Source organism: Carassius auratus, unplaced genomic scaffold, assembly GCF_003368295.1.
Source record: "Carassius auratus strain Wakin unplaced genomic scaffold, ASM336829v1 scaf_tig00017776, whole genome shotgun sequence".
NCBI lineage: Eukaryota > Metazoa > Chordata > Actinopteri > Cypriniformes > Cyprinidae > Carassius > Carassius auratus.
In genome coordinates, this window is record NW_020524816.1 from 50999 (window position 1) to 123087 (window position 72089).

At 35.7% G+C, this 72089-nt stretch overlaps 3 protein-coding genes and 1 pseudogene across 3 annotated transcripts; 3 read left to right on the plus strand and 1 right to left on the minus strand.

Moving 5' to 3' along the window:
- Positions 1 to 1433: 1433 nt before the first annotated feature.
- LOC113075854 (acetylcholine receptor subunit gamma-like) lies at positions 1434 to 6972 on the plus strand. The gene is made up of 12 exons (XM_026248515.1): positions 1434 to 1547; positions 2533 to 2669; positions 2757 to 2801; positions 2879 to 3000; positions 3224 to 3379; positions 3466 to 3563; positions 4192 to 4392; positions 4701 to 4815; positions 4917 to 5031; positions 5145 to 5391; positions 6158 to 6291; positions 6448 to 6972. Exons 1-12 carry the CDS (start codon positions 1484 to 1486, stop codon positions 6637 to 6639), a joined length of 1626 nt encoding a protein of 541 aa, XP_026104300.1. The 5' UTR covers positions 1434 to 1483; the 3' UTR covers positions 6640 to 6972.
- An 8546-nt stretch (positions 6973 to 15518) lies between these two features.
- Positions 15519 to 16923, minus strand: LOC113075856 (monocyte chemotactic protein 1B-like). The gene is made up of 4 exons (XM_026248517.1): positions 16591 to 16923; positions 16026 to 16134; positions 15866 to 15943; positions 15519 to 15609 (listed from the first exon to the last, which is right to left on the minus strand). Exons 1-4 carry the CDS (start codon positions 16664 to 16666, stop codon positions 15567 to 15569), a joined length of 306 nt encoding a protein of 101 aa, XP_026104302.1. The 5' UTR covers positions 16667 to 16923; the 3' UTR covers positions 15519 to 15566.
- A 3743-nt stretch (positions 16924 to 20666) lies between these two features.
- Positions 20667 to 21709, plus strand: LOC113075855 (C-C motif chemokine 20-like). The gene is made up of 4 exons (XM_026248516.1): positions 20667 to 20799; positions 20995 to 21094; positions 21205 to 21282; positions 21395 to 21709. Exons 1-4 carry the CDS (start codon positions 20721 to 20723, stop codon positions 21435 to 21437), a joined length of 300 nt encoding a protein of 99 aa, XP_026104301.1. The 5' UTR covers positions 20667 to 20720; the 3' UTR covers positions 21438 to 21709.
- Positions 21710 to 63704: 41995 nt separating this feature from the next.
- LOC113075852 (calmodulin-regulated spectrin-associated protein 2-like) overlaps positions 63705 to 72089 on the plus strand; it is a 41574-nt pseudogene continuing 33189 nt past the window's right edge.

Here is a 72089-nt window from a genome sequence, read left to right on the forward strand (position 1 = left end):
ATATGTTCTTGTGTAATGATTGACAGGATTGGATGATCTAGCTACTCTTGCACTCTAGTTTAGAATTTCACTTTAATCTCTTGCAAATTTTGAATCTCTGCCAGATACTGCAAGGATTCCATTATATTCTATTCGGATGGAATTATATGGAAATAGTTTGTATCAATAAGCCCTGCATCTCTGATCCTCAAACAAACAGCCAGTCTAGAATCCATCATTCCAAAATTCCAAAGTGTTAAAAATAAACCCCAGCACTTAATGGTGAAGGATTGTAATGGTACAGGGTGGCAACACATGATATTTCTGAACTCTCTGTCTATGATCAAATATTATGAACCCTTGTTACCTGTAAAAATTACAGCTTTACTCATTAAAAACATAGTTTAATCACAGGATGTCGAATAAAGCATCCATCCATCAATCAATCCCCATCCTTTGTTCATTGCTTAGTCTGTCTGACCATCTGTTTTTATATTTATTAATTTGTTTGTTTGAACTGTTCATTTACACTGGACACCCAGTGAACCAGCTTATGAGGCAATAATAACCTATATAATAATATTCAGATTTTCAGCTCATATACTTGAAATTGCTGTTTAACTGGAACTCTTTTGTTCCACTACCTGAAATAGTATATTTTTTAATAAATCTGTGTTTTTAACGAATCAGCTGAGCGAATGATAAAATGACTCGAAACCTCAGTTTTGAAATGTCAGACTTTTTGGGAAAAAATTGACACGTATTCAAGTTTCTTATCTGATGTATCTCCAAGACATCGTAAAAAATAGCTGACTAAGTGCAGCTGTTATGAATGTATGCTTCAGAGATGCCATTAGGTTTATAATAATACACTAGACTAGAAGATGTGATCCCCATTAGCACCCGCTGACCCACAGTACAGCTCACAGATCGGCTCGCACTCTCAAACATTCCACAAAACTGTCTATTCATGCAAAAAAACATGCATGAAATCTTTACTAAACACATCCAAATTTAAGCAAAGCCAATTTCCCAATTTGTAAATGAAGGAATTTATGATGTTATGACCCTCTTTGTCTCCCCAGACGACAATTGTTAGATAGATATGAACATATGACAGCTGATGACACACGTCTTTCCGCAAACCATGCCTGGGACACCATCTGTGCACTGACTTACTGTAACTATATCTTTCTGCTTTACATAAGAGAGAAACAGATAGAGCGAATACAACTAGTTCCTGTGACCCTGTTTTGAGGTCTTTGATATGTGTGTGTGCGCATGTGTGTATGGTGACAGCTGACACACAGTATGGGTACAGACTGTGTGGGCATTCTGAAAATAACAATGAGAATTCTAGTTTGGAACCACACCTATTTTTCCTGTAACCCTTCCCATTCCTAAACAACTGTGTTTTCCTCACACACACACACACACACACACACACACACTGAGCAGGTGCTGGAGAGCCCTTCTTCACTAATGCTGCTCTGAGGATAAAGACATGGATCCGACCACTTCCACAAAAACCGTCTGGTTATGGATGCTTCTATCATTCTTATTCTCTGGTAATACAATCTGTTTTTTTCCCAGCTATTTTGTGGACTAATCCAGTTCAACACATGCAGACTGTCATAAACAATATGTTGTAGAAAAACAATTGAAAAGAAATTCTGGCAGACAAATCCTTTATGGCACCACTGGACTTTACATGTTCACACTTCGTCTTTTTGAAGTGTTAAAGTTAGAGAATGTAGTGGCAGCATGCTAAACTGTCAAACAGGGTGTTAAATAGGGTGTTAAATCCTTGTTGATTTGCACGAGTATAACGTACAGTAAAAGCTTGCCTAATATATAAACATATATCTGCTTTTGTAATAAGGATATTTATTTTAACTGTAAAGATCTAATGTGTGTGTACTCAGACCAACCAAGACAAAGGACAGCAAGGAGACTGAGAAGACACTGGAAAATCCACAAACTGCACTTTTACCAGAACGAACTTCAGTTTTATGAAAATAAATAAATTGCAATGCTTTTAAACTAATCTAAGAACATCCAGAGCATTTATGACATCAGTTTTGGGTTTTCATATTTTTATTTTGTGCAAAATACATCTTTTGTTTTGTAATTTACCCTTGCAATCTTAATATGAAATATTATGAAATATGAAATGTTTAGCTGGAAATGGTTTCATTATCTTCTTTGAATCCCACATGATTTGATATTTTAAACTAACTTAAATAAAAAAAAACAAGCACGGACAATTTATAACTTATAACAACAAATTATTACTTATGTTAAAGTTGTGATAACTAATTACAGTAATATTTTTTTTACAGTTGTGCATAGTACAATAAAACATTTCCAAATGTATTTATTTATTTATTTTTCAACTTATCTTATCTAAAAGGATTTCCTTATTTAAAATAAATTAAGTGAACAATTTGTTTTTTTATTATTTATACAAAATATATGTACAAAAACTTTTTGTGATGAATAATTAAATAAAGAATTGAATTGACATTCATTGACATTGACATTGTGTTTCAGATGTGGCCTGTAATCTAGAAGGATCTCTGCACAGAGATCTAATGGTGGGATACAACAAGAACATACGGCCTATGGAGAACCATGGTGACATCATCGATGTGAAGATCAAGATGACCCTCACAAACCTCATTTCTCTGGTAAAGCTCTGCATGTGTGTGTATACACACTGTAAATATGTGTGTAATATGTGACTCTATTGTTTATCATCCTTTCTCCATGTTCAGAATGAGAAGGAAGAGACCCTCACCACATGCGTTTGGATTGAAATGGTAGGAATAATCACATCTGTGTATATGCAAACAGCGATTTCAGAGAAAAATACCTTTCTTTCTCTCTCTCTTTGCAGAAATGGCATGATTATCGACTCCGCTGGGCTAACAGGACAGGGTTTGAGGTCTATGAGAACATCACACGTATGCGTCTTCCCTCTAAAGCTATCTGGCTGCCGGACATCGGCCTGGAGAACAAGTGAGAGACTAAATTATTGATCGATTTGATTATGCAGATCATCCAAAAGACAGAAACTAAATCCTAAAAAAAAAGTTGCAGTAAAAATCATCATCTCACTGTATCTTCAACTTCGTTGTAGTTTATAGTTATGAAAATAACTAGTCTGAAATGTGCAAATCTGAGTATTTTAGTCCATCAAATGTGACCTGTTAAACAGGCCTACCTTTTTGTGTTTGTGTAGTGTGGATGGACGTTTTGAGGTGGCGCTCTACACTAACGCTCTGATAGATCCTGATGGTAGTGTGGTCTGGTTGCCTCCGGCCATCTACCAAAGCTCATGTGCCATCAAAGTCAACTACTTCCCTTTTGACTGGCAGAACTGCAGCATGGTGTTCAGGTACGGCTGATCCATCTGTCTTGAGTGGTGGAAATACATGGAAATAAGATGCTTTATTCTGGCTTACACTCTTTTTGCTTTTGCAGGTCTCAGACGTACAATGCCAATGAAATTAAACTGATGCTGTCAGACGAAGACAACATCACCATGGAGTGGATAGAGATTGATCCAGAAGCTTTTACTGGTACTAAACCTCCAGTAGCACATTATTATTATGATTTATTTTTTTTACCATAAAGACAAAGAAAGTAAAATATGCTTGTTGGGTGCTATTTGAATTGTAAAACCGTGACTGCTGTAAATTAAAGTCCTGCAAATCTTAGTAAACATACAGTCAACTTGCTAAACAGATATTATTATCATGTAAAGTAGTATATACGTGTGAATGGAGATATATACAATATAGCATATCTCAACAGTTTGATTACTTGAATCATCACAAAAACTATATAATGGCCCAGCTCTATGCTAAGTGACCAAAAGGCAAGATATTGAGATGTTATAAATATTAACATCACAATCTTCTGTAAAGCTGCTTTGAAACAATATGTTTTGTGATACAAACAAATACAATTAACCTCCTAAAAAAAAAAAAAAAAAAGTAATATCACATTTTTACTTCCCCATAAAAATGTATTAATGTCTGAATTCTAGACATTCTTTCTTCTCACTACCAGTTTACCAAGGTTTAATGTGGTAAGATCCCTAACCCCGAGGATGAGTATAGTAGGCTAATGCTTCTCTCAGCAAACAGCACTAATAATCATAATTGTGCATAAACATGCATTTTATTCTGTGCACTGATTGGTCAGAGAATGGAGAATGGGCTATTAAGCACCGCCCTGCTAAGAAGCTAGTTAACAAGCGATACAGCCCAGATGAGTTGGAGTACCAGGAGATCATCTTCTTCCTCATCATCCAGAGGAAACCACTGTTCTACATCATCAATATCATCGTGCCCTGTGTCCTCTTCTCATCCCTTGGGTTGCTCGTCTACTTCCTGCCGGCCAAAGGTCAGGCTCAATAGCAAATGCTAAAAAATTCTGATGTGGCTGAATTCCAATAGACTTGCTATTTCAGCAAGTTCTTACAAATGTACAGTGATTTTTTTTGTGTGGCTATTGATGTCACCCAGAGCCATTGACCAGTAGGGGCAATAGGAAAAACTTATATCATATAACTATATCATAATGAAGTGAATTAGTAACCTTTGCAGTAAAACAATCACTTTAACCTAAACTGTCATTTAGTTATGAAATCAATCATTTCTAATCAGTATGTTTGTGATTAGTATGTTGAACTAATTGTTTGTTTATAATAGCTGGAGGACAGAAATGTACTATGACTATTGCGATCCTGCTCGGTCAGACTGTCTTCCTGTTCCTTATTGCCAAGAAAGTGCCAGAAACTTCCCAAGCTGTTCCTCTCATCGGAAAGTGAGTCTGTGCTTTTATTCACTCATTACATATTTTCATCAGTTTCTGATATACTTGTATTCAATGTGTGCAACATAAGAAAAATAGTGTTCTTTTGGCAGGTATCTGATGTTTGTGATGTCGGTGACCACAATAACTGTGATGAACTGTGTGGTGGTGTTGAATGTTTCTTTGCGAACTCCAAACACACATCCTATGAGCAACACCATCAGGAAGGTAAAACAGAATTATCTAACTATTTTTTACTTAATTCTTGTTGTCCTATCCAAAATTACTTAATGAAAAAGTTCTTATATAATAGCTTTTCCCTCCATTTTGGTGCAACTCAGGTCTTGTTGAACATCCTTCCTCGTCTGCTGAGGATGACGATGCAGCGCTGGAAACCTGAGCAGGAGGAAGGGGATTTTAAAATGTTTGCCCTGGGCAACGGCACTCCTCTTCGCCGCAGGAGACGAAGCTCTTTGGGATTAATAGCAAAAGCTGATGAATACATGTTCAGAACAGCACGCTCAGAGCTGATGTTCAGTCGACTGAAGGAAAGAAAAGGGCTGCTGAAGAACACTTTAGAGAAAATACGTGAGTTAAACTAGATTTCAAAAGTTTGGGGTTGGTTCATTTTTGGAAAGAAATTAATACTTTTGTTCAGAAAGAATGCATTAAAATTATTAAAAGTAAGAGAAAATACATTTATAAGGTTGGAAAATAGTTTAAAACAATTTTTTTTAAATAAATGCCCTTTTGCATTCTAAAATGTATATCACAGTTTCCACAAATATATTAAGGATCACAAAAAAAGTAATCGCTACTGAAAATTCAGATTTGCCATGACATATATATCTTAAAATATATTTTAATTGTGTATATATCTTAAATTGTAAAAATATTTCAACATATTAATGTTTTTTACTATATATTTCTTATTTTTGATGCAAAATAAAAATACTTATTACAAAAATAAAATAAAAATGTATAATAATTTTTTATAATTAATTAAAATATTAGAATAAAAATTTACTTCATGCGTTTATTTTTTGATATCCTGTTTTATGTGAAAATATAGCATGTCAATTCACAATGATTTTTTTTGTGACAATTTTTGACAAAAATTTACTTTGACTTTTATATGCCATGTCTTTATTTTATATCCTTTACATAATTCTACATTTTAAATAAACCATAAATTAAATATTTTAATATAGATTTTCAAATACTAGTTCATATATATATAATATAGAAAAAGTTTATTATTAATTAAAATGTTTAACATTAAATCCAACTAAATAAAATTTTTAATAAGGTGGTTTTCTGTCCTTAAATTTGCTCTTTTGTGGTGTGACCTCAGAAAATGGTTTGGGAGGGAACACAGCACAGGATCTGGAATCCAGTTTGGCTTCAGCTTCACCAGAAGTGCAGCAGTGTGTGTCGTCCTGTAAACACATCGTGGAAAGTGCCAAGCACCAAAATGACTTTCAAAGTGTGAGTGACTGTTCCAGAATTCTCCAAACATGAGGCTGAATGTGTCTCTCGTTTACACAGGAACATTAGATGTTTATGTCAGGGTTTAACCTTCCAATCCCAGAAAAACTGGTGCTGAAGTCTGAATTCCAGTCATCCTTTCTTCTCACTCTGCAGGAAAATGAAGAATGGTTTCTGGTTGCCAGGGTGATTGACAGGATGTGCTTCATCGTCATGGCGCTGCTGTTTATACTGGGCACCATCGCAATCTTCCTGATGGGACATTTTAACCAGGCACCATCTCAGCCTTTCCCCGGAGACCCCAAAAAATACCTGCCTGAAATCTCACCTGGAGACATCACAGGCTGAACGCAAGTGTAAACCAAATGATAGACTCAGAGAAACCCCAGCAGAAGTCTCGAGGACTTTGTTGAAGATGCTCTGGAGACAAAAATCCATCAGATTGTCCATACTATGGCAAAAGTAGTAGTGCTACTGGCCAACAAATGTGATCGAAGGTCTCCAGAGAAGAGAGTTGGTTGGATCTGAAGCCATTTGAGACTGGCTTCATTGAGCTTTGATGAGACGCTGATGGTTACGAAGGTCATGCTATTTGCTTGTCAATATCTTTATCACAGTATCACTTTAATTTTGTGTGGTGATTTAACAGTTGATGCTTTCCTGAAAATAAAGAGAACTTTAACTTTCTCTCACACGTAAATTATGATCTTCTGCATGAAATCATGTGAATTGTTTCAGGTTAGGTAATTTCACTCCTCTACCTCCACCTCAACTTGAGGAGGATCTACTAGGCTAGATCCGGGAAATAGAGAGCAGGTCAGGGGGAGGGGGTGTTCAGTGTAGGAGTAGCATTACAACTAATAACACACTATCTGGAGCTTGTTTGGGAGCTGTTTCTCAGTAAAGAAAACCCTTATCCCATCACTATTGCACCTGCCCAGCATCTCCAAAAACCGCAGGACCTCAAATGGTAGGATATTCTCTTACACTGTTGTTGTTATTTAGCAGATGAATTGGTATTGGTTAAAGCGTTAACGGGATAGTTTGCCCAAAAATTCTGTTATCGTGTACTCACCCTCAAGTTGTTCCAAACTCTTCTGTTGATCATGAAAAATATATATTTTGAATGTTGGTAAACAAAAAGTTGCTAGACGCCATTTACTTAAATTGTAGTTTTTTTGTATTATGCATTTGGTAAAATGTCTTTCATGATCAACATGTTTTTATGTTGATCATGAAATGAAATGTTGATCATGTGTTTTTTTCAAGATTCAGGTTTGGAACAACATGAGAGTGAGTAAATGAAGGAATTTTTATTTTATGTTAAATTATGCCTTTATGTTTTAGTATAGTTATACAACAAATTATGGCTTGATCACAAACCTTTTGATTAAATAAATAAAAAATCCAGAGTGGCATGAAAAAAAGTAATTAGTCAATTATTATTATTTACCCCTTTTATCTGAAAATTGTTGCTATTTTTTCATGGCTTCTAAAAAAAACGTATATATAAATAAATATATAAATAAATAATTAAAATATTAGAATAAAAAATTACTAAATGCATTTATTTTTTGATATCCTGTTTTATGTGAAAACACATAAATTATATAAACACATATTATATTATATTATATTATATTATATTATATTATATTATATTATATTATATTATATTATATTATATTATATTATATTATAGCACATGTCAGTTCACACTAATTTTTTGTGACATTTGATAAAAATGTACCATGTTTTATCTCCTGTGTTTTCTCTCTCCAAATTAGGCCTCCCCATCTGTGACCACTCAGCCTCTTCCCTTCGGTCTGGAAAGGGAGAAACATATTGACATGCTCTTTAGAGCTTTCCACGGGCAGATTAGACCTACTACAGACAAGCAGGACCTCACTCCTGTGCTCCAGGATCCAGGCAGGACAAGACCTGGATGGAAAGAGACAGACAACGAAAGACTGGGAAAACTGTCTGTTCTGAGAACAGTCACAATACTTCATATGACTGCCAGGCCAGAACTGCAAGTTGACTAAAACATCAATGAAATAAATGTAGATAAGACTATTTTTTATGAGAAACATTTTTAATTTTTCATTTTAATGGTGGCTTAACAAAAATCATCACTCTCTTAATTTAGATAATTTAGAAGTTTCATCTGGTCTTGTTGAGATATATAGTTGAGTATCATAAGCATAACAATGGAAACTAATCCCATATTTTCTAATAATATTACCAAGTTGCAACATGTAAATTTAAAATAGCAGAGGACTTAGGACAGATCCTTGTGGCACTCCATAATTTACTGGTGTTAACTGAGATGACTCCCTTATTTAAAAAAACAAAGTTGTAGCGAACATACAGGTAAGATCTAAACCATCTTAAAGGTTGCCCTTGAATACCTTTATAGTTTTGTAATCGATTTATGAATGTATCATGATCTACAGTAGTGTCAAACAAAGCACTAAGATCAAGTAAAACTAACAATGAAATGTATCCTTGGTCTGAGGCAAGAAGCAAATCATTTGTAATTTTAACAAGTGCAGTTTCTGTGCTATGGTGGGGCCTGAAACTTGACTGAAATACTTCATAGAGATCATTGATCTCTATAATAATAATAAAGATAATTATTATTATAATAGTCACACTACTCACACACTAATAGTTATTATAATAATTAAAATAATGAAAATTCTGTTTAAAAGTTTGCGTTCAGGAATTTATTAACTTTTATTTAAAATAAATTTTTATTTTTATTTAACAAGGATGTCACATGTCAAAAGTGACAGTGAAGACATTTATATATATTGTTTTAGATAAATCAATTCTGTTCTTTCCTGTCCTTCAGAGAATAATAATAGAAAAATATTTCCACAAAAGCATTAAGCAGCACAATCAGTTTACTATTGATAATAAGAAATGTTTCTTAAGCACCTAATCAGCATATTAAAATGACATATATATATATATATATATATATATATATATATATATATATATATATATAAATATAAATAACAATGAGTTGTTCATAGAGAAAAAAGTTTAATATACATCTCAATTATATGAATGTAAAATAATTCTACATGTTTTAAGAATGTTTTGCAAAGTATTCAAACAAAGTAGGATTCAGATATTTAAATTCTAAATCATTGAATGAATACTATCACATATATAACATACACACACATGGGGAGGAAAGGGTCACCGCAGCATATTTGCTTCACATAATGAGTCTTTGTGTGGCGGTGCAGGCACTGGATCAGGGTGGGCAGTGACGCTACAAGTTCGTCACTAGTGCGGCACTAACAGGCCTGCGGACCCTCACACACAGGCTATTAGTGCTCTCAGAGGGGCCGACATGCAGCGACTGTGTGAGGTACTCCAACTCTGTGGCACACTTCAGAGAGAGCCAGAGCTTCAGTAGAGCCACCGAGCCTCCCACTAATTCAATATAACCAATAATCAATAATATTTCACATACTTATCTCTCTCTCTCTCTCAATATTTTCTAACAATTTTGTATTATTATTTGCTGTTCTCTCTTTCTGGTCAGTCTTTCACTGTAAAGTTAAATATCATGATCAACAAAATCTAATTGTTTATCCTGAATAAGCACATGCTTGTTTTTGATATTCTAATAAATGAAACACATCAAAATGAAAGGTGCTTCTTAGCTGATTGTTTTCACCTTTTTTTGCAATTTGGACAAATACCGGAAGATCATCATAAATATGTGAACATTCATAATAAATAAGGTAATTCAAAATAAATACTGTTAAGTCTGAAATCAGTACACATTTATAGTACATTATGGAACACTTGTAATAAAAACAAAATATATTATAACTAATATTATAAAAGGTATAGTTCCAACTCAACATTCTGATTAATTAGCCACATCTGAAGCCAATGTAAAATCATGCTTCTGTAATGATATGAAATGTTTCTTAGGGAATGCTTGTTTTCAACCATTGTAACAAATACCTAAACAGCATATACCATGATTAATCCACTGCTGATGGGATTGGTAGCTGTTTGTGGTGAGTGTTTTTCACCGATAGCTCCCATTAGGGTGGATGAGGCTCTACAGGGCTACACCATCAGAATTCTGTCCTGAGGATTGAGGGGAAGACCTTCATGTCGACATGGGTATGTGATCCTCTTCCCTAGACTATTGTCTCATCACAGAGACACAGTAGACCTGTGAGAGGAAAGCAAAAGAGATAAGATCATCTTACAAAACCAAGGCAAATAAGCAATAAGTATTTAGAAGCCTAAGAAAATAATATGATTCTTATTTAAAGGTGCAGTGTGTAAATTTTAAATTACAACCAACGGAATTGCAACGAGCGATGCTACGATGCTACAGTGGCCAACACAGGTAAAGATGTCGTCAGTAAAGACAGCAAACACCTCTTTACAGAGGTAAATTAAGGAATTGTATTTACTTAGTTATTCAATAAATCGATGTAATTGAGAATGTTAATGTACTTGTTTATCATTGTGTCAGTGCTTCATTCGCAAGAACAACAAAGTGTCTAAACGCACTCTGTAGAACAATTTGTCTGTTAGGGCTACTGTAGAAACATGATGCCGACTTCCATGTAAGGACACCCGCGGTGTATGTAGATAATAAATTGCTTAATCTAAGGTAATAAAAACATAACAGTCCATTAAGAAAGGTCTTTATACACCTCTGAAAACATAGTTCTGCATATTATATTTTAAATAGATTGTTGCAAATATTACACCTTGCACCTTTAATAATATATTAAAAATAGACAAAGTTTGATATATATTTTACATTTCAACCCAAGTGAAGTTTATTTGATTCAAACTGGCGAACTCTAAATGTTTAATGAATAACAGTAAAAACCTATTTTAAAATAATATTTATTTTATTTTAAAGTAAGTGTTATTTATGATTATTTTATATGTTTGACAAAATCATTGGTAATACCTCATTTTTTATCAATATATTGCTCATGGCTTGACTGAAAAAGGGAAAGCAAAGTGACATACACCCATACTCAGAATTCGTGCTCTGCATTTAACCCATCAGAGTGCACACACACACAGAGCAGTGAACACACACACACACACACACACACACACACACACTGTGAACACACACCCGGAGCAGTGGGCAGCCATTTATGCTGCAGCACCCGGGGAGCAGTTGGGGGTTTGATGCCTTGCTCAAGGGCACCTAAGTCGTGGTATTGGTATAATCCTCCTAACTTAGGAGTCAAACTCTCTAACCACTAGGCCATGACTTCCCCATTGTCATCTGAAAATTTATGTTAAATGGATAGACACTGCATTGCTTTCCTGAGGAAGTTGACAACATTAGAACTAGAGCGAAAGATTTCAGTCTTTTATATTACAGATAAATGCTGATCTTTTGAGCTTTCTGTTCATCAGAGAACCCTACAAATGTATCAGTTTCCACAAAAATATTAAGAAGCATAACAGTTTCTTCATTCATAATAATACAATTATTTTAAGTAGCAAATAAACATATTATGATTTCTGAAGGATCATGTGACACTAAAGACTGGAGTTAGATGCTGCAAATTTAGCTTTACACCACAAGGATAAGTTATATTTTAAACATATAACAATAGAAAACAGTTATTTTTAAAGTGTAATAATATTTTAGAATGTTGCTGTTTTTTACTGTATCTTTTGGCAAAATAAATGTAGTCTTGGTAAGCATTCTTTTAAAAACATAAAAATTAAATAATAATTGCACTGTCCATGGAGCGGACCTGACTCACATTTCACTGCTGGTTCTATACAGTATGCTCTATATAATTGTGTATGTGACGAATAAAAATATTCAATCTCGAATCTTGCCAGGGTCACTGAAGTCACTCTAAATCTCAGTGCCCTCCACGTACGTCTATGTCTGTTTATCTCCTGTTATTGTCACTATTTGTCTGAGCCTCATCACAAGCATTTTAATGTCCAGTTTTCCCCTGTGCTAACTATGCAAATGATAAATAAATGCATCTTGACCAGACTTGATATACTTTTAATGAAGGCATTAACCTTTGTCCTAAATGAAGTGCTGCTGTTCAGTATACATTTTTAGCTGCACATAAGTTGCGACTGTCAATTTGGTGATTTCGGCTCTTCACAATTTACATGTTCATAACTTGTTTTTATACAGTCTATAGTTCAGATACAAACATCAACATCAGTATTATTATAGTAAGTTACAGTCAGCTCAGCTGGGTTGCTAACATACAGCCGGCGGATTTGAATGACATGGCCAGATCGAGGAGAAGAAAAAGGATCAGAGTAAACTAAGTAAAACCTATCATGCAATGGCAAGCCACGACTCTTTGGTTGCTGAAACGCAATCAGTGTTTTCAAAGAAATAAAAACACTGCACCAAGGCAGTTCATCCCACAACCGGAGAAGCTGCAGCAGGTGCGCCCCCCTGCGGAGCTCCGCAGAACTCCCAGTATTACAGAAAAAAAAATCGTACATGACTCTTAATTTTAATAAAGAATATCTATTTGAATTTGAGACTTTAGTACTTGCAACTTTTAAGTTCTTCTTTACGCACCAAGAGCTTGTTACACTCCAAAGAGAAAGGAAAAATGTAAACTGCGTCACATGACCCCTGTGAGCAGAGATGTATAGTAACGAAGTAGAACTACTTCACTACTGTACTTAAGTACTAAAAGGCGGTATCTGTACTTTACTAGAGTATTATTTTTTTCTCCTACTTCCACTTTTACTTCGGTACATATTTTCGCTGAGTTTAATACTTTTACTCCGATATTTTTTTTATGTGCTGCATCGTTACTCGTTACAATTATAATAATGTTACGAATCATTCCATTACAAACCACTGCCAAAACTGTAGATGGCAGGTTTGATGAAGCTGGCACATCATTGAGCGAATCAAGCGAGACTGCGCGTGCTGACTGAACTGCTGTGAAGAGAGAGATGAACACCGAGCCGAGCCAGATAATGACTCGTTCACGAGTCAAGAACAGGTTGCATCGGTTCTCGGATGACCAGTAACGTTAGTTCTTTCTGACAGTTCGATTCAATAAACCAGTTGAAGAAAACAGTTCACCGATTCTTTTGCGCTCGATGCAATGGCGTCATTGGCGTTGACTGCACATGGGCTCATAACATTAACACAGAATCAGTTCAGAATCAATCACCAAAAGAATCAGTTCGGTTCCAGACGCTCTGCGTGTCGGTTTGCTTCACGCTAAATCACACATGCGCAGTATCATCAGCTCATCAGTTCACGAATCAGACGCGTCTGACAGAAACGGTTCTTGACTCGTGAACGAGTCATTATCTGGCTCGGCTCGGTGTTCATCTTCAGTTCTCTCTTCACATCAGTTCAGTCAGTGTACTGTTTGAGTCAATGAATTACTCCGGGATATTGGTTTGTTTTAACTCAGAGGGAGTGTCAGACACATTAAACAAGTTAACAGCTTAATTCATCTGTGGATTAATGCGTATTAGAGACGCGAACTGTTTAAAACGATTCAGTTCGATTTGGTGGACTGTTTAAAAAAGATCCGGTTACATCGAATGATTCGTTCGCGAACCAGATATCACAAACTGCTTTGTTTTTAACTGTCTTACAACAGACACAGAAGAGAAGACAATGATGAATAAAGTCGTAGTTTTTATTTTTTTTTGGACCAAAATGTATTTTCGATGCTTCAAAAAATTCTAAATGACCCTCTGATGTCTTACGGGTTTGAAACGACATGAGGGTAAGTTATTAATGACATCATTTTGCAAATTGGGCTAACTAACCCTAGTAACCATTTTTTGTTTACAAGAAGTTACAGTCAAAGGAATTGTGATTGTCCTTTAGGTTAATCATTTGAAATAGTAAAAACAATATGTTCAAACTTTTGACTACTTTCTTTAATACACAATACTTCTACTTTTACTTTCAGTACTTGAGTAGTAAATTTTAAAATAGACTACTTGCAATACTTAAGTACAAAAAATGTTGAATACTTTAGCACTTCTACTTAAGTGTGGTGCTTAAAGAGCACTTCTACTTCTACTCAAGTCACTTTTTTGATAGAGCACTTGTACTTTTACTCAAGTATGGTTCTCTAGTACTTTATACATCTCTGCCTGTGAGGGATATAAGGAGCTGATGACAGGACAAATGACTTTCAAATTATTCAAACAAGTGTATTTTCACACGCTCATTGTTTTTATGAAAGAGTAACACAAGTTGCTCTTTCATAAAAGCAAAGATGTTGGATAGCCTTTATATATATATATACATACATACATACATACATACATATATATATATATATATATATATATATATATATATATATATATATATATACATTTTTTTTTTTTTTTTTTGAAACTGCTGACAACAGATCAACAATCTGTACCTGTCATCCTGCAGGTTGTTTCACCCATGACAGCTGTTTAACATCTGGGGGAAGGAAAAAGCTAAAGACCTATATTCCGTTTTAACTTTAAGCTGATGTCCCATGTGCCCTTTTTGACATTAAAAACAATAACCACTGTTACAGAACCTTTGCTAGACTCACTGTTTCACAATCCACAATGAACAATCAGTAATGCAATAAAACAAAGGAAATGACATTAAAGATTATGGCTGTTTGCAAACATGATGACTTTAGCAATTCTCCTGAATCACGAATGCCCCAAAAGTTCATCATCAATCCTCATGATCAATCCCAAATTCTGTCATAGCCTATCCAGTTTCAGGGTTTTTTATGTCTTTAGCTCTGAATGTAGTAAAGCTTGTGATCACCTTGTTGACTGGTTGATGGCACATGCTAAAGTTCATTAGATATAAAAGCTTAGATCATGACAACACACTGATGCTTTTGCAAGCACCAAATAAATAGTCAATCATAAAAATAAAACATTTAAAGTTATGTGTATTTTGGGGGTGTTGTTTAGTCTACTGGCAAGTGGGCACATACTGACACCTACTGCCTACTGTGTCCTCAAAAACTTGAGCTATATAGCGCCAACTAAAGGAATTGTTGTCAATGCTGCAAAAAGAGTTAAAATATTTCTGTCTTGCCCAAATTTACTGCTGAAAATTAGTTTTAAACAGTTGCAGAGCAGCCTATTGCAAGTATCAGGAAAATACTAAGTAAATCTTATAAGAAATACAAAACTTATTAAAACAATAGCAGACAAATAAAAATGACACATTGTTGCTATCAAAACCATTTATTAATTTATGTTTTAATATTAATGTTGATTTAGGTAGTTTTAGCACGATTTGATGATCTTCCTTTTTTTTCCCTGTAAGATAGAACATAGAACTGTTAGGAGAGGCTTCTCAAGTTTTACCTTCAGAACATCCATATTTACCCGTACATTCATTATAAGGAGACAAAAATATCAACAACAAAAAAATTAATGTTTGCACATAGCAAAACCTTAAACTGGTCAGCGCTACTGTACATTTGCAATTACATCAGTAATATTCATTTCGCAGGTTACGTTTAGCTACACTGTTTTAACACAGAAATGTAAGTGCGTGTAATGCTGAACTCACTGGATATGCAACATGGCGTTCTGAACCCATAGATCATCAGGGTTGGCACAGACCTGTCTGTTCTTCACCGTAGTAAAACTACAGGAGAGAGAATGTTCTAGATTAAATACTGCAGATATTACTAATTCTAATCTAAGACAAAACCAGTGTTGTTCCTCACATGACAGCCTCTAAATTGCAGGTCATGGTGGCGTCCTGCAGGGTGAAGTCTTTCAGTCGGAGGACAGGAAAAGGCTGTGATGAATACTTGGTACAGCACCTCACCGGACCTTAACACATGACAAATCCTCAGGTCATATACTTCAATGACACTTACATTATTAACTATCCGCATTTGTTTAATTTTATTTATAAATCATATTTAAAAAATGTATTAACTGAAATAGTTTAGAATCAGTATGAGTCTGTTCATTGTGAAAGCAATTAAATGTATTCAATTAAGTATGAACATGATTAAACTATAGATGTTAAATTAGTTCAAATGTTTTAATCAGTAATATTCAATTTGCCACTGAATTAAGACATAAACCCATCATATCACTCTGCAAAATGTCTGATTATTAAGCATGGCAGCATCTCAGCTATATGACGAATGTGATCGTCCCAATTTTAAATGTATTAAAATGCACGTGGTCACATGTCAAGAGCAGCCTTGAGAATCCAAAGCACTGAGAATTACTTGAAACCAAAGACACTGTCTGAAAAAAAAAATCAGTTTTACTTACTGCTTTGACTCAAGCTGACCCAGACACACAGCAACAGAAGCAGCACAGATGACGTCAGGACGAGTCTGCTCATCATGGGAGGGACACAAGACACTTACAGGCGATGAAAGAAAAATGAAATTGATCAAAAGTATTCAACAAGTTGAGGATAGTTGTGCGGACAGCAGCAGAAGTGTTGAGGATGGTGATGATGAAGATGAAGTAGAGCTCTCTTGGTCCACATTATCTGCCATCCCCAAAAGCTACATATATAGCTGTTCATGAGGGGAATTTGTGGACCACGCAGCAGCGTCACTGAGTGGTGGAAGACTGGGGGAAAATCAAGGTGTCTCGAGTTAAATATTAGTAGGTCAGCTAAATCTGTCACACTTTTTGATACTATCACAAGTTTGTAACCACTGAAATTACTGGTTTAGACACAAAACATCATTAGTGCTGGTAAATATCATTCAAAAAATGTAAGGGATGCAAAACAAACTGCAGATGCAAAAAGAAATAGTGAAAATGGAGATACTATTTTAAGAATAGATTATATCTTAAAAATAATAATAAAAAAGTAAGATAAAGTTAAAAAGTGTACCTATAGGTAAACATGTACAGTAGATGGATGCTTTTCCTCAACATGAAGACTTTACATTAAAATGTACAGTATGTATACTGTATGAGTTGTATATTTTAGGTGTCATTTAAATAAATAAAAAAATTTAAACTGAGAAGATCCTAAAACAAATTCTGATTTAATTATTATACAAGAATGCTAAAAATGTACCCAAATAATATATAAATGTTTATGTAGTGAAAAAGAAAAAGTGTAAAAATTAATATATTTATATATATACTGTATAAACACATACAGGTATTGAAAACATGTTCTTCTATTTTAAGTCACATTGGACAAAAGCACTTTCTAAATGCATACATGTTAATAAAAAAATGTCTTTGAATCTCCTTGGTAATTTATATGTTTAATGTAACCAATGTCATCTAGAAGTCATAAAAAATCATTAAAATTATAATTTTGACTTATTAAAAAAATTATATATATATTTAATGGAAATTAGGTAGAACACTGTAGAAAAAAAAATAGTATTATTTTATTGAATTCTAAATATTTAAATTATTAGCATTTATATTTGGTATTAGGCCAAAATGCAACACTTTAAAATACAAACAAATAAAAGTGATGTCTATAAAAAGTGCAGATCTTTGCATATGACTTCATCACATCTGCAGTGTCTGAACTCCTTTTCCATTTTATTCTAGACAAAGTAATGCAAATGTTCATTAAACATTAAACACTGAGCACAGCTAAGACAGTTTTTCAACGACTATTTTCCATTTGAAGTGAGCTCTTTTGCATTTTTTCCAAAATATGGAATCTGTGAATAATAGTAATGCCTGTGATAGAGGATGAGTTACTTGAGTTAAATATAATTTCTATGCATACATTTTCACGACAAAATAATTGTAATAATAGCATCAAGTCAAACATTTCGACTAACATCCAACAGTCAAAGGCATCCACCTTTCCTGGAAATCAGACCAGATCACAGCCTTTGATGGGAAAATAAATATTATATTTGGCCTGATATGACTTAAATCGTACTCTAATTCTAGTCCAGACACTTCCCCCATTTTAAAAGATCATAAGTGTATTTCATAGAAATTAAACTCGAAATGTCACAACACCTCTCTATACCTGGAGGTGTAAATGAAAGAATGTGAAAATGTTTCAGTAAAACCAACACAGAGAGCTCTGCTTTTAAGAAACATTAAAACAGATGTCTAAAGTCCCGCAGAAAGACTAAAGCAAAGGCTGTGGGTTTGAAGGGAAGTGATTCATTGCTAGATGAGCCACTGTAAGGCTCTGTTCTCACTCTTATGACCTATTTCACCCTTTGATTTTAGGACTTGAGTTACATAAACATTATGACCTAAAAAAATACATAATTCTACACCCCCACAAGAAACCACATGTTAGCGTGTGGAAATGAGGACGCTGCGGAGCATGTGAGTATAGTTCAGAATTATCCATTCGTGTGCAGTTTTTTCTATCAAAGATGTTATATAATCATAAAAAAACAAAACAAACAATTGCATTCATTAACTTCATAATAATGCATTCATTCTATTATCAAAAGGTTAAGGTTTGTGGACATTCCCACTTCCTGGTTTCAAAAGTTCCATGTCAAATGCACTGTGTCGCTCTTTATCAATCATTATCTGAACTGGTCATTCCAAGTGGTTTTAGAGTATGTAAAATATTCCATGTGTGGCAGTGACTTTGAGAACAAATTTAAATATTGGTCAATGACACTTTAAATAGTGAAGGTTTTTATTCAACAGTAATTTTAAAGGAATAGATCACCCAAAAATGAAAAAAAAAAAAGAAATGCTGAAAATTTTATTTTCAGGCCATCCATGATTAAAATGGGTTTATTTCTGTATAAGAACAGTTTTGGGGTAATCTACCATTACATCATTTGCTTATCAATGGATCCTAAAGTAGTCCAGTCCATTAATGTCTTGTGAAGTAAAGAAAAAAAAAAACTATGTTTTTGTAATAAACTAATCCATCATTCAGACATTATAACTTTAAACTGTTGCTTCTGGCCAAAATGCAAATTCATAACCCATAATAATGCTTTCTCCAATGAAAAAGTCCATCACCTGATCCATTGGTGACCAACTAAAGTAATGCAAAATTTCTCCAAATCTGCTCTGATAAAGAAACAAACTCATCAACATCTTCAGCAAATAGTTTGGGTGAAATACTAATTTAACAATATCTACAATTAGTTTATAATAATTATTTAAAAAGTTGCTAAAAATGAGACATTATGTATTTCATTTTAATTATTAAATTTTTCATGAATTATTTCCAAGATATGGAATCTGTAGATAAAAGTACTGTATGTAATAGCCGATAATTACTTGAATAAAAAATAAAAAATAAAATATAAAATATAAAATATAAAATATAAAATATAAAATATAAAATAAAATCTAGTCAAACACTTAGACTAACATTTAGCAGTCAACACCATCTGCCCTTCCTGGAAATTAAACACTCATCAGATTAAAATTTTTTGGTGAATTATTCATTTTGAAACCTCTCATATATATATATATTCACCAGAAGATCCTAATAAAAAAGTTCACCACATTTTATTTCAGCATAGTTGTAAATTTTTGTGTGGGTTGAAAATATTTTAAAAGTGAATCAGCAAATAACATAATATAACATAAATTATTCCTAATGTGATAGTCACAGTACACTGCATGGGTGCAGTAAGCTTACTTGTAAAGAATAAAATCTGAATGTGTTTGTATCCATACTGAGCATGGAGATAATTGTTAGTTTATTTGAACACTTGTCTTTTCATAATTTTTTTTAAAAAACATTAAAAAAAAACCCTGGCTATGAGTTCTATACTAGACTAACTGAGACTTGTCATGGCACTTGTATACTGTTGTTGTTCTCTTGTTGATCTGACTGCTTCTATTGTTCTCATTTGTAAAAATGATCAACTGCTAAATGATTAAATGTAAATGAAAGATTAATATAATATAATATAATATAATATAATATAATATAATATAGACAAAAGTAATGACAGCAGAGTCATAGTATCAGATGTAGTAAACTGTCACACACCCTTTGGCATTTTCAGTGATGTAATTTTATATTGCATAATATAAAGCTATGTTACAACATACTTTCAGTCCTGGATTTTTTTTTCCGTTGTTGTTTTTTTTTGTTCTAGTGGCCTTCAAGTTGTCCTCCTGGAGTTTCCTACATTGTTTCTATCAATTGCCAGTAGGAAACATGTCAGATATGTTGTTGGTTCACTCTCTCTTTCAGGGAAGTAAACATTAAAAGTCTGTGTTCTGTGCTTTCCCTGTGGTTGATTTTTCCTTTGTGTTCTTCCTTGTTGCACCTGTTTGATAGACAGGCCAGATAAGATCTCATTGTGGCTCATTTTTTTGGACACATGTACTTCTGTATACGTATGTGTGGAAAATCCTGTATCTGTATGTCCAACCCTTTAAATAGAGATACAGTGTCTCAAACTGGCACATTTCTCGTCTGACTTGCTCTGAGACGCTCACACACACCGACAGAGACAATGACTCGCATTTCAGCTACAGTGATCGTGCTGCTGGTTGCAGCTCTCAGCGTACTCTGTGCAGATGCTTCTGCTTTGTGTAAGTACATTTCTTTAATTGTTTCTAGAACTGGAGCTATTTGCACTGTCGCAGATTAATTTTTAAGTTTTACAACTTCACTGGGAAAACGGTTTTGTTTCTTAGTTTTTAAAATCTGAGGTTCGTGATGTGAAGATAGTTTTGTAATGATTAAATGATGTTACAAAATCTAAACTATTATTGTTGTGTTTACAGCATGTTGTAGGAAGTATACGAAAGGAAAGATACCAATGGCAATTATTAAAGGATTTTCCATTCAGACCATGATGAGAAACTGCCACATTGATGCTGTCATGTAAGTATAAGATGCTTTCTACATAAGGTGCTTTTTGTATTGACTGACTATATGCATAAAAACTGATTCCTAGAGAAAACCCTAACCAAAAGATGCTGTTTACCTCACAGATTACACACAAAAGGAGGCAGGAACATTTGCACAGACCCCTCCAAACGCTGGGTGATGGACATTATCCAAAAGCTGAGGTAAGCTTGTAGATGTGTGATTCTTGTAAATAAATAAAACAAATGAACATTAACAAACACAGTACTGAAATTAAAGCTAATGATTTCTGTTTTTCTGATTTCTCTTTTTTAGGGAGAGAGTGCAAGTCATCAGCAGAAAACATTCAAAAGACTAACTTTACAACTTCTGTGGTTAAACAGATGTTACTACAAGAAAAATTCTTTATGGAGGAGGATATATTTCTTTTTGAAATTTACATATTTACTCTGCATATTTTTATATGCGTGTCATTTTAAACTGTGTTGCTATTCAATTAAACTGCATTCAAATGAATTTTCTATGTAAAGAGAAAACCTGCCTTTTGCATTTAATTGATGTTCTTATACCTCAATGAAACTGTACAAAATAATAATAATATTAATAAATATATCTTTACATTCTCTATATGAATGATTGTCAGAGTCTTTGTACTACTATTTATTGTTTTAAATATGCAAATGACACAACTATTCTTGACTATCAACATTCCATAACATATTTTAGCACATGGAATGATGAAAATTTTTTGACATCTTAACATTTCAAAGACTAAAGAACTGGTTTTAAGGTCCTCCAAAACACAGATCCATCCCAGTACTGACATTAACGGGGAGATGGTTGAAAGAGTGGAGTATTTTATACACCTTGGCATCACATTGGATGATCATCTCAGTTTTAATCAGCATATCTTAGGTATCTATAAAGGCTGTCAACAGAGACTTACAGTTTTCCGTAAAATTAGCAGCTGTCTGTTCAGCCTCGTCTTCTTCTTCTTTTTTTATTATTTAGCCCGTTCTTGTGTGGTGCCATTTGTTTTTTTTTTTTGGTGTGTGTTTTTTTCATATACTTACAGCTGTTAACAAGAACAAACTTTTAAGATACCTAATTTGGCAAGGACAATTATTGGTATTCCTACTCCAAAGTAATCGGAGTGTGTTACTTCAACTATTTGGAAAGTACATATAATCCTAAATAACCCAGATCACCTTCTCCATCTGTATTTTATCTTTCTCTCATCTGGCCGTAGGTATACACCACCTATGTGTAGGAGGACTAACTTTAGTAAGAGTGTTGTTCCTACAGCAAAACATGCTTTAAACACATGTTAGTAGGAAATTATTTTGTGTGTGTGTGTGTGTGTGTGTGTGTGTGACTGTATTGTGGCAAGTTTGTATGCTCTTGTAAGGTACTTGTCTTTGTGTTGTATACCTTCTGTGAAATACACACACACACACACACATATATACTGTATATAATACTGGGTTGGACTAACCCAACTATTGGGTCAAAAATTAAATGTATACACACACACACACAATTAACTTCACAAATTGTAATGTAGAAATATGAACTTTCTGTAAGGCTGCTTTGAAACATACCTGAAAACCAATTATCAAATTTTTGGGAATATAAAATTAATCACTTTTTGGGAAACAATCAATTACATGTAGCAAAAGGAGCACACACACACATATATATAATGTTACAAATAATTATTATAGAATACACACACACATACAGTACGATTAGTTTTAGGACAATATCTAACAAAATAAATGCAAGTTAGAAGATGTAGCTATATTTTTTGGCTCAATGATAGATTCACACAAAGTGCATAGACTGACATAGCAGAGAAATTCCAGGATTGGATCAAAACAAGGTGTGTTCAATAATTTGCTTTGATCGGGCAAAGAAAGAGCGAGAGCTTAAAAAGCTTTGGGACAAAAGTTCTCCATACATCTGCTTCAGCTCTGGGAAATAACCTAACTGATGTCATCTAAGAGGAAGCGTCGGAATGCAGGGTAACGTGTCAGACAAACCTTGAAAGATAATCTGTCAAATGAAAACTGACACATGCATTTTTGTTGTCTCGTGTGAGGAACTTGATCTAATAATTAACCCGCCCTCCGCAGCGCCACACTGTCCGTCACCGCGGTCTGAGACAGCACAGCAGCCGCAGGCGGGCGATCTCAGACCGGATGGGAGGGTGCACTTATTAAACAGAGGCCTAGGTGTGGAGTTGGTTAGGTATTCGTTATGGCAAAGTTTATGGTTGTAGTTTTAATTTAGGCTTTGGGTTTTATAGGGCCGTACTGACGAAAAAATATGAAATGCTTAGGAGATCCACACGGTGTCGCCCTCTTCTATATTTCATTGATTTAAACCAGCGATTGCAGCCCGAGATTACTAATAACAAGAACATCAGTTTTTACTTTGTACTCTCCTTGGCCAGAATCAGAACTGCAAACTTTCTTTCTTTCTCAGTAGAACGAGCATAAATAGATACAAGGTGCTCAAAATTATATCCTTAATAAACATATCCGGATCTTTTCTTAATTTTATTTTTTTATAATAACAATAAATAAATAAATAAAATAAGAAGGAAGAAAGACATAATTCCTTGCAAAATGACCGGAGTAAATCATACCGTTTGTTTTTAATAACTAAACAGGTGCAGGCAAATTAAAGGGATAGTTCACCAACAAATAAAAATGTAGTCATTTTTTGTATTCATCCTCGCGTTGATCTAAACCCTAATGATTTTTATTTATTCAGTGGAACCCAAACCTTTCAGAAGGATATGATGCAACACTAACTCTGTATGAGAGGATATTCCCATATTTAGGCTAGAATTAAAAACATTTTGAAGTTGCATTCTGATCTAGGCCTTCCAAAACATTTCTAATTATTTTAATGGAATAATCTTCCAAATACACACTTTTCACGAGTAGCCTATATCTTTAGATTTTTGTTAATTAATTTCAAGAACACATTATATATTCTTTATGGTCCACTTTCTGTTTTACATCTTCCCCAAAATGAATTTTTGGCTGCTTCTAGGGACGTTTTTTAAGCTATTTTGTCCTCTCAATTACAACCACACACTTCCTGCAGCTGAGTGGTTTAATCACCAGCGACGCTCTCCAGTCAAGCCATGACTGGCAGTGACATCATTGCCTCGCTCCTCTCTGCACTGCTGCACACACAGAGGACTTCCTGCTGAATAATGGAGAAACACACACATTCCTAAACACCCACACACACAAACAGGAACTTCGGCGAAAAAAAAAAAGCTCCACTGCCCAGATCTAATCTTTCCTTTTACGCAATTGCAATCTGAACGGCAAACTTCCCCCAGCACATGAACTCACACACGTATGAATGTCTAATTGCTGTTCATATTAACCAAAGCTTTTTAGAGCTAAGATCTCCTTTTCAGAGTTTCTGTGAAGAAATCTTGGGTCATGCACTGTGACTAAAGCCTATTGCAAAACATGAAATGGTGCCTAAAGAATCCACTAGCAGTGAGAATAACTCAGACAGACAGTGTCATTCTGCATTAGCTATGTTTGATTATTTCATCATCTGCAGCTCCAGGCTAGGAGGTCTGATCCTGGTGCAGATGATCTGACGAACGCTGTGGCCCTGCGTTCTCACAGAGCTGCACAAGAAACTAACTCATTTAGGGCTTGAAAAGAACCGAAAAATCCTAATTGCTAAGTCGATTGGTTACTATGGCACATAGGACATAGCATCTTTATCTTCACAGCATTGTGAAATATTTCTGTAAAAAATATTTTATAAATATTTTCTGTGCATAGTGCTCTGTGGGTTATAAACTTATAAAATTACAAAACCGAATCAGAGCATAATTCTCAGGGAATTCTTTGAGTTCACTCAACTTATTTTAAGAATGGACCACTCTCCGATTTACACAAAGGGAATATTGCTGCTCATCCTAAAAGTTAAGTCAATCATTGCCCTCAATTTTTTAGGGGTAAGGTTCAGGTTGGGGCCTAAAACAAACATTGTTTTCAACCAATACCATACTTACAGTAATGACTAACACATTAAGTTTACATACTGTTGTATTTAAATGGTACTTAAATACAATATTATAGCACTATTATAATATATGTTCAACAATGAAAGTATCATACAAGACTACAAGAATACCAAAAAAACAAAAAACAAACTACAATCTAGAAGGACATTTTTTGCACATTCATGAGCAATGTCTAGTTGAATTAATGTGGGCGGTAGGCTTCAACAACATCATATACCATCAATTAATAATTTCAGTGCTCAATATGTTTTTGAAAGTTTAAGTTATTGTTAAAAATCAGTTCCCCTATGGAGAAAATGTATGTGATTTCCACTTCCAGATCCCACCCACTGCTCTCAATTGGACAGACATTATGTCACCTGATTAATATTCATGAGCCAAGCTGATAAGATTTATATTGCATTAACCTCACCCACTTTTCAGAGTTTAGATGTATGCTCGATTGCTAAAATGATTCTTGGTGTTGACAGAAATGTTGTACTTTGGTAAAATCATATTTCGCATGCTGCTCCCTGCCGTTAGTCGTGTTCAAGCACTGGTTTTAAAAAGAGATTCTTCTCCACAACAAGATGACAAGACAACAAACTCTCAAAATCAGGACAGAGACGCAATGCACCACTGAGATTTTATTATGCAGACATTTTATTCAGATTATGTTCCACCGAGAACATGGAAGAATGAAAGGTAGTCAAAGAAAGAGACACAAAATCAGACGGAAATAGACAATGACTGTGTTGTTGTGTTTCGGTATCTGGAGATTTTAAGACTGAAGCTTTTTCTTTGATGTCTGCAACGGAGACGCATATGTATCTCATGTACATAGACTAAAAAGGTTGCACAAACGCCAGCTAACACCAAACAGACACACAGCTGACAGAGAGGACACAGTATTCAGCAGCAAGTGCCATTTTAGGCTCATTTCAGGCTGCAGTATATAATTTGAGAGACAAAACAGTCAAATGAGAAGAACATCTAAATGATTACACATTCATCCTCCATTTCCTTCTATCCGCTCCATACACACACACACACACGCATATACACACAACCACCAATTAGATGCAGGAGGAAGGAGTCAGCACGGCTGCTTCTATTTGCGTCTTCCTTGAAGAACTCCAGATCCGTGAGGATGAAAGCGGGAGAAGAAAGGAATAGAAAAGCTGATCTCCGCTGAACTGGCGTAGAGTGTGATGTACGCTGGAATGACAGGCTGGAATCTGGGCCATAGTTACATTCATTGTTCAGAGAGCTGTTACAAAATTAAACCCACCGACAGCAATGAATGTTGATTATGACCTTTGTAGAAACTAACTCATTTATAGAGGTGGGCGTGTCCTGGTTAAAGAGGGCGTGGCCTCAGGGCACAGTCAACGGTCGATGGTTTTTCAATGTCAAAAACTCACCGACAGCGTTGAATGTTCAACAAGACCAGCAAGAGGGTGCGAAAGACCCAAATATTTCATTCAAAACCTTGTCACGTGGGCTTCTGCGTACTCAGAAACTTCAAGAAGAACCGTCACCATGCTGAGCCGAGTGTCTGCTAGAAGAGAAAATGAGAATATGATTATTATTTGATTAAAAAGATGTTGGTGGCTCCAGGATAACTTATGTGGATAAAATCAAATAATAAAAAAAAAATAATAATTAGATATTGATTAAAAGCAACAAAAGACATTTATAATGCCGCAAAAGACTTCTGTATCAAATAAACGCTGTTCTTTTTAATTTATTCATCAAAGAATCCTAAAAAAAACACGACAGTTTCCACAAAATATAATGCTGCACAACTTGTTAACATTGATAATATGAATTATTACTTGAACTAAATCAGGTTATTAATAATTTTAATAATTGTATTTATTATTATTTTTAAAGGATCATGTGACATTGAAAACAAGAGTAATGGCTGCTGAAAATTCAGTTTGCCATTTCAGGAATAAATTACACTTTAAAATATACTGAAATATAAAGCAGTTATTGTACTAATTAACTGTACTAATATTTCACAATGTTACAGACTAATTACTGATTGATTATTTGTTTGTTGTACCTTGCACACCTTTTCCTAATAAAAGCCATAACTAAAAACTAGACAAGATTAAGCTCCTGTCAAAAATCATAAATAGAATATAAATGTGCAATCATATTCATATCGCTCTAAAATCCTAATAAAACTCTACAGGAACAACTGTTGTAGTGGACCTTCTTACACAAAACCAGAATCCATAGAGAAAATACTGTGCAAGTCAAATAAAATCTCATCATAAAAGAATAAAAAGTGATGTTCTGGAAATAATATCATTGCAGATGGCATTCCTTTATAATTTCATTATTTTCTTTATTTCATACAAATATTAGTTTACCTCTCGCACACACATTCTCTTTCTTTTCAGACAAAAGGTGGTGATCTGATTTGCACTAAAACCAAACTCTTCAACTAAATCGCTCTACCATTTCGAACACAATGGACGATGAATTCACACACACCGCACCATCTCTTCAGACAACCATGGGGGGTGGAAGGGTTTCCTATGGCAACAGTGGTGTGAGGGAGGGATGTGATAATCCGGGGGGATTGTGGGTAGAGTGGATGTCTGTGTTCAGGGGGTCCCCTGTGAATCCAGATACTCAGCATTACATTAGCACGAGACAGAACACATGCAGACTTTATACTAGCCCAAATTAAAGGACAGAGCAAACAGTGCTTCGGTGGTGTTCTCATGCACTTTTTGGATATTATTAGTTATTTAGCAGGATATTTGCATTAATTTCATACATTTGCGTGATCGGTGAGTACCCAGTAATATAGAATATATAGTAGCATGCAAACACATATAATGCAACGCCATGCAATTAAAGTGTTCCATACAAATTTTTCACTCAGGGTGTTCATGAAAATCCTTGCCTTTCTCAGTCTTTTTTATATCCAGAATATACCTGGTCAGTATAAAAAAATTGTTTAGATCAATTCATTTTAGTTAATCAGTTTACTTATTCTGTTTAAAAATGATTTACTGATTGCTAAATAGTACTAAGATTGTCTGATTCATATAATTGAGTCGATTAGTGATTCAAGTTATGTTTATACAGGTGTTTTGACAGGTTTTGGCCTTTTAAATTTAAGTTATATATATATATATATATTTTTTTTTTTGTGCTCAGCTCATTTTAGTTCGTTTTTCTGTTTTAAAATACGATTCACTGATTATTATTAATATTTAGTGCTGGAATCCCTAATTCATTTTAATGGACCATTTAGTAACCACCTTTACAAAAACATTCCTTATTTGTCATAAGAATACTTAGGGTGGTATGAAGTGGTCCAATTTCGTAAAGACAGAAAGAGAAAGAATGTGCCTCCCTAAATACACATTTGTCTAATATATAGTCCATAATTGCTTTCAGACGTGGTGGTCTGATCTTAACGTGGACTATAAATGTGGCCTCTTTCAGTGCATCTCCTTGTGGTCTTCCACAGAATTTGGGAAGAAGTGGGGGGTTGGGAGGGGGCCCCGTTTTAGCTCTTAAAATACCGTGTATCAAGCTGTGGTCGGGCAGCTTGTCTATCAGCGCTGATTACACATCGCTGCTGCTGCGGACAGGAGGCAATCAGGAACACGTTCACCCCTGATGTGTCTCACAACGCTTCCGTCCTCTACAGCCACCTGTGGTTTCCACTGCTGTGGACGTGTCTTCAGTGTGAGAGATACTGCATCATGATAGATGCAGTGCTGTGGTAGATCAATCGGTCTTAAAACATGATTCACTGATTGATAAGTAGTTCTGGGATGTCTGATTCATTTGAATTAATTGGTCTGTTTGTTCAGTTCAAGCAAATGATTCACTGATAGACGTTGTGTTAGATCTCAATTGGTTTATTGTATTTAACAAAGAAAGGATTGGTTTGTGTACAGTTCTTCAAATGTGTTATTGTTGGTTCTGTTTTTTTGTAAATGTATCTTTTCAAGGTTAAAATTCAACAGTCATTATTAGGGTTGCTAAAGATGGTAAAATTTCTAGAAAATTTCAGAAATATTCCAGAATTTTGGGAAATTTTTCAGGAATTTTTTTGGGATTATTCCAATGATTTTTGGAAAGTTTCCGGAAATTTACAGGAAATTTTCCACCCCTTTGCAACCCTAGTAATTATACAAAAATATTTTACTACAGAATGTCCCGACTGACCGATCAGAATCTAGCATTCCATTGTGATGGCATCTCTCCCCTTCAACGTGTCTATCAATTCTTGCATCTGAGCTCCAGCCTCTTTGTGACAGATCATTAAGGACAAGGCACTCTTTTGAAGCTGCACGGCTGTTTCTGCGAGATGCGCTGCTGGACAATGACGAAATGCCAGACTGTCTGATGGAATGAAAGAGAAGCTTCCCTGAGTTTCCACAGCGATACAATCTCACAGTGCCGCAGGTGACATGAGGTTCAACTTTTAAGCTGGAACTGAGGTAGGGGGATGGAAAACCAGTTAACCCAATCAGTGCTTGATAGCAAACAATGAAAAGAGCAGGAAGTCAGCTCAAATGAAGAGAATTGATTGTATGAATTGCTGTACCTCTTGAAAACATTTTTTTAAATATATATACTATAATATTTCAGTAATATTAAATATATATCATATCCTAAGTAATATTACAATGCTGATTGGTCAATCAAGGTACTGAGCAGTCAGATATTTTTATATAATGACTGCTAGTCTATGTATCTCAGTTTAGCATTCATTATCCCAAGATTAACTCTTTCAGGCTAATACGAAAACATTTTGTATTGTTTTGGAATCATGACAAACTTTTCAGGGTTTATTTTGACATAACGAAAACTGAATTTTTATCAGCCATTATTCTTATGTTCAGTGTCATGTGATCCTTCAGAAATCATTCTAATATGCTGATTGGGTGTTTAAAGGTCTTCAAACAAAGTTGTGTTGCTTAATGTTTGTGGAAACCAGGATGCATTTTTTTTCCAGGATTCTTTGAATGGAAAGTTCAAAAGAACAGCATTTATTTGAAATGGAAAGATTTTTGAACCAATATGAATAATGTTACTATCACTTTCAGTCATTTAAAGTATTCAATGTCTTTTAAATATAATACATTTGAATAGTAGTGTGACGGTTTCAGGGGCTTCAATTTACAGGTGTGCCAGCTAGACAGTAAAATGTGTCATATTGTCAAATCCTAGGTATTTAACTTTGAGGAAAACAGTTCAAGTGCTCAGGTTATACGAGTTCATTGCCTCTGAAGCTTGTTATAGTTTGTAGCACAAAAATTTAAACCCCAGTTTAACCTTTGGCCCCTAAAACTTTAGGAATTCAGCCCTAAGTTGCTGATTGCATTGTTCCAATAACCGCCATAGGAGAGAGTGTGCATGCATGCATTAGTGCATGTCTACAAGAGGCACTTTGAGTGAGTTTGGCTCTGCAATCAGCCCGAAAGGCTTTCTACGGGTCACCTGCTTCAGACCTGAACTCAGAGACCGTCTGGGACTTTGACTCTCTCCCCCCAGCAGACACACACACCCAAACACTGATTTGCACGCACACAGCTGTTTTCTACACTGCAGACAAAAGGATGTTTGTCAGGAATGCCTGTGCACAATGTTTCCTATTGTAAAATCAGTGGCTGGACAACCCACAACCCATTCAATCTCTAGCAAATCACCACAGAGTTCATTCAAAACCCTCACACAACAACACAGAGAGAGAAGTGAGAGGCAGACTAGTGACTAGTATATTTACATACTACCAACTAAACTACAAGGACTACTATAAGGTTTATTTATAATTCACTGGATAAAAAAAAATCTGCTCACTTAATGGTAGGGTGGATGATTTCAAAGAGGCTAGCAAGAGCAAGCTACCTCTGAGAGCATAAGATCCCACCCTCCCTGCAAATCCCTCTCCAAAGCCACGCCTCCTCTAAAACACAGACCAGCGTCTAACAAAGTGAAACAATGAGAGATGGTGTTGGTGGAGGGTTGAATGCAATGCTGTCAGATTACCTCATGTCTCATTCACTGGTGAGAAAACATTACAGTAAAAAGGGCATAATATTACAATAATAACACCTTTCTTTAATCATTTGGTCTATAAACGCGTAATGGAACATGTTGATGACGTATCATGTCTACATAAACAAGACACGCGGAGGTATGCAAATAGATACATTTTCAGGAAGGCAGGAAAGCCTATCGTTGTCCTCATACAAAGGGATATGACTGGACAAACATTTTATGGTCCTACACCTTCTACAGATGATATAAATACATTCAGACCACTTGCTATCGGAATGTGAAGAGATTTTCAACCAACATAACAAACATGTTTTTGAACCAAATCACGTAGCCGACTTTTAATAAATAACAATGCAAAGAGTTCATTTCTACAATCAATCAAACACCCTCAATTTAAAGCAACTGTATTTAGGTTTTTAAGTTGAAACATCAGTTTCAAAATCATTCTTGTGCTACACTGACTTCTAATAAGGTAAATGACTTCTGTTTCTTTCCTAAGGTACCCTCGATCCTCTATTTTGGGAGTATAAAAAATTGTGGATAGCTTTACAGCAGCGACCAATGCATGTGTAAAGCTATCCAATATAATACTGTGTATCTGAGACAGTCACTCACTTAACTGTAGGTTGTCGCAAAGATGGAAAAAAATTATATTAATAATAAAAATAGTTATAAAAAATATTTCATATATGTTACATGTTAGTAATTGGAAAGCATGGGCCGTTTTTCCTCTTTCTGTAACCCAAAACTGATAAATGATTGCAAATTGAAACAGCATACACAAAACAACCACAACAACACAAAAAGTTTGTGCTTAGTAAGATTTTTTTTTTTTAATCTCACCAAGGATGCATTTGTTTCACCAAAAATACAGCAGAAATAGTATTACTGTAGAATACTATTGCAGTTTAGAACTGCACAATCGTAATTAATTTATACAAAAAATAAAATTATATATATATATATATATTATCAATAATGTCAAAAACAGTTGTTTTGCTTAATATAAAGTTTTTTTTCCTAAGAAAAAAGCTCTTTTTTTTTAAAGAATAGAGACTTATGTAACATCAAAAATATCTTTACTGTCACATATGATCAATTTAATGCATCCTTGCTGAATAAAAGTATTAACTTAAAAAATCATGCATTATAGCTCTCCTTGAACACAACCACCAATTTAAAAAAACAAACATTAACCAATGAAAACCATAAAACAGTTAAGCAACCCAACTCTAAAACCAACTACCAATCTGAAAGCACCAATTAAACAGCCCCACCTAAAAACATCAATCAATCAAACAAACAGCCTAAACGTAAAACCGTTCGACTCAAAGCGCTGCCCCTTCCTTTCACCCTGAATGCCCCTTTTTTTAAAGCCTGTAGGAGTGGCGGGATTCCAGAGTACAGTGAGACTGTTTATGCCACGGATCACAGCAGACAGACATAAAGCTTTCACTCTGCCTCCCTCACATAGCGGCCACTACATTAAAAGGACATAAATCTGTGGGAATGGACTTGCAAGAATGTGTATGAGCATATTAAAGAAAATAAACCTGATGTCAGTCAGAGAAACCAAAGCCCTGCAGATGTGATGAGAGAACAGCTTCTACCTTGCTTTTTTGGAATAGAAATGGTTTTCATCATTCCCTCTTCTCTCATTTTTGATTCACGGCTTATTAGAGGCTGTTCCACTGACGTAACCCATACATGGAAAGCCATTATATATTAATTTTTAAATAAAGTTACAGTCAGGGTTAGCGGGAGGATGTATGGAACCCTTATATGCAAAATAGCTTTGTTTTTCTTGGAACATGCAAACTCCAATAAATCCCTTATATGAAGGGCCGGGAGCCAAAACCCAAACAATCATTTATTTAAAATATATCTACAGAATGTCAGCTTTTTGGAAAGTTCATCAATTTACTGTTTTTCTTATTCAACACTGTAGTATTTTATCCTCACAGCTCTTACTTGGAGGTCCAATGAGGACAAGATGTGCGTGTGTTGGAGTTCTTGAAGGCCGACAGTTTATTTCTACGTTGCGACGCGTTTTTGCCAACTCAGCAAAACCCCTGCAGCTTCTGGAGACAGAGTGTGGGTGAGAGGGAGAGCGCAAACCCACAGTCAAACTTCAACGGCTTCTACTGTCCTGCACAGCCTCTGAAAAACAAGCAAGTCACACACTTACATATTCACGCTCGAACTTCTTGGCCCCTGAGCAGCTGAAACACAGCAAAAGGAAAATCACATGGCATCCCCGCCAGACAATATGGTCATAAAAGAGAAAGTGCACAGCTATGGTTGGCTTAAACAAAAGGACGGGGACAGACCGTCGGGCACCAGAGCCACATCCACAAAAGATGAAGCCCTGGATTACAGAGCACTGCAGAAAACCATATGACTGATACAAGACAGCATGTCCCGAAAGAACCTCGTAAAACATACACTCATAATTTTGGCTGTCCAAAATTTTATTTTCTTTAAACCAGAGAAATTATGTTTAGTTGTTTTCTAATTTTATTAAATCAGCAAACATTGCTAAACAATGCATATTTTTTCTCCATATAGGACACAAATTAAATTTCAAAAAAATCATAAAGTCTTAAAGCTTGTGAAACAAAGCAGGCAACAGAATTGAACAAGAAGGTTTGTTAGCTTATCCAGCTAGTGAATAATCATTACAGATACCATATCTTCGCCCCATTAATCTCTGTAAACTATGAATATTCAATAAACAACCTCATGCCAGGACATGTCTCACACAGCCTCAGGTGAACTTTCCAGAAGGCAGCAGAAGGTGGAAGCAGGGCTGTCGCAAAACTTCACAATGCCTATGACAAATGGCAACTTCACACACTGTTCAAACAATCACATGTCTTGCTGACAGGAAGTGCAGAACTGCAGGGATGTATGTGGCAACACAAAGAGCTTTAATCTTCCTTACAAAAGAAGGAAACATAGTGTGTGATTTACAAGCCAACAGCACCACACAAGGATTCATCGAATCACAGCGGAGACCCTTGAGTGTAACGGAGCCCATTTAAGTTTAACACTACACTCTTTATTTCCTCTGCTTCTGTTCTTTTCCCTCTTCACCTCTTTTCTCTCTTCTCAACGCCTCTGCAGGAAGTGCACACTGGAGTTTATTTTTGAATCGGACAAAAGGAATGCATGCCATTTCCTGTTCATGCCGTCTCCATATGGACATATGAAGAAATGCATAGGTCTAATAGAAGAGTTTTCCAAGAGGCTGCCATTAAAATCTCATCAGACTCTCAATATCAAACAATACGTTTTTTTTTTTTGTCCGCTCTGGAAAACACTGAGAATCAAGCATCCAATAGAAGAGTACAAATTAAAAGACACAAAATGTGAATTTTCAGAGATGCAAAAATGCAGACTATGACGTACTCATGAACAATGGTACATAAAAAAATTAATTGTATTCTTTTAACAAACTTTAAAAAAACACATTTGAGAGCCTAGTACTATAGTTAAAATGAATGCTACTGATATTCTTTGATTATTCTTATAATTCTTTGAAGCATCGAAAATAATTTTGGTCCAAAAATAACAAAAACTACGACTTTATTCATCATTGTCTTCTCTTCCGGGTCTGTTGTGAGCGTGTTCAAGTGTAGCGATATCCTATTCGCGAACAATTCATTCAATTTAACCGGTTCTTCTTATTGGAGACGCGAACCGTTTCAAACGATTCAGTTCGATTTGGTGAACTGGTTCAAGAAGAACCGGTTCAATCAAATTATTCGTTTGGAACGACATGAAGGTGAGTTATTAATTACAGAATTTTCATTTTTGGGTGAACTATCCCTTTATCCTACCACATTATTTCATCCTTTCAAAACTACAAGGGAATCTAAATATGGGTATGCTCTACAGTAAGAGTCCCAAACTTTGAGTCATTATGTAGTTTTTTTTGTGCTTAAAGCAGCATCTGCTTTGGCATCTGCTGAAACAAGACAAATTGGTGGCTTCTACTAAAGACAAATTGAGAAATCTATAAAAAGAGCATGCTTTAATGAGGAAGAATAAGAAAGAAAGAAAAAAAAAGACAGTTTACTGTATGCCAAACCATTGGTTTGAACTGAGACTCAGCCCTGGCAGGTTTTATGTGATCATGTGACAAAGACTTGAGTGCTTACATTATATATATATACAATACAAGTGGAATGTCATTCCCATTTAAACAAGCTGGTTCTCTTTATGTGGAAAGGTTGTAAAATATGTTTTTCTCTTCACTACATTTTGGGAAAAATGTTTAAAAATTAAGTTGAAAAAATAAGCAAACCACACCACAGTCATTTACATAAAAAATGAATGTAACTAAATATTCAGTTCCGTCATTTAGTCTCTAAGCAGATTAAATGAACAAAACAGCCTCTTTTTTCTTTTTCCTTGACATAATCAAAATGAATTAAACTCTCTAACAGTCCTCACTCATTTTTCACACAGAGAGGGGTAACAAGTAAAAAAAGAAATCGAGAGAAAAAAGAGGAAAATGAAATAAGAGAAATGAACGGCTCATTGCTTGTGCATCCTGCAGCAGTAGGGTCCCACACTGTGCCCAGTGGGGTTTACAGCATTATGGGTAATGGGGGGGGGGGGGTGTTCTAATGGTTTAGACTAGCTGGGAGGTTGTCGTTTGGAAGTGAGAAAAAAAAAGAGGAATCGACGCTTTCTGTTTATGCCATAGACACTCAGTAAAACACAGTGTTCTTTAACTGTGTGTGTATGTGGCTGCTCTTCAAAAGGTTCCAACTTATTGAGTCTCCAGATCACAGATTACAGCCAACAATTTTTGGCCATTTGGATGTTTTTATTTTTTTAATCTATTGCATTTCTTTGCTGGAATTGATGTTTTTTCATAATTTCCTAAAGCAGAGGTGTTCTTTTGGAAAACTGCTGTGTAAGATGTCTGTGGTTAAATCCTCAGTCATAAACACACGGCACATTCCACAGTCAGCACCTTGTGAATGTTCTCAAGACAGTGTTTACAACGGCCTTTAATTTGTTTCCAATGAAAATCACAAGTTAAAATCAATTTCACATGTTTCTTTGATGCAGCTCTTAGGAGACATTTGGTGAATAAATGTGAGTTTGTATCAGAAATGGTCTTTAATTAAACATGTTTCCCATGGGTTTTGTGGAAAAGAACCATCAAAAATGTATTATGCATAATTAAGCCTTAAAAAAACATGCCTTAAAAATGTCACATTATTTCATCCCAATTATGATTTGACTGTCAAAGAAGCTATTCACTAGCGAATTGGATGTCTTTAAAGACTGATTGTGTATGTTTTTTTAGACAATTCAAGATCTTAAGTATGAAAATGCATTTGTGAAAATGCACACTTACAATTACCGCCTACATTTCCTAAACTAAAAAGCCTTGCACCGTGTATCTCCAGCCACCATGTGCGAAAGCAGAACGTCACTTGTCAGTAGAAGTGTCACTGAATTTTCAACACTACACTACAAAAAACCTGTGAATGGAAGCTGAAAATGATGACGTTAACAGCTGACAACTTTTAAACTGCCAAGAATTAAAAAGAAAAAATAAGAAGTAACTACACCAAAACTGGAACTGAGCAGACTGGCTCAAGAGTTTTTTTGATTAACTTTGATTTGATATCAATTTTCACATTTGGTTTTCTTTCTAAGCATAATCAAACCAAACCCATCTGTCACAATCAATCTTCAGACATAACTCTGATTAAATGTGAAGTTATTTTGCCCATGTAGGGGAGTGAAATTGAGTTTGAGGAATTGCTGTGTTTTTCCATATAACATTAAAGGCTCCAAAAGAAGGTTTTTGCTTTGAATGTCATTGAAGAACCATTTTTGGCTCCCCAAAGAAGTGGTTCCTGTACAAAGAACCAAGTGAGAAGAACATTTAAAAAATCTAAAAACCATTTATTTATTTTTACTATAAAGTAGTTTTTTTGTTTGTTTTTTTGCAATGGAATGGATCTATGAATGTTAAAGGTTCTTCACAGAACCACTGATGCCAACATAGAAGCTTTATTTTTAAGAGCATACTAAGATTAAAACCTAGAACTGATATATTTAATTCTTAATCACGGTCTTAAACACACACAGGCCTGCTCTTTCTACAAGTCATTCAAAGGCAGCAAATTGGGTTCGGATATGTTCCACTCAGATGGCTACTTTAATTCCAATTTAAGCAACAACAAATAGTCCCACATTAAACTCATGCCATTGACTGAGCCAAAGTTGTTACTTAAAAACAAAGACTTTTGAAAGCACACAGGCTATTTACAGTTTTCGAGGAAATCAACTTACGAAAAGCTTAGTTGTCTCTGAACATTAAACTGGTCTAAGAGATGGTATTTTAACATCAAACTCATTTAAAAAAATACATAAAGTACACAATCACACACTAGGACAGGTAGTGGAAATTGAACATAATATCCCATATTTTAACTGTATATAAATGTGTCACTATAGGCAAAACAATGTCGTTTTAGTGCAATTTTTAATAACCAACTGCAGTCATGCTCCAGGGATTGTAAGTTTTCAGGGAAGAATAGAAAGATCGTTAGCATAAATCATTTGCTATGTTAAGGGTTGTTGGTGATGTACTGTAGATGCAGGAACGCTGGTAACGCATTGCCCCACACCACCCAAACGCTCCAGATGGGGACAAAGTTTATGCAGATTGGCTCATTAACCTCACTGTGCTGATCTCTCCACGGTAATGACACACACAGCACGCTGGGGCTTCAATAATCCATCTCAAAATCCTTCCCACTCAAAAGATTACAGTGTGGATGCCACATCCCCAGCCCTGGAAATAGCGAAGCCTCTACAAATGTGAGCGCACACACTCAAGCGCACCTAGAAAAAGCGTTAGAACAAAAGCAGCTGGTGTCATATTCCCCCTGAGGTGTTTCTGTTAATTTTAGTTCCTCAGACAGAATGGATGAACATCACTTTGAGGCGAAACCCATTCTGGAATATTTTTCCCAAAACACCACAACCACACATTGAGGTATGTTATCTTTATGTGTGGATTTCGTTGAGACTTGGAATGGGTGTGGCTTCCCTCAAGAAATCCCAAGCGTTTTCCAGATTTTAGAGCTGCCTTGCCTTCTGTGTGTTTGAAAATTATTGTTGAATGGTGACTGCTTTTCACTGTTCGCAACGAATGCCCACATTTACACTGCTGAATATCACACACCTTTGAGAAAAACAAATTCTTTCAGTTTTTACTTAAAAGCAGTCAATGTGCTCACCTCCTGCAAGGGGTTGTGTACTTCTGGGACATTTTAAAAGAGCTGTGCTCAAACTATTGGTTTTTATAATATTGGTAAAGGTAAAAATGTTCACACACCCAATACATTATCCTGTGGACAGCACAAACTGTTGCTCATTATTTGGAAGTCTTTTGTTGTGTCTTATTGCTATACAGAGATACTTTTCCACCAAAACTGTCCCAAACTACAATACATTTCAAATGTCAATCAAATGTTTTTGGTCAGTGACTTTTTTTCCAGTTTTTGAAACACTTAATTTTTTGAAGGATGCTTACCAAGGCTGCATTTATTTGATCAAAAATACAGTAAAACCAGTAATATTTCAAATAATTACTACAATGTAAAATCACTGTAATCTATTATTCCTTGGATTGCAAAGCCAAATTTCCATCAGTTTTCAGTGTCACATGATTCTTAAAAACATTCTAATATGCTGAATTGGTCCTCATGTAACATGTCTTATTATTAATACTGAAACCAGTTGCGCTGCTTAACGATTCTCTGATGAATAGACAGTTCAAAAAGACAGCATTTATTTCAAATTGAATACTTTTGATCAATTTAATGCATCCTTGTTGAAAGGAAGTACTCATTTCTTTCAAAAAACTAACTTTTTAATGATATTGTTTGTGTCTGAGATGTGCTTTCATCTTATGTCTGACAGCAAAGACAGCATTCTTAACTTCCAAACCTACAATTCCACAAATATGAACCCCTTTTTGAAGAAATGTTAAGACTTGTAGCTCAACACAAAGTATGTAGGGGCCACTTAACATAAAAACATAAAAATACGCTTCCGTTGTATTCTCACTTGATCTGGAGAGAGCAAGAAGTCGTGGCAAGCAGTCTGAGAAAGATGTAATGCCAGAAAAATAGAACATATTTAGGTCGAAAAGTATTTATGTAATGTAACTGATGAAATATTGAGAAGACAAGAAATTCAGAGCAGCATTATAGCTGTGTATTTAATTAGGATTTGTAAAAAATGACCAAACTCACAAATTCTTAAAACAAAAGACTAAAAAAAGATTTAGTTTAGAACTAATTTGACTTTTCGGATATATTTCAATTTATTTTAACGTCTCACTCCAAATTTGTGTCCTAAATTTAAACCGTATTTATTATTTACCAATCTAAATCTTTTTTTGAAAGGTTTTTCTTGCATATGTGTGCTTAGGCAGTGTTATTTAAAATATATTAATTAAAATAACCATGTTTGACATTTTGTTTTGTTTTTTAATTCAATGGCATTCATACAATGACATAATGAAATGTTCAAATACTTTCTGAGGCCAGTGTATCTTACCCTGCAGATACACCCGACATTAAAACACTGGATTTATGTGCCTTATCACACGGTGTGTCCCCTATTCATAAAAGAATAGAAGCTTTTTCTGACGCTGTTTGGGCCTGTTTTCTGTGTGTAAGAGAGAGACAGAGAGAGACAGAGAGAGAGAGAGAGAGACAGAGAATAGAGGAGAGGGTGTTCTCTCCAGACGCCCGTTGCTGTTGATCATTATGTCTGTTTTCAGGTGTCTCTGAGGGTGGCAGAAGGTGGAGATAAACCCGGGAGACAGACAAAGAAGGTGGAGAGAGTGTGTGTGTGGAGGGGGTTCACTTTCCGGTACAGATATAATCACACAGCCTGTAATATATTTAACAGCCGTCTCTCTCGGTCTGTTGCGGCTTTCCGTGACCTTACTTCATCTCACTGCGGACCAGAACGGCAACAAACAGATTTCATATATTGCAATTAGACACATCTGGATCCCGTCAACAGCGCCAGATGGATTTTAGTGATCAACTCGATTCAGTTTTTTTCTGAACACAATCTACTTTTTCTTTTAAACAGTGACTCGTCTACACAAAACACATCAACTGTTGTAGTTAATAATTAACATTTAGTTTAGAAAAAACTGCAGAGAACAGCGAAACTGAAACCCAGATTAAAGGTAATCATGCACATTTAACTTGTCACTAAGCTAGGTTTATCTTCAGGCCATGTACAAGCATCAATTTACTGATTTAATCTAATGATTCAGCGGAGAAGATGAGAGTCTGGGCGCTGAGGTGACTCACACCACCGTCTGTGAACAGACCGACATTGGAAAGCAGTCAAACACAAGAGGTCAGATCCAGGTGATCTGGAGCAAACATTTCATTTAGAAATCTAGAAATATCATCTCTAAGCAGACAGGGAGGGTTGTAATACTTTGTGATTTACATCTACTGGAGCCACAAAGATTGCTGAAAATGGGACAGTGTGTACACCTACAGTTGTGTCCCATTTTATTAGCTTTTTTTTTATTTATCAAAATGGTTCTAATATGTTTACCACTTAACCAGGTGTACCAGGTTTATGATTAAGAAATTTGATTACCACAATAAATGAATGTGTGAATAATTTAAATGGTCTGTACTTTTAATTGAAGTTCACTCAGGGTAGAACTGCAACAACAGCATTCTTTGTATTAAACATGAATTTATATAGTTTAGGTGTATGCTGTACATTTCTAAACTGCTTTAATTTGTAGCAGTAGGAATACTATATCAAAGTTTGAGATACATAGCACAAATATCAGCAAGTTAAACTTATTGAAACAAAATGTGTAGCAACTATTCCCAGTGTAGAAACAATTTTCACTCAGAAATCTTAATATTTCTTCTTATTTCAAATCATGAATATATATATATATATATATATATATATATATATATATATATATATATATATATTTTTTTTTTTTTTTTTTTTTTTTTTTTTTTTTTACGTCATCTCACTAAGTGATGTAGTGAGATGACCTTATTGCAATAAAAGTGTTCAATAAATATCCAATTCTAGATGTTTTGGTGTAGTCTAAATAAGAAACATATAAGAGACACAGTAATAATTAAGTAAGGATCAAGGATAACCCCAGTTTTGATGTTACACCCTCAAGTGGCTTTTAAAGATCTTTATATCTTTGTATCTGTTGCGAACTGATATCGGCTATTTAACTTTTATAGGCTATATATAATTATCTAGTGATTTCTGACATAGATACATTACATTACATTACTGATAAGTACATTTAATAGGCTACATGAAAAATCTAAAGATACTGCAATATATGTCTTAACGTCTGACGGAAATGTATCGATCAAACTGCAGATAAAGCACTTCTATTGATAAGTTATTGGTGACAGTTCCTATTTCATGCGCAGCTGCCACCAGCTTTTACCCTTTTGATTTTATGAACAAAAAATCTATACATGTGCATTGTGAGAGCAATGTGAAGGCTTACATACCGTCTTTAAAATCTTAAGAAGATATAGAGGAAGCCAGTCCACGTAAGGAGCATTCGCATCGCTTCAGAAATCTCCCCGGATCCTCCAGCAGCTCGGATCTGCGCCGCTCACCGCTGAGTCGATCACTGTAGTTCCACTCGCGCTCTCAGTGATTCCACAAATGGGGCGGGGCTTTGTGTCACATGACAGACTGTAGAACATATGATTGGCCACTGGGATTTAGGTTGCCAAGTGCTCTTGATTGTGATTGGTTGAGTGTAAAAATATTTGACGTTGAGTCCACAGTGTGTTAGAATTTTGTGAAGGGGGGAATAGTGTGGGTGGGTGGGGTCCTTTAGAAAAAAAACTAGGCAAGGCCCATATTTTCTGCGAGTCTGTCAGTGTGGAGCTTTTCATCTTAAGGATGCTTAAAAACGTATATTATTCACGAAAGTGCAGCTATATATAATGATTTTTTTTTTGAGTGCAAAATCATTCATGCGTTTTCAAAAAAAAATGTGAGCAAAAATAAAATTATTTGACAAGATTTAATGACAAAGATTTTACAATTATTTTTGTCAAAGAATATATTTATGTAAAATAATAAATTATTATATATTATTATTAAAATGCCATTGTCTGGATCAACATAGTGAAAAATCTAGAACAAGCATATTTTACATTTAATTTGATCTCTTAGTGCGTTTTTTTCAATGTGTTTACAATATTACAATAAAATGTGTTGCTTTTTTTTTCTCAGCCTGTACAAGTCCTGTTTACCCCACTACCCACAAATCTGAATGAATTGGCTTGGCTTAGAGGAGAACAAGTACTTTTATACCGACTCATTTGTCTTACTTCTGGTCAGGGCGGCAGAAGGATGCATAAAAGCATCTTTTAAACTGTTCCATTGAGGTATGTTTCTGGCCATCATCTGGAACAGATTCAGTTTTAATTGATAATTGGTTCCCCAAGATCTATAAAACAACAAAGAGAAATGAAGAAATGAAAAACATTAAGAGTGCTCCTCCTCTGCACTGTTTCTGCTGAACCGCAGAGCTGTGTGACACATTTCGGTGAATTATTTACAGAAGAAAACTCAAAATAGGATTCAGTCCTCCTTTTGTGAGCAACGAGAGTCACTACTCAAAGCTATCAGGATCAAACAGCTTGTAAAACAGATCTGTAAATCTTTCTTTCTTCCATGAAAACATAAAGAAGTGAGAAGTCACGTCGAACATATTTATGGCTCAAACTGCCTGGAAAAGAGTGGTCATTTTTACTAAGGAATACTTTCGTTTTCCTTATAAGAAAGTCATGGGTGTTTAAATGTATAAATCAGTAGCTGACTGTTGAACACATGCTATATATTCATTTTTTTAATCTTTAATAGAATTTATCTGAAAAAATAATAAAAAAAGATTAATTCTTAAATTGTAACTGCACCTTACATTCTGTCCCCATATGCTCATAGAGTTATGAGTAATACTGCACACATTTCTGTCTATCATGTTGTCTGTTGAAACCACATTTTATAAGGATGTGGTAGACAGTGTGAAGGAAAATTAATCTTTCTCCTCTTCGCACACACACATTCGTGTGCCCAGTAGTAATTTGCAGGGCTGATAAATTCGCTCCTGCTAAAGGATAATCCGTAATGAAAGTGTTGCAGGTTTGTGCAGCAGCGGCTAGTTTCTCTCGTCTCCATGGTGATTTGACATAGACGTTCACATGTGGGTAAAAACATTTCACTGGGATGGTATTCAGTGCTGGAATTTATTGCTAAATTTAGGCAGGACATTTTCACAGTTATCTGCCTGACACCGCAGTCTAGAGACCACATCATGAATTGTTTCATGAGAGAAACTCACATAGCTACTCCTTATTGGCATAAATTCCAAAAGCCATTTCAAAATCGGGAATCAAGAATCTATTTAAGTCTTGATTCACATTATGTAAATGTGCTAAATATATTCTTACCAGTAGGTTTTGTAAATTACTATTGGATAAATTCTGGTGCTGCTTTGGAAATCAATTTAAATTGGGACGACATGTAATTTTGTAAATGTGTTGATACAAAAACACCATTTGTGTGTGATCAGAATGATTGTTCCACCTTTTGTCACTGTCATCACATGTGGAAATCTGATCTGCTACACTTGATTACCATGACAACCTGCCAAAGCCAGGGATTCAGTTGTATCGGTGCCAAACGCTAGGGAGAGTGCAAATTTCTGTGTGCATTAACAAAACCCTTTCATTTAGCTGTGGTGAAAAACTAAACACAACCAGAACGCATATTAAGAATTGAAAAATTCAAACAGAGTGAGAACAGACTCTGCATCCACCTTATTTTGCATTGCGGAAGTGAGCACATTTTTTTATGAATGTGCAAAACAGCTATATATAAAATAACTACAAGTGCATTTTTGCTAGATAAAGTCTTACAGGTGAATTTTGTAAGTTGGCGCCAGTTTAAACTGGCGTGATGCGTAATTTTTCTGATTTGAGACCAATACACTGTTGTGTGTGTATGATCATAATGATCAGTATATTCAGAAATTAAAAGTTAAATGATCAAGAACTTGCTTTGTGGTTTATAAAACAAGATGAGAACACAATCTGTATCCATTTTATTTTGCAACATGAAACTATTTGAGCTATTTGTCTTGTATAATGTGCGAATCTTCCAATTTATTCGCTACTATATGAAAATAAGTATAAGAATAACAACGTGCAGCAAATGATGAAAAAAAAAATAAAGTGTTAATAAGTGAAAAGTAAAACCAATTTCGGACCTTTCCTAATCCATATATATACGTGGATGGATCATACATTGTGGCAGTGTCTGAAATTGTATTCTGTCTGAGTAGGTACTTACGGTGACCCAGTAGTGCACAACACAACAAAATCAATGCAACACAATGCATCAGACTAATTTTGTTGTGTTGTGCTAATTTCATTGTGTCACGACTTGTTTCCATTGTTGTGGAGATTTCATTGTGTTTGTGACTTGTTTCCGTTGTGTTATACAATTTTTTTCACAAACTTTTTTTCACTAAATACAATAAAGTAGTGAAGTATGTGATTTTGGATGAAGCCTATTACTATTGACTGCTTTAGGATTTTTTATGTGACTGAGGGGATGGAGGTACTCTCTTGTCAGAATGGCTGGATGATTGCTGATGTGCCTTGAGTGAGGGCAGATGGTTGCTAATTGGAGTGATTAGATCTTAACGAGGGGAGTGGTTCTTAACTAGGCACCCACTGTCTTAGCCAATAACACATTGCTCCAGTCAGCTGCTGATAATGAGCTCTACCAAAATCCCTCAGATATAAACAAAAGGAGATTAAAGAATAAGAATTTGCATTTTAAATCAGTGTTGCTCTTCTGAGGCTTCCATTCATCCTGAAATAATGAATAATGGTATTAATAATTATTATTTAAAAAAAACCCCTGAAATCTGACATTCCCAGAATTCCCTGGAAGACACCTCTTATTTAATGGTAATAATGTGCCTCTTACTGTCGTTTCTGTGGTCCTGTACCCTCTGAATGTCAGCTGATCTGGTGTGATCCTGACCTGGGCCAAGCAGTGGTAAGAACAGTGTGTCTGATACAGAGGGAGATGCTGAGTAACATGTCTGGGTTTCGGGGTGACCGACGGTTACTTATGATGCAGTTATGCAACTGTTCGCTTCGAGCATAAATGGAGGAAGGACATTCTGACCCAACAAGAGGAAGTACTGTGAAACTATATCAGGGCCCTTTTGACAAACAATCTCTCTTCCTCTGATCCAGAATCAGTGCTTTGGTTTGATATTAAACGTTTGTCCAGACAGAACCAGATTTAGCCACAGAACAGCAAATTAACATTTGGGAACCACCACAACTTTCATTTATAACATTCATTCCACTCTCACATGCTCAACCACTGTGGTCAGTTAGCAGCAAAAGCTGTGTCTGGATGATATTATACTGATCATTTCAACGGTATCTATCTATCGTTCGATCATTTGGGGTCAATGGGAATTAATCATTTTATTCAACAAGAATGCATAATATTGATCAAAAGTGACAAAGGCAAGTATAGTGGTACAATAGATTTTGTTCAAGTATGTGCTTTTGAACATTCTTTTTATTGAAAAAATAGTTGAAATAGTAAAAATACAGTTTCCATAAAGATATTAAACAGCAAAAGTTTTCAACATTGATAATAACCAAAAATGTTTCTTGAGTGTCTAAGCAGCATATTAGAAGGATTTCCAAAGGATCATGTGACACTGTAGACTGGAGTAATGGCTGCTGTAAACTCATCTTTTACATTTGGAATAAGTTACATTTTAAATTATATTTAAAGTAGAAAACAGTAAAATTCTAAATAATATTTCATAATATTTATGTTTTTTACTGTATTTTTTTATTTATTTTTTTTTAAATGCAGCCTTGGAGAGCATAAAAGACAACTACCACCATAAATTCAGTAATTCGTATTTCAAAACAATTTTAAATTCACATTTTACTAAATCACATGTTAAATAACTTTGCTTTCCTTTTAATTAATTTCAATTCAAGCCTTACAGGCCCTTTCTTAAAGCCCATGCAGCTTGACAAAGGTGCTGATAGCAGAATTAGGCAGTGAGCATTACGTTATTCTCTGGGGCGCCGGGCCTGTCGCACTGATGTGAAAGCGCGGAGCGACGCGTGGACAAGATGCAGGCAGTTGGACGGCTGGAGGTCTGCTTTGGGGGTTACTCTGCATTGTTGTTGGCTTGGCCTACATGCTCAGCCAAGCATATTCTCTTACTGCAGACACAAATCTAACATCACTGATGCATCTCTCTGTGCATCATCCTTCTTCTCCATCTCTTTTCACTCGTCCGAATCAACGTCTCATGATTAAGGATGCTGCCAGCAGGCATTATAATGACGATCACGCTCTGGCTAATGCCATGTTGTTGCTGCATAATTGAAGCCTATTTTAAAAATAAATGGCAGTATTGTGCTCATAGCTCTGCCCTGGTCTCAAACACGCATATTAAGTACAGCAAAAATGTTTTTAATATCAGCACTGGTGCATTTCTTCAGCCATCTGAAAAGTTGTTTTTCTTTTTTCACCATTAGCATCTTATTAATATTGGATGTATATCAGGGCAGTCATCGTCTGCAACATAATGTGGCCAAAAATATGACAAGCACTTATTTGGCTGCATTTTACTCTAGTCTGTCACTATTTCTCACAACTCCAGATGGACACACAGGTTTTATGAATTGTTTAGCATGTACACATGAACAAATCCTCGTCTTTGCATATTCTTGTTGCGCATATACTTAAACATTTGTCAGTTTTAGAACTTTGGCTCTCATTTTTAGGACGTGTACCTGTCATAACAGTATTAAAAGTATTTTTAACATTAGTTTATCCTGGTACTGAGCCGAGATGTACGAGCCACTGAAATTGATTTCATCTTAAAGTTGAAAAGGTCATAGTGCAGGTATTTAAAAACAGACAACTCAAAAGCAGCTTTAAACAGAGGTTTTGTTTGATTGACAGGGGTTTAGCCAATCAGGATTGAGTGGAGCTATGTTGATTGGTTGTGAACTTGTGACTAATAAGTCTTGACAGCAAGAAAGATGGTAACAGTGTTTGCCATTTTCATTCTGTTCAGTGATATACATATGTTGAGAATCAGACATAACCCACTTGTTTCAACTTTGTCTTTTTTCATCTATTTGCATTGATTATCTGTTTTTGAATAGCCATTTGCATAGATTTTTTACTTTCTAACAGGACTTTAGACTTAGTTCTGTATTCAAAAATCCCTGAATTGCAAGATATAAACTTAGAATTCTGAAAAAAGGTAAGAATTGCAAGAAACAGTCTGAATTTTGAACATGAACTCGGAATTCTGAGGAAAAAAGTCAGAATTGCGTGGAGCAAAATATGAATTGTAAGATATAAACCTGGAATTCTGAGGGAAAAAAAAATCAGAATTGAAAGAAACAAAGTCTGAGTTGTGAGATATAAACTTGGAATTCTGAGAAAAAAAGTCAGAATCCCAAGAAAAAAAGTCTGAAATATGATATATTAACTCAAAATTGTGAGATATAAACTCGAAATCGCTAGAAACAAAGTCTGAAAAATTAGATATTAATTCAGAATTGCAATAAACAAAGTCTGAAATATGAGATATAAACTCAGAATTACACGAAACAAAGTCATGTGACACTGGTAACAAAAAGGTTGTGGGTTAGATTCCCAATGAAAACACCAAATAATTTTGTATAAAATGCTCTGTAAAAGTAAAATAAGTCAATAAACATGCTATTGCTTTATACTTTTACGTTTATTAAAATTTGCACATGATTGGTTGAAAATATCTTCAGAAAGGTCAGCTACTCACACGGTATGGGTGTTATGATATTGCAGAGAGAGTTTAGACCGTACAACCATCTATGAATAACAAGGAATGTGAATCAGTTTGCTTGGGTCTATAAATCACAGAGTCTTTGCATGGGTCTCTGTGTTTTATTCCACAGATTTATGGGATATGATTCACATGTCAAAGTTCACAATGTCACCAAACAGAATAGTTTATGTCAAGTATCCCTGTAATCAAATGCTGCTAAAAAAGGACAGCAGCTTGTCAAGTCAAAGTCTTGTGTCAGAGTTTAAGAAGTCATAAGTCCATAACAAATAGATTTGGATGAAGCATGAAAGCTCTAGGACTTAGAATCAAGAATTTTGCTCTCAGTATAATATGTTTAAATACAACATCAGTGTGTCGATACACCATAATTACAAATTAATTTGTAGGTTTACAAATATTCTAATGAGGACCTTAAAGGATTATTTAATCAGATTTAAATGAGATTTAGAGTATTGTTTTAAATAAAATACAACATTCTCCAAGCATCCTTGGCAGATTTCCAGTGAAACAGCCTTCCAGATGTTACTTACACAAGATATAAAGACGCAGATTGAAACATTTTTCATCAGGAGCTCTAAGATATACTCGATTGCTGGGAACTTTTTTTTTTTTTTTAACAAAAAGGCATAATGCAATTTAAATCCAATCCTAAATGCCAGGTGGCCAGTGCAGCGATGCCAGAAACCTTTCTTTCTGACTTCTGTGGTAGTGCAGTACATAATTTGTGTTTTTGGTCATTTTATATAAAAAAAAGTGTACTTTGGTAGCAAAGTAATGTTTGCCACACATGTCTTTTGGACAGCACTACTGTAGCATTAACATTGTTTCTGACAGGGACAATGGAAACAGAAATGTTTTGACTTTACAATCATAAAAACAATATACATATTCAAGAAACCCACTACAAAATTCATTATCAATTAAGATTAATTAAATAGCCTAATATAATATGAAATGGTATTTTATATATTATTTTGCATTAAGTTGTCTTAAGTTTAATAGATATATCACACACACACACACACACACACAAACACACATGCATTTAAATTGTTATTGCAAGTTTTTATATCACGTGATTGAAATTACCAATTTTTGAAAATAATAGGAATTAAAGTACTTCCAAGGTCAAAGTTCACACAATGGGAGCAAGTATTCAAGTTAAGTTAAGGTAAGTTAATTTAACTATTTATTCTTTATGTTAAAGATTTTTTGGAGATCTTTAATATGGTTATTTAATTTATTGACTTTTATGGGGAAAAGTTAGCCTAGTTAATCTGTGATCTCTGCCTACTGATTAGCTGAAGGCACCAAAAGATGCTACTGATGCCATGCTGGAAAATTAATCGTTTATGAAAATGTGTCACTTGTTACAGCCCTTGCCTAATTCCTGAAAAAAAAAAAAAAATAAAAAAAAAAATATATATATATATATATATATATATCTGGTAATAAAGTTGGTAATAAATACTGACCCAACTTATTTCAAAACTTGAATGTGAATTCACATTTTTCTAGGTTATTAATTCAACCTGACACTAAAGTCTGATATAACCTGAACTTAACTGATTATTGAACACGTAGTTTATCAGATGCTCAGATGCTGGAAAATCAATATCATTTGTCTGGTAATGAGACAACCTCTGCAGTAATGCTGCGTTTGTGTGTTTTGTTTACTCCTGGAACTGTGAAGCCCATGGGAGAGACTGAGAGGTGGGCAAACAGGAAGTGACATGCTTGTGTGCGTGAGCTGTGCCTGTGTGGACTGACCCTAATCACAGCGGACAGTTTGCACTTATATAAGCGGCTCAAAACAGCCAGCAGGCCTGAAGACCATCCTGGAGCAACATATGCATCTTTGTATGTAAGTATACTGCATGTGCGTTTGTGTGCACGTATGCATCTATGTCCACTTTCTTTAATGTATGCACACACAAGTGTCTCTCGCCCTGCTGATGCAAGCAACACTTCATTCTGTTTTGATGAACGCATTATTAATTTTTCCACATCTCTGCACCTCACAAAGCATCTCGCAGTTAAAGTGCTGATCTCAAATCAGATTTTTCCCCTTTCCTGGCACAATCTCAGTCATGTAAACAGATTCTGGCTCAGCTCTCCTACATATCTGACTATTCCAAGGCAAAAACATATGAAGAAAAATGCTGAGGATGAGAGGCTTTATCAGTGGTGAAAATGCACATACGCAAACAGGAGGATGAGGATTTGCTGTGGTATTTACTGAATACTCGAGTTAACTCTATTCATTGGGGTATAAGTGAGAGTACTGTATGTGTTGGTGTTTGCTGCTGATGGTGGCTTTGCATTGAGATTGGCTTCAGCGTTTTACACAAGTAATTTCATAGCGGACAAACTAAAGTCACAACACCTGAAGCCGGCATGAAGAATAAACAAAACAATCACATAAACAGCATAGGAGTGTTGTTAATGATCTCATGCATAAATGAAGCTAGAGAAATATATAATTTGACTATAATTATGTGCAGCAGTAACTGAGATGTTGTTAAGAACTCTGTTCAATTACTGTGTTGCGTCTTTTTTGTAAAAAAAAAAAAAAAAAAAATCCTTAAAAAAAGAAAAATAAATGTGTCAGTTTTCACAAAAATATTAAGCAGCATGACAATATTTTTCATTGTTTTCAACAATGATAATAATAAGAAATTTTTCTTGGGCAATAAATCAGCATATTAGAATGATTTCTGAAGGATCATGTGACACCTAAGATTGGAGTAATGCTGAAAATTCAGATTTGCATTACAATAATAAATGTTAAACATTTTAAAATACATTCAGTTTTTTATATTTCACAGTATTGTATTTTTATTCACAATTATTATTATTAAATTTTTCTTAAATAAATGGAGCTTTTATAATTGCAAATACTTTCAAGGTCAAAGTTAAAACAAAGGGAGAAAAGTATTAAAATGTTTCTGTGAAATATTTTTTGTAGATCAGTAATATAGTGTATTGACTTTGATGTGTTCAATAATGTGCATTCAGAGTAAGGATTTGGTGAACTTTGCTTATTTTTTTTATTTTTATTTTTTGTCATTAACATTTAAAAATCATACAGACCCCAAACATTTGAATGATAATGTAAAACTTGCTTATAACTCAATTTTCCCATTTTGTTTTCTTTATATAATCTTAAATATGATGACTCCTGTGGCTGTCCCATTCATGTTATAGCTCTAGTCTATACTCTTACACTACATTACTCATTGGTGAACTGATAAGCTTATAAGTATACACTGGCTTCAATTATTTCTCTCTTCTATGAAGATAAAGTTCAAATTTCACTTAATCATAACTGAGAACTCCATGAAATGGAGCAACCTTTGAGCAGAACGATTTTCCTCTGCCTCTTCACTCAGGAGTTATAAAAAAACTGCACGTTTCATAGATTATTATTTAGTTTGAGAAAAATATATGAGTGAAGGGAAAATGGGACAGAACTGATGTTGGACAAACCTCTAGTCGGTGTCCAGGGTGATGGAAAGAGCTGATATTAGATGTCAGATACAGCAGTTCAGTTAGTCATGATGGTTGTGGCTCATTGTATGATCATTGTGGCTTTCTTAGATTTTGTCGCAATATGATGCAGTTCCAGAGCGACGCTGAGAATTTGCAAAAGCTGCTCATCCTTCTTCTTTAACAAGCTTTCTGCCTTGCAGGCATGAGACCAAACCCTGTGTCCTGACTCACCCCATCTAACAACAAAATCAATGACTGTTTATGTGTAAGTAAACAGTTTCATTAAACTCAAGTGGCACTTAAATGCACAGTAGATTCAGTCGTTAGGAATGATAATGAATGTTTCTTAAACACGTCCTAAACAATTACAAAAAAACTGAGGCCATACCCACTTCCTGTATGCAGTTTAAATGGGAAACATATGTAACATGAAAACACTTCCACTGATGATTTACAATGCGTACAGGGGCCACATCATGTGTGTGTTTTTTAATCTTTTTTTTTTAATCCATACACCTTTTTTTGGTTGCTCTCTTTGGTTGTCGGTTGTCTGAATGGTCCATTTAGTTAGTGGTCTCAAAGGAATAGTTCACCCTAAATAAAATTTTTATGAAATGTACTCTACCTCAGACCATCCAAGATATAGATGATTTTGTTTCTTCATCTGGACAGATTTGCAGAAATGTAGGATCCTCCACAGTGAATGGGTGCCGTCAGAATGGATGTCCAAACTACTGATAAAATCATCACAATAATCCACAAGCAATTCACAGCTTACCGGTCCATCTTGTGAAGTGAAAAGCTGTTTGTAAAAAACTAAACTGTCAAAATGTTTTTTTTTTTCTTCAAGCTGAAATACTAAAATTAAGCCTAATATTTCTTTCTCCAGTAAAACTCTAAATCAATAGAGAAATCTGCACAGATCAAGCACTATTTACAAGCAAATGTTGATAGATTTTTATGTGAAAGGACAAATATGTGCGTTTGAATTAACTGGAGCAAGCGTTATTACAGTTTAAAGTTAAAACAAGTTTCTTACAAACACAGAGATGTTCGCTAGTAATTCAGATTACTTCTGGATTATTGTGATTTATTTAGCAGCTGTTTGGACTTTCATTCTGATGGCACCCATTCGCTGCAGAGGACCCACTGGTGAGCGAATTATGCAATGCTAAATTTCTCTAGTTCTGTTTCAATGAAGAAACACTACTTCTTGAATGGCCTGTGTGTGAGTACAGCTAATTTTCATTATTAGGTGAACTATTCCTTTAAGGTCAAGGCTGCTTGTTTTTAAATAGTCCAGAACAGCTCCATATTCGGTGGGCTTTGCCTCTTACTCTTATCCTTAAATACCAGCTGGGAAAATTATCTTGTGTTATTGTCTTTAGGAATAATTGTATCTACTTCCTCTTTATTACTTCACAGTGAATAAGTCGGCCAAGTTGCTCAATACCACACATTTGTTGTAGCTGAGTAAATGTGAATCGTCATGTGGTAATGTATTCATCCTTGTGTGTCACAGATTTCTCAGTGTTTTGACTTGATTCACACTCCACAAATTTGTGATTAGTTTTTCAGATATTTAGGAATGACGCACTACTGGTTGTTTAGTCATTGTAGTAAATATCAGTTAACAAATTAAAGCACAATGCCAATAGACTGACTTCTACAGTAAATGAGAGAAATTTGGATTTCAGTTGATCCAAAGGGGTTTGATATGACTAAATAAATTAATCACTTTTGCTTTTTTTTTTTTTAATTAGGGATGGAATTGTTTAAAAGTATATCAAACTGCTTTATTTTAGAAGAACAATGGAATTTTGAGGACCTGTCGCCAACATTGTTTGTTTCAGAAAATAGTCTGTTCTTGTGTTAGACTATACAGTAGCTGTCATTTCACAGAGTTTATGAAAAGAGCATAGAGATATTCAGGGAAAATGTAGGCCGCATGAAAATGTGCAAGCAGAACTGGAGCAGCACAAATGAAAATAAACACAACAGAACTTTTAATTAGCAAGTGAAAATACATTTACTGTTCATGCATGCAGAAAAAGACTCGACAGAACTCCCAAGGGATGCTCTCTCTTTCTCTTGCAATGTGTGTCATTATTTCTCCTTCTCTTTCATTCTGCATCTCTCTTCATAATCTAATTTGTCTTTCTTTAACTCGTTTATTTTTAAATGGCTAAGAATTGTGTTAAACAAACAGTCCTTACCAAAAATAAAGGAAGTGTTTAAAAAATTGGGTCCCACTTTATATTAGGTGGCCTTAACTACTATGTACTTACCTAAATAAAATAAGTACAATGTACTTACTGTGTTCATGTTGTATTGTAAAACACTTTTGCTGCTATTGAGGTGGGATAGGGGTAAGGTCAGGGAGAGGGTTGGAGGTATGGGTAAGTTTAAGGGTGGGTTAAGGTGTAAAGTATGGGTCAACAGTGTAATTATAAATGTAATTGCAGAAATTAAATACAGATGTAATTACATGTCGTTTCTTTTTTAAATATAAGTACAATGTAAAAACATGTATGTACACAATAATTACATTGTACTAAATTATTAATTAAAATGTAAGTACATAGTAGTTAAGGCCACATAATATAAAGTGGGTCCAAAAATTACAACACTTTGCATTGCTTTGTTGTTATTGTTGTTGAATACTGTAAATTTAAATCTGCTATCATTATACCCATTACATTCTTAGGAGTTGTCATTACAAGATTTTTAAAGGGACAGTCCACCCAAAAATGAAAATTGCGGTAGTCATTTACTCTCATGTTGTTCCAAAATGGTCTTTTTTTTTCTTCGGTGGAACATAAAAGAAAGGAAACTGACAGTCAACTGGCTCCAAAGGTGTTTAGTTCCCAACATTCTTCAAATATCATCTTTTGTGTCCAGCAGAAGAAAGAAATGCTTAGAACCCTGGAACAATATGAAATGAAGACAGAATTTTCATTTTGAGTTGTCATCTTAAAAAGAATTATATTCAAACATTTTCTGTTTATTTAGTCGGTTTTAGATTATTCTGCATACTGTACATCATATCATGTTTTCTCTGAGAAACATGCAAGTAATGGGGAGCAAAGTGCTTATCTTAATTTTAACCATATTATTCATACCTCAGTGCATGCCAGGAAGAGTGAAAATGAGCTGGAAACATAAAAGTCCATTTGATTACTTCAGTTGAAAGTATATTGTAATAGAAAAGCTGAATCGGGGTCCTGGACATTTTAAGTTACAACTTCAAGATGGTGGGGTTCAGAGAAGATGTTGAAGTATGGTGGAATCTCCCATTGTTTCACAACAAATTCACAAAACAAGCCAGATCCAGTGCGGTTTCTGTGTCACTGCTGCACAGTCACAATGTTAAAGAGAAGATAAACGCAGGGCATATGGTCCAGACTCCCCTCTGGATTTTATTCAGATAAATACAGGTTTGCGCTGGCAGTGGGGGAAGCACAGGCCAGCGTGACCCCACCCTCTAACTACAGCCTTGAGCTCTGTGTGTTAAAAATACCCCACAGTGACCCAAGCACAAGAGTGATCCCGTCTGCCATTCTCTCTCCGTCTCCTCCCCGTACTTTCTGCACATAACTGCAATCTGGGGTTAGTTTGTCTACCATTCTATCTATCTATCTATCTATCTATCTATCTATCTATCTATCTATCTATCTATCTATCTATCTATCTGTCTATCTATCTATCTATCTATCTATCTATCTATTCATTGACTTTATTTTTCTTGACAACTGACCATCTTTCTCTCTAAACTCTCATTACTGTAATACGCTTAAATTATAAAATACTTTTACTCAGCAAGGATTAAATTGAAAAGGTGACAGTAAAAATGAAAAAAAAATTAAAAATACAGATGTTGTTCCTTTAAATGTTCTGTTCATCAATGAATCTTGAAAAAAATTGAACAAAAATTCCAACACCAATATTTATCGGTACATCTGTTTTTACCATCATCAAATAATGAGAGATATTTTGCTTTGCCATAACAGGAATAAATGTAATTTAAAAAATATTAATATATATGAAAATAGTTATTTTAAATTATAATAACATTTCATAAGATTACTGTTTTTACTGTATTTTTGATAAATACAAAAACATAAACAAAAATCTTACCAACCACAAACTTCTGAATGGCAATGTATCTTTGTTTTAGTATTAATAAAAACTGAGAAATAATCACAATGCAATTTCTTATTTCATACTTGAATGGTTTTATGGTAAAATATGATTTTGTAAAAAAAAAAAAAGTGTTTGTGTATATCAAAATGTAAATGTACTGTATTCCACAAAACAAGTGAAAAAGAAGATTATGACTTGTGCACTTCAATAAAAGCCTCTCTCAAATGCCACAAATGTATCGGCTCTCTGTTGTGAATGTTAACAGGGTTTATAGAAATACACAGCTACATATGTAGTATCTGCGATAACACTGACGTCAACTGGCTCGTATCTGGAAGCAGTTTGACATATCAGAGCAAAGAGCACACACTGCACTGCATACATGGACATGCAGACACCATCAACGGCCTGAACTGTCCTTTTGTGTGCTGCTTCATGAGGATGGGGCTCATCTGTGTATGGGAGGGTGTAGGGCCCGTTGGGTGGGGGTCAGTGAAGAGATGCAGTGGAAAACACACAGCCCGTGTTATGTTTGTGTGAAGGCATCTTTGTATATTAAATATGCAGCACATTATGTGTGTGTGTGTGTGTGTGTGTGTGTGTGTGTGTGTGTGTGTGTGTGTGTGTGTGTGTGGTTTTGGGGGGTTGGGTGAGGCTGGTAGTGTTTAGCATGAAAATGGCACACACTTTGAATTGAATGTCAAGTGAATAATCAAAAGTTCTGATGTTCGCAATCATAACACATTCCTGAATGTTTAGGAGGTACTGGCTCTTTTTACATTTACATTTATTCATTTAGCAGACGCTTTTATCCAAAGCGACTTACAGATGAGGACAGTGGAAGCAATCAAAAACAACAAAAGAGCAATGATATATAAGTGCTATAACAAGTCTCAGTTAGCTGAAATACATTACACGTAGCAAGGGCTTTTAAATAATATAATAAATAAAAAGAAAACAGATAAAATAGAAAAAGAATAGAGCGAGCTAGTGTTAGAATTGCTTTTTATTTTTTTATTTTTTACTCATGTTCTCCACAATCGTTTATATAGCCTACAATAAGGCAAAAAAAGAATAGACTGGATAGTGATATGTTATCCAGAAATAAATTAATACAAACGAGTCTTCATGATTCTTAGTTAACTTTTTTTTCCTATAATTTATATAATATCAGATGGCGGGATTATTTTATATTATTCAGATAAATCGCATAACTATAATTAGATAATCAATTTAAATTGGAACAAAGTTTATATTTTCAAATTGTAATCTCTCGTTCTCTCTCTCGCCCTCTCTCTCTCTCTCCACGGTGTCAGATGTTGTAGTCTAAAAAGAATAATGAAAGTAAAGAAAAAGAAAATAAATGAAGAACGAATGCTGCCATCTTGTGGTACAAATACAACAACGCAGCTTAACTATAAGCTATCATGTAAAGCAATAGAAAACCGATTTTAAATCTAAAGGATTTATTTATTTATTTACTACGCATGTGTTTATTGCCATGCATTTTATTCTTTATGTAATTTATATATTTATCATTTATCTTGTTTTGTCTTTGCTTGTGTTTAGCTACTTTAAGGACTTATTTATTCTTCTATTTATTAGCCTAATTAATTTTAGATATTCAAAGTTCAAGAAATTTGTTATTTCATCAGGTTTCATTCTGAATTTTTTTTTTTTTATTAATTACACAGTATATTAATACACAGTATATATATATATGTCAGGGTTTGCAAGGGAGGAACTCAAGTGCAGACAGGATTCAACACAAAAGGGTTTATTAAATACAAAAAGGGAAAACAAAAACCCACGAGGGGGAAAACAAGGGCTAGGGTAAGGACTAAATAACCAAAACAAGACAGGGCTGACCAGATAAAGACACTAAACACTAACTATAAACAAACACTCACGGTATACAGGATACAATCACAGTCACAAGTGTGGAACACATCTGAGAAACACGTACGTAACACAATGAACCGACGCAAGACAGAGCACACTAGGAGATCTAAATAGGGGGAACAATAAAGACACGACAGGTGACACAGATAGGGCAATCACGACACGACTAGGATAACAAGGGGGGCGGGGCTAGGGAACGAGACAACACAAGCACATGGCCCAAAGACAAGGCCATGCGCTTGTACACAAAACAAGGGTCTGTCATGATCCTGCCTCAAGACTAGTAAAAATCAAGGACACGAGGGCAGGATCATGACAGAACCCCTCCCTTAAGGAGCGGCTTCCAGACGCTCCTCAAGGGAACATCAAACACGGGACATGACTGACATGACAGACTGGGACACAGACAAAAACCAACAGGACATGACAAATAACAGCAAAGGCAAACATGAGTACACAACGGCAGGGTTGGGGTGACAAATCAAAAAAAACAAACAGGGAAGGGGAGGGGGCGGGACCACAAAGTTCATGGGGGACAGACCAGGGAGGGTGGGAGGGGTAGGAATCCTAGGAGGACAGGACGAAGGCTGACGACGGGGGGTACGGGCAGGTCTGGGTGGTGAGGGACGGGGAGGGGTCTCGGGACAACTGACAGGGGACATGACAGGACCAGACAAGGGACGCGGGACAACACTTACGGGACGCGGGGAGACGACATCTACTGGACACGGGGGACCACAGGACACGGGGCCACATTGGCTGGACACGGGGGGACAACATCTACTGGACACGGGGGGACAACATCTACTGGACACGGGGGGACAACATCAACAGGACACGGGGCCACATCAACAGGACACGGGGAGACAACGGCTGGACATTTGGGACTTCTGGGGACAGGGTCAGGGGACAAGACAGGACTGACGGGGATTTCTAAAATTTGGACAAGACGGGACAAATAATCAGAAAATGCTTTAGCAGCTAGGACAATTGGCATCTCCTTATGAGATGAAACCGACTGTACAAGAGTCTTTGCTGCAGAGTCGGCCGCGGCTCTCTCCTCCGCTCTCACGACTGCCGACTTGCATACAGCTTTCTTTCCCAGCTCGGGCACGCTAGCGCTCACCGCTGCTGACTCGGACACGCTCACTGCTGCTGGCTCGGGCACGCTCACTGCTGCTGGCTCGGGCACGCTCACTGCTGCTGGCTCGGGCACGCCAGCGCTCACCGCTGCTGGCACGGGCACGCCCACCGCTGCTGGTACGGGCACGCCAGTGCTCTCCGCTGCTGGCACGGGCACGCCAGCGCTCTCCGCTGCTGGCACAGGAGGAAACGGGGTCACAGGACCGGCAGGCCCCCTCTTCCTCCTCTTCCTCCTTGGGCGCGGTGCAGAGACCACAGCTGGGTCAGAGGCGGGTTGGGGGAGTTCGGTCTCTGGCAGGGCTGACTCCGACGATTCCGAGGCAGACTCCCACGATAACCGTCTCCCTCGCTTCCCGGGGAGACCGACGGGTGTGGGAGGCACCTCAGGACTCGGTGAGGGATGTGCCTGATCCCCCAGAGTGGCCACGGCCAGGATACGACCCTCTGGAACCGTTGGCAGCTGGGTAGGTGGGGACCTCTGGGGCTCCTCCTCTCGCCCGCTCGCTCCAGAACGACCTCCCCTGGTCCCCCGGAACACCACAAGGCGAGAGCCCTCAAAACAATCTCGCTTGCTGGCTGACAACATCCAGTATTGCCTCCTGTCTGCTGAGTTCCCTTTTGGTCGGTTCATTCTGTCAGGGTTTGCAAGGGAGGAACTCAAGTGCAGACAGGATTCAACACAAAAGGGTTTATTAAATACAAAAAGGGAAAACAAAAACCCACGAGGGGGAAAACAAGGGCTAGGGTAAGGACTAAATAACCAAAACAAGACAGGGCTGACCAGATAAAGACACTAAACACTAACTATAAACAAACACTCACGGTATACAGGATACAATCACAGTCACAAGTGTGGAACACATCTGAGAAACACGTACGTAACACAATGAACCGACGCAAGACAGAGCACACTAGGAGATCTAAATAGGGGGAACAATAAAGACACGACAGGTGACACAGATAGGGCAATCACGACACGACTAGGATAACAAGGGGGGCGGGGCTAGGGAACGAGACAACACAAGCACATGGCCCAAAGACAAGGCCATGCGCTTGTACACAAAACAAGGGTCTGTCATGATCCTGCCTCAAGACTAGTAAAAATCAAGGACACGAGGGCAGGATCATGACATATATATATATATATATATATATATATATATATATATATATATATATATATATATATACACACACACACACACACACACACACGTTTGTTTTTGTGAAAAGTGGGGACATCCCATAGGCGTAATGGTTTTTATAATGTAGACACTGTATATTCTATTGCCATTCACCAACCCTACCCCTAACCCTAACCCTCACAGGAAACTTTGTGCATTTTTACTTTCTCAAAAAACCTCATTCTGTATGATTTATAAGCGTTTTGAAAAATGGGGACATGGCTTATGTCCTCATAAGTCACCCTCTCCTTGTAATACCTGTGTCATACCCATGTCATTATACAGAGATGTGTCTTGATATGTCACAAAAACATGCCCACACATACACACACATCCACAACGTACTCTAAAAGATATAAAGCTGTAATTCGAGCTTTACTTACATTAAATTTCAGGTACAAAATCTAAAGGGGAATCTACAGTTTTTGTTTACCCCTAAATGTTACATAATGGTGTCTTCAAGTTTTGAAGTTTTACAGGCTGTAAGAATGTAGGAGGCCTAAAGTCTCCCAATCATCCCCAATAATGCTGTGCAGTGTCTGCTACAGGGACATTACTCTGTGTGTACAGTTGCCATTTAATTCTGCAGTGAAATAATTAAATGGACATTTAATGTAAAAGCACAAACAGGTGGACATAGGGAGATTGAATATATTAAGTATCATTTAAATTTTTCTTTTTCTTTTAACCTTTTAACTGTCACCCCCATTTTTTAGCATACACGTGAAAGTACACTATTCACACTTAAATTGTTATAATTCATAAACGCTTTTGAATACAGACCAAAGGTTGGTCTCTTTTTAAAGAAGACAATCTGCAGATTATTGCAGAAGTGAAATCATTTAAAAAAAAATGAAAGCATAAAAAAGTTATAGAAGTTTAAATTTACTGTAAATACATTTATTATTTTATTTTTATTATATTTTATATAAAATAAATATTTTATAAAATATGTTTTAATCCAAAATTGCTATAAAATTAAAGCCATATGTCTAAATAAGTTGTGTTCCAAATTTGAAGTTGATATAAAAAAAAATGTAGGTTCATGTGCAATTTTGTTTAGGTGTTATACCACCAAAAGCCACCGGGGGCCATTGAATTTTTTGGATGCATTTGTTTGTCACAAATGTATCAATTTCTCTCTCAATATTATGTCTATGACAAAATAACCACCAAATATGGAATCTTGAGACTCAGACCTTTCCAACGATATGTATTTTGTCAAGATTATGAAAAGTTTTGATTCTAAAAGACCGTAATATATTTGGAATATGACCCCTCCCACTAAGGGGGAGGACCACGCTAAAAGATTTTAAAGTATGATTTCCATGGTAACGCAGTGTCTGATTTCAAAATGGTTTTCATAAGATGAATTTGGAGTATATAAGCTTTCAAATGATATATAATTTATGTTGATTACTAAAACATGTGATAGGGAAAAAGGAAGCGGAGTAGATTTTTTGTGACAAAGGTCAGAACTCCTGTTATGATGAATATGTTTTGAGGTGCACTCTTTTTATAAATTAATCTTTTACTGTTCCTTCATAATTTTTAACAACAAAACATGGTCAAATATCTATTTAGGAGTCTTAGACCTTTCCAACGATATATAGTTTGTCATGATTAGATTAGGATATAATTGTAATATATTGAAGTAAATTTAGGCGTCCCGTATACGGGACGGTGACATTTAACAGGTTTTAAGTTGATGATTTAATGATTGTTTAACTTAACATATGATTTAAAACACAGAATGACTTCACAGTGTGATGTAATTCAAACAGGGTCAGAAGCTTTAGCAGTGAGTTTATAATTAGCTGCTAAAATTAGCAGGAGAGATTTCAGTCACATCTGGTTGAACAAACTCACTCTCTCTCTCTCTCTCTCTCTCTCTCTCTCTCTCTCACACACACACACACACACACATATTTATTGGAGTTCAGTAAATGACTTCCATTTGTGCTTGAGAACTAGAAGCCTCGCTCTCTCTCACATGAAAGGGTTATGTGAGTGTGTATGTGTGAAAGGGTTGTGTGTGTGGGTAGAGGGCAGTAATTACAGCTATTCTCCAGAGCTGATAGTCAGAGGCCTTGGCCACAGCAGTGGTCACACCCCTTCCTGTCTGACAAATCTGAGTAACTGCTTCTGAGTAACACAACCTGAGGACTCACATCTGCCTCCACACCTCACAGTAAAGATCCTACAGAGTTACAACCCCATCTCACCTCACGTCTCAAAGGATGTGAATATCCTGTATTTATTCTATTGATTGAACATGCCATCATATAGGGAAAAAATATTTTATTAACAGATTAATTTGATTGACATATAGAGATATATGCATTTATTTGTATTTTTTTGGAGCAATATCCTTTCTTCGTTTCCTGTTGCTCAGTGTTAATACCATAAGATGAAACAAATAATTAATATTTTTAAATGAATACTTCTTTTTTTCTTTTTTCTTTTTTCTTCTTCTTCTTTTTTTTTTTTTACATTTTCACCAATATCTGTTGATAGTGGCGAAATAAATTAAACCCTTCTACGTTTACTCATTATAATAAATTTTATTAAAATATATATTAATATTTTACATTATATTTTAAATTAAAATATAAATATTAATATATAATTATATAATTATAAAGAATATCATTATATACACACCACAATTACATATATTTTTATGTAATTATAGTGTGTATATAATTGTATGATTTTATATCTATATATACACACATTCACATTTTTCATCTGTATGTTTACAATACATTTTAATATCTAAGTTGTGATCTGATCTCAGGGTAAAGGAAGGAAATTAGTTATTTATTTAAAAAAAATAATCATATGAAATTGTAATAATACTGTATGTATTATTACATACAGTAATAATAGTATATTTTATTTAATAATAGTAGTATTTTATGTATGTATGTGTGTATTACACAGCGTAGCCTACAAACAAGTTAGCATATTAAGAGAACTGAAAGGGCAGATGTGTAACATATAATGTAGTGTAGATGAGTAAAACAGATGAGGTGTGTAAAATTTCGTTTTATTTGACGTCTCTGTGAATCTGCCTCAGCAGTGCTCGTCTGCGTCTGGGCGTTTCGCGCATGCGCACTCATCTCGCTCTTTTTTTCCAGGCCAGTGCGGCAGGCGGACCGCAGGGAGAGGGAGATTTTAGGAAGGACAGTTACAAAAGTTAAAGACGAGAAATAATGACACAAAACAGTGAACTCGTAGATCGCCTCTCCTCGCCACTGAACTTGACATCCCTCATCATGGCGCTCGTGTCACATAAGAAATATTGATTTATGTCATCTACAGCAACTTGAGGATATAATGCCGGTGAAACGGATGAGAGCTACAGCAGCCGCCTGGATTTTCTTGTTGGATATTGAATCCGACGCTCGGAGATGCAGTTGGGATTGTTTGTCCTCTATATAGGCCTTGCTAATCAATATATGAGAGCAGAATTATTGGACTACACGAGAGCTCGCGCCGATCCGTTATTTTTCACATCACCGCTCTTATCTCATAGCAACGCGGGACGTGATGCAGCGACGCGTTCTCTGTGTTAGTTTTATGCCTATTTATATCTTATTTTTATGCACAGCACTTTGGTTCCACTTTGTGGTGTTGGAAGTGCTTTTAGAATAAAACTGAGTTGATTAGATGTCAAGATGGGTGATGCCGCAGAGATCAAGGAGAGCAAGAGGACGTTCATCGTGCCCTCGATCAAATCTGTTGATCACTATGATTTCACCAGGGCCAAGATATCCTGCAGCTTGACGTGGCTCATCGCCAAAGCCTTTGGATCTGGTAGGTGGCGCTTAACGGTTTGAAAAATTTGGATTTTGAGTGCTGGGGGAAGTTGTCACATGGGCTACACTGTATCTCAGTGGTTTAATATAGGCTTTATCAAACTGGGGTCCGGGGATCACAGGGGGCCCCAAGGTGGGTGCGTGGAAATTATATTAAAAAACGAGGAAATGAGAGTGGAAATAATAGTAATAATAATAAGTATACATGAATTCAAAATAAGTAATAAATTAAATGAGCAAAATGAATGAGCAAACAGATGAAAACAAAATAAAAATAAATTAGGTTTAAATAAGCAAATGAGCAAATAAATACAGTACAATAACAGCACTATAATGAGTTTTTTATTTTATTTATTATTATTGTTGTTTTTAACAAAATAATAATAATGGAATAATGGAACTTTAGGGAAGGCTAAAATTGTCAAATTAATATTTTAGACATTTATAATATTAATATTTCACAGTATAAAATTGAGTTTCTATACAAACTTTGTAGATGCCTTTTAGATTTTAGGATGGGGTCCTTTGCATGAGGATGATCAAATTTGGGGTGCCGTGACATTTAAGAGATTGAAACCCCCTGGTTTAATGTACATTTTCATGAATTGTTTTGTCTTTCATAACTGTGTTAGTCTTAACATTTTGCTGAAACACGTATTTAATGGCAGTTTTCACTGTGACAACTTACCCCACATATTGTGACACCTTGCTCTTGCTTACCACATAAGCCACCATAAGCATGCATTCAAATTGAAAACAGACCTACTTAGAGAAATATGGGCTGGAGTAAAAGTGTGTCATCATGCCTGTTTTCCCCTGACAGTATTTAAAAATGCACTGAACATATTTAGCATCATGAGTGTTTAGTGGAGGGATTTTGTTGATCATCAATTTGTTTAATAATGAAAAAAAAGAAAGAATTAACTTGTTGTTCTCTTAGGAGACATGAACTAAATTTGTATAAGTTCTGCAATTTTCTAAGGTATTTTAAGTTCATATGTGTCTCATGAGAAGGAGTATACAGATGTAACAACCAGTGAATTTCACAAAAAGTCTACATGTTGGCAATTGTTGTCATGTCTGCTGAAACCATTAGCCTATTTCCCTACATAGACTCATGAAAGGCCACAATCTGGCTTATGGCTTTAAGTCCATCCCGACAGTCCGTAATGAATGCTCAAAACAGATTCCCCACTCCAGCTCACAGTAATAAGGTTGAATTTTCCAGAACAGCTCCTCATGGAGGATGCTGGAATAAACATAAACACAGACTATCAAACTTGCATGGCCTAAGCAGTGTGGCTTTTATTGCTAGAGCGGCCCGGCCCACAACAGAAACGCCTGTGGAGTGCAACACAACTGGGCCAAGATGAAGACGACTGCTGGCAGAATTGTGTGTGTGTCTGTAAAAAGTCTGCTTTTCTCATCAGAGTTGCTGGTGTTCATGAACTCAAATATGGTTATAAAGTGTGGATTTACTCTGATCTCTATTGCAGATGCTAAATTTGAGTCTGTTCTGTTAGTGACATTAACAAAAACTCCTATTGGACTTAATACCATCATTAACACCATCAGGTGTGCTTAATCGTATTGAATGTTTTAAAAAACTGTACTTGCAGAACATTTTAAGTTACATTTTTGTGTACTTTAAAAAAATATATTTGCATGACTGTTTCTAAACACACTTAAGCACACTTTAAGTCTGCAGTTTAATTTCAGATCAAAGGTTTTAATTTAAAGTACATGATTTAATATTCTTTCATTTTGCTTATAAATAGTACATTTAATTACTGTTTTGTCATTCAACATTACATTAAAAGTCCATTTAAATTTGACATGCAAGTTTCAGAAATAACAATAAAGTATAATTTAGTTGCTATTAATGCTTGTCAGTATTTGGCAGTAAGTGTATTTCTAAGACAATTATAAAATTATACATAAAGTACTTACTGTAAGTGGGTCATAAAAACAATCTTTAGTTTAACCGATTACACTTAATCAAATGTAATGATATATATATATATATTCATTTAATTGCAAATAACACACCATTTAGTGTCTAATAATATTACATGCATTTAAGTGTGCCCATCAGACACTGCTCTTCACAGTAGAGTTAAACTGCTGATCAGCATGAGAAACAAACACAGGAAATCTAGCCATACCATTGCAAGGCATCGTTAGATTGAAAATAGAGTCTGGTGGATGTCTATTCATCCAAATACTTTTCTCGGAAATGAAAAATAAACAAGACCACAAACAGCTGTTTTGATTGCCAGTAGGCCCTCACAGCAAAATTGTCCATGTCCTGTCTTTCCCTCCAGCCTAACATCTGTGGCATACTGCACATACCACAACAGAGAGCATTCGTTTCTGTTACATCACTGAAGCCTGAGGAGTGCTGCGAGTGTGTGACGTTCACATGTGACTCTGTGCACTGTTATTCTTGCTGTAAACTGTTAAGGACCAAAAATGTCAAACATTCATGTTATGTTACATATAAGGGACTCATAATGTGGAATGTGGAAACAAACTTTATTTGTTTCTTAAAGGGGTCATATGATGCTACATGCACTTTTACAAGTTATTTGAACTGAAATGGCTGTGTGTGTACACAACCACCCTAAAATGATAAAAATTCAACCAGTGCTTAAAGGGGGGTGAAATGCTCGTTTTCACTCAATATCCTGTTAATCTTGAGTACATATAGAGTAGTACTGCATCCTTCATAAATCCAAAAAGTCTTTGGTTTTATTATATTCATAAGAGAAAGATAGTCTGTACTGATTTTTCCCAGAAAAACACGACCGGCTGGAGGCGTGACGTGTGGGCGGGGCTAAAGAATCACAAGCGTGAATAGGCTTTTGCGTTGAGAGCGTTTGGAAGCTGTGACATTACCGTGAGGGAAAACCCATCATCCAAAACAAACCATGGCTTACAGTCAGATTCAGCCGTTTATTTATGATCCAGAATCAGATCCAGAGGCTGAAACTGAACGAAAGCAGCAGCAGTAATGACTCGCTCCGAGCGGGGCTCGAACCCCGGTCTCTGGCATGGGAGGGGACGGACTAACAAGGAGGCAGAGATATTTGAAGGAGTTTTACTCACAGCCTGCGGTTCCAACACACGATCGTGACCCTTTTTCCTTGGGATTGCATCATCCTTAAGAAATAAACGATAAGCAAATCCGTCGTCAAACTGGGCCTTGTGAACAAGCATCTTCGAAATGCAGGGAACAAACAAAAACACTTGCACAACTCCGTTGATGCTCTGTAAAAACAAACTCCATCCACTGGTCCCTTAATGCCGTTTTTTTTTTGGTAAGCTGTGCAGGGTTGTCTTGCCCTGGCAACCAAAAACACACTTCTTTTGTGACTTTTCGCGACGCTCTCGCTCTGATCAGTGAATCGATCTGATCAGTGAAATGTCTGTGCTGCTCAGCCTCGCTATACGGGAGCGTGTGCTCTTCCGGCAGAAGTGCCCTCAGGACCCATATAAGGAAATTCCGCTCCATCTAACGTCACACAGAGCCATACTCGAAAAAAACTTTCCGAAACTTGTGGCAAACCGGAAGTAGTATTTTGGGAACAAAAACACTCCTTCAAATGTTTAACATGGGAATCCAACTCTTTAACAGTGTAAAAAACTCAGTATGCATGAAATAGCATTTCACCCCCCCCTTTAAATCTTTACACATTTCTCAAATCGAGTCCATCTCAGATGTCTGTCTGTGTGATGTCACAAAAACAGGCACCTCCCATGATAGTTTGATTGACGGTGGCATTTCAGCACTGACTGGACTGGTGTCTTACCTTAGACCCGCCCTGAGTGACTCATCAGTCCGCCATTGTCCCACCGCCGGAGGAAATGTTGACAAGAATGACCCCTACGTGATTGAGGTGTCCTATTGTTGGATGTAATAATGAACATAGCAGTATTTACTCCCGACATATGAGCTTCTGAAGATGAAGTGGATTACATTTTTTTTTAAGAGAATGTGCCCCCGATCTACATAAATGGGTCTATGTATGCATGAATAATTTGTGATCCAGTTCCACATCCAGAAGAAGTGAGTGTACAACACACTGGAGGGGAAGGTTTTCTGGGAATTCTGACTTAAATTTTGGCCTGTTTTTATAAGTGATCATATGGCTTCAGATTACTTGGAATTTAGCACACAAGTATTAAGGGCCACTTTATGATTCTTTTATAATGCTTTTGGCGTCTTTTTGAAGAAAAAAGCCTGGAAGGGTTTGGAACAACCTTGAATAAATCATAACAGACCCAACCACTTTGCATTTAGTAAACAACAACTAGTTAATGATGGACAAATCAAGTCCAGTTCTGCTTCTTTTTTTAACTGCTTGAGGATCCGTTTCACAGTAAGGAAGAAAAGTTGATTGCAATTGACATTTCATGCTGGCCTTAACATACACTCAAAAAAATATTTAACCCCAAAAGTTAAAACTTATTTAATTCAATTAGATGTCAATTTTCCATCCAATGTAATCACATAAATCCAACGCAAAAGTTAATATTTGTTTAAGCTTCACCTTTTCATGTTCAGTTAACGTAAATGAATTAAATACATTTTATGAAAACTGATGAACTGTGATTTAAGCTTGTATAATACATAAACTTTACTCATTTTCAATAACTTATTGTTACTTGCTTTATATAAGCACCTTACATTTTCTTAATTCTATTGAATAAATGGACAAAACATGTTACATTTTCAAACCTTTATTGTTGTAATTGAAAGTGACAAAAGTGAAAGTGACGTGACATTTAGCCAAGTATGGTGACCCATACTCAGAATTTGTGCTCTGCATTTAACCTATCCAAAGTGCACACACACAGAGCAGTGAACACACACACTGTGAACACACACTCGGAGCAGTGGGCAGCCATTTATGCTGCCGCGGCGCCCGGGGAGCATTATGCTGCGGCGCCCGGGGAGCAGTTGGAGGTTCGATGCCTTGCTCAAGGGCACCTAAGTTGTGGTATTGAAGGTGGAGAGAGAACTGTACATGCACTCCCCCCACCCACAATTCCTGCCGGCCCGGGACTCGAACTCACAACTTTTTGATTGCCAGTTCGACTCTAACCATTGGGCCGCAACTTCCCTATTTTTATAATTTTAGCTAACTTGGCAGGTCCTCAACCCAACCACAAGCTCCACACTTCACCACAACGGTAACTCGCACAAAATACACCAATATAAACTCTTTTAAAATGCCCATATAATAGAGCATTAGACATGAAAAAGTATCCTTATTATCACATTTTACTAAAAACTGCATAAAATAACACTTTATTTCAACATTTTCTCTCCCCATATCCAGTCCTGTGCAAAGCATGATGGGAAGTGTAAAACTTATTTTGAGGTACTTGATTGAAACATGTTCTTTCAAAATGAAAACTTTATGTTAAACCAACGAGTCACAGTTTTAAGTCAGTTTAACATGACACAATCATGTTGAACTGAAAAAAAGCCAAAATGGCATTAATTCAACATGAATTGTTCAGGTAAAGTGAACAAATGTGAAAAATCATTTTTTTGAGTGTACAATTTGTTCACTGGCATTATACTTGACTATTATAAGCATATGCCAAGAATATCTTGAAAATTCTATAGAATGTAATATATTATCTGCTGTGAAAACCTTGATAATTGAGATAATTGAAACATTAAGATAACAATTTCATAAAGGAACAGAGTTATGTTTCCTTACAGTAACATTTATACACACAAAGGGCAGAGTTGAACTTTTGAAAGGCTTTTGTGAGTCGTGGTGACTTGCTGCCTCAGGCTTTTCTCTTTCTGACCCCTCACTTCCTCCCTGTGTTTGTCGTGAACTTCGAGAGCCACTTCCTGCCTCTGTCCTCCATCTAGCTGGGATGAAACGTGGGGGAAAAACCTTTCCATAACCAGGCAGCTCTTTATGAGCAAGTTCAGGAAAAACTGTGAGCTTAACAAAAAAGTGTGTGTGTGTTTGTGTTTTTTTGCTTCTGGCTCTGAACTGGTGGAGACTGGCAGAGAAAGGGTTTCCATTGACGCAACAGCTTTTCATAAAGGTTAAGGGGAATGGTTTTAAGAGTTTTCTGAATCCTCTGTACACATAAAGACTGTCGCCAGCAGTTAAGTTAATTCTGGAATTAAGTGTTTAATAGGAATGAATAATGATGGTCAAGTAGTCATGCAACAACAAAGTGGCTGTTTTTTTTAATTCATTTATTTAATTATATTTATTAAAAATGTAAAAAAAAAAAGTTTAATTATTAATTATTTGTTAATAATTTTTTTAATGATAAACATTTCTTCTTTCTTTATGTATTTCTATGATGTCATTTATTGTTATTTAATTTATGATAAACTAGTTAATTAATTAGTAAATATTTAATTATTATGATTTTTATTTGTAATGTTTTATTTTTAAGCAAGAACAGCAGGAAGTGCACCTTTAAGACACATATTTCCTCCTGAAAATGAACACACACACATACACACACACACACCAAGACATACTGAAAGGAAATGAGCCGGGAAGAGCAGGAATCTACATCGCCTGTAGTTTGACTCACACTGAAGCATTATGGGATGCCAGGAATTTCCTTGGCCTTCTAATCTTAGACATCTGCAGTCGTACTTCAGCGTCAGAAACAGAGCTGAATTGTCAGTCTGCAGATGTTGTCATCCTGATGTTGTTAATTTCTGTTTGTGTGCATCACGACTGCTTTGTTTTTGTAGGAAAGTGCTGTGCAGTGACTCATTTTTTTTCAGGCCTGTACCTGGGTGTTTACTCGTGTGTGTGTGTGTGTGTGTAATTGTGCTGGCTTGCTCCCCAGTGATTGCAGTCTGTATATGTGTGTGACTCAATTCATGCATGCCTGTACCTGTCTGTTTGTGTGTGTTTGAGGCTATGGTGCTATTCTGAAGATCTTCACTGAATCAGATTAAGCTTGAGTTATAATGGGATTAGTCTGAAAACAGTGTGCCTCTCTCTTCAGACCATGCACTGATACTGAATCAACTTTAAAAGCACATTAAGTTATTAAGAAATGAATATAGAACTTAAAAAAAAATGTTTTACCCACCTCACATGACCAACTGAATAATCACCTTTTCTCATTAGCTTCCAAAACTGTGCATTCAATCACAATCCCCGTCATTCTCTGTTTAGACTGTGTACCGGCGGAGCTGGCGGATCCATTCTACAGAGACCAGTATGATCAGGAGCATGTGAAGCCCCCTGTTGTGTCTCTACTGCTTTCTGCAGAGTTGTATTGCCGTGCTGGGAGTCTGATCCTCAGGAGCGACGCGGCTAAACCTCTGCTGGGGCACAACGCTGTCATCCAGGCCCTCGCTCAGAAAGGTCTTTACGTCACTGACCAGGAGAGACTCGTGACTGAGAGAGACCTCTGCAAGACCCCCTTACAGATGGCAAGTTATCTGACACTACATTCATTTTTTTTCTGTTAACATACTGTTTTCAAAAGACCTTTGCAATGCCTTCATAGTAATATAGTATGTGCATAAAATGTAATTTGTGGTAAAAATATTATTGTAATTTTTTACAATTGTAATGTGATTTAAAAAATGTAATAAAAAAAAAGTTTTGCAGTGCTTGTTTGTAGGGTTGCACAATCTGGACAAAAATGTTAAGTCATATATCAATAATTATAATAATACACTCTACAAATGCTGTGTTGTTTCAAAACAACTTCAAATATGGACTAACCCAACTTTTGGGTTACATATTTAATGTACACATATAACCAAACTGTTGGGTTAGTCCGTATTTGACCCAAAGCTGGGTTTAAATAAATGTAAAAAAAAAAAAAAAAATTAAATATCAAGTTAAATAAGAAATCTTAATAGTGTAATATTTCACTGTAATTATTTTCAAACATTTAACCATCAAACTTTTATGAAAAAATGTATTACTCCAGGTTGCTCACTTAAAGTTAATCTTAAAAACAACACTTATTTAATAAGATTGTTAAATGTAATATTTAGCAAATCTCAAAATGAATATAACATTTTTCACTAGAGCTGAAACAACGAATCGATTTAATCGATTAAAATCGATTATTAAAATAGTTGTCAACTAATTTAGTAATCGATTCGTCGCTAAATAAATTTTATTTGCCATAAGCGGCTCATTTCGTGCATATTTCAAATCTGCGGTGACCAAAGTGTGGCAGTAATGAGCCACCGGAGGTTTTACTC

Bases quoted from the DNA above. Each gene is read 5' to 3' on its own strand.
- LOC113075854 (XM_026248515.1), top strand. From the start codon at position 1,484: ATGGATCCGACCACTTCCACAAAAACCGTCTGGTTATGGATGCTTCTA. The intron at 2,802-2,878 runs GTAGGAATAATC...CTCTCTTTGCAG, and splicing joins CATGCGTTTGGATTGAAATG to AAATGGCATGATTATCGACT. The intron at 6,292-6,447 runs GTGAGTGACTGT...CTCACTCTGCAG, and splicing joins ACCAAAATGACTTTCAAAGT to GAAAATGAAGAATGGTTTCT.
- LOC113075855 (XM_026248516.1), top strand. From the start codon at position 20,721: ATGACTCGCATTTCAGCTACAGTGATCGTGCTGCTGGTTGCAGCTCTC. The intron at 20,800-20,994 runs GTAAGTACATTT...TTGTGTTTACAG, and splicing joins TGCAGATGCTTCTGCTTTGT to CATGTTGTAGGAAGTATACG. The intron at 21,095-21,204 runs GTAAGTATAAGA...TTTACCTCACAG, and splicing joins TGCCACATTGATGCTGTCAT to ATTACACACAAAAGGAGGCA.
- LOC113075856 (XM_026248517.1), bottom strand. From the start codon at position 16,666: ATGATGAGCAGACTCGTCCTGACGTCATCTGTGCTGCTTCTGTTGCTG. The intron at 16,135-16,590 runs GTAAGTAAAACT...TCATGTGTTAAG, and splicing joins GGTCAGCTTGAGTCAAAGCA to GTCCGGTGAGGTGCTGTACC. The intron at 15,944-16,025 runs GTGAGGAACAAC...TCTCTCCTGTAG, and splicing joins TGCAATTTAGAGGCTGTCAT to TTTTACTACGGTGAAGAACA.